This window comes from Peromyscus maniculatus, chromosome 19 (genome assembly GCF_049852395.1).
Source record: "Peromyscus maniculatus bairdii isolate BWxNUB_F1_BW_parent chromosome 19, HU_Pman_BW_mat_3.1, whole genome shotgun sequence".
Classification (NCBI taxonomy): Eukaryota; Metazoa; Chordata; class Mammalia; order Rodentia; family Cricetidae; genus Peromyscus; species Peromyscus maniculatus.
Window position 1 is genome coordinate 66,300,515 of NC_134870.1, and position 72,089 is coordinate 66,372,603.

The 72,089-nt window shown below is 45.9% G+C and overlaps 1 protein-coding gene across 1 annotated transcript; it reads right to left on the reverse strand.

Moving 5' to 3' along the window:
• Positions 1-11,136: 11,136 nt before the first annotated feature.
• Positions 11,137-33,178, reverse strand: Lipg (lipase G, endothelial type). Its single transcript, XM_006973826.4, has 10 exons — positions 32,766-33,178; positions 28,940-29,118; positions 27,155-27,334; positions 25,809-25,920; positions 21,049-21,270; positions 19,780-20,022; positions 19,054-19,174; positions 17,659-17,877; positions 14,912-15,016; positions 11,137-13,115 (listed from the first exon to the last, which is right to left on the reverse strand). Exons 1-10 carry the CDS (start codon positions 32,860-32,862, stop codon positions 13,094-13,096), a joined length of 1,500 nt encoding a protein of 499 aa, XP_006973888.1. The 5' UTR covers positions 32,863-33,178; the 3' UTR covers positions 11,137-13,093.
• Between the last annotated feature and the right edge of the window lie 38,911 nt (positions 33,179-72,089).

Sequence of the window (72,089 nt, forward strand, 5' to 3'; positions counted from 1 at the left end):
AGCATCAACAGATGAATAAACACACTGGATTACTTGGGTAGCTGTTTGGGTCCCATTTGCTCTCCTTTCCAGATTGCATTCCACCACCCTGGACAGGGGTTGAGAGAAGGTAGCTTGCGAGTTCCTCCAGCTCTCACCAGGAGAGGTTCCCCTGCAGCCCAGAACACCGTTTCCAACCACCCTTCCCTTCTCTCCCTACTCTGCCAAGCGCTTCCTGCTCCACCCCAGGTGAGAGTACTTTCAGGATTTCACACGCGCGAGGAAGGAACTCACCTCTATGAAGTCATCTCCTTGACTGTGACTGTGAGCAACAGTCACTTGGCTGCTTTCCGGAGCCTCCTGGGTTGACCTTGCGCTGTTTGCAGGCTGAGTAGGAATCCAGCATCTGTCTCAGGCTTGATTCCAAGCACATGTCCTAGGACTAACTCTCAGAACCACACCTGCAGGAGTGGCCACAGCAGGGACTGGATGGGAGAGGGGTGAGCTATACAACAGAGGCCCTGCTGGTGCCACCAGGGGCTCTGGAAGCCATTTGGTCCTGCAAAGAGCCAGGCCTCACCAACCAGCCTGTACACGTACCTTGCTCCAATGGAGGGGATGTGAGCGTAAGCCGATTTGTAAAACAAGGGCAATCCTTGGCAAGAGACTCAGCAGAGAGCCCTCAGCTGCCAACATCTGGCTCTTCAGACCTGAAGGGGTATCTGACAGTTCCCACTGCATCAGCATACCAGCCAAAGTGCATCTTAACATTCAAGAATGTTCGGTGTTTATTTTTAAAATGACACATTGCAATAAGTAATTGTGTATTTGCTTAAAACTGTTTGTATTAGTCAGTAGCGCTGGCTGCTCTTCCAGAAGATCCAGGTTCAATTCCCAGCACCCCTATGGGAGCTCACAACTGTCTCTAACTCCAGTCCCAGGGGATCTAATGCTCTCTTCTGGCATCCATGGACACTGCATGAATATGGTACACAGACTTACAGGCAAGCAAAACACCCAGATACATAAAATTAAAAAAGAAAGAAACGCCGGGCGGTGGTGGCGCACGCCTTTAATCCCGGCACTCGGGAGGCAGAGCCAGGCGGATCTCTGTGAGTTCGAGGCCAGCCTGGGCTACCAAGTGAGCTCCAGGAAAGGCGCAAAGCTACACAGAGAAACCCTGTCTCGAAAAACCAAAAAAAAAAAAAAAAAAAAAAAAAAGAAAGAAACTTAAATTAGTCTAAAGCCTTAAAAAAAATCTTAAATAAATAAGTATAAATTAAAGTTGGAGGACTACTGATCAATACAAGGTTCCAAATAGTATCATAAATCTATGAAAGTCAAGAGAGTTACCAACATTAAAATAGACACATAAAACAACAAAGCATGGTCCACAGACATAACATATTCAGAAAACTGGATTTCAGGGAAGAGGAGGGGCTGGGGACTGAATCCATGCCCTCACACATCCCACCACTAACACCATTGACCAATTTTGAAATATTACCAAGAAAAGTATGTTGAGTGAAAGAAAGGAGAGAGAGAGACAGAGAGAGAGAGACAGAGAGAGAGAGAGAGAGAGAGAGAGAGAGAGAGAGAGAGAGAGAGAGAGAGAGAGAGAGAGAGATCATTCTGGCAAAATTACAGTTATGAAGTAACAATGAAATATTTTTATGGTTGGGCATCACCACAACATGAGGAACTGCATTAAAGGGTGACAGCATTAGAAAGGTTGAGAACCACTCTACTATATACATATTTCCACTATATAAAACTTCACTGCAGAGTATGGTGACTCACATCTGTAATCTTGGCACTAGACAGGCTGAGGTAGGAGGAGGTTAGAAGCCAATCTGAGCTGCATAGGAAGAAAGAGTCTGTCTCAAAACTACAAAAAAAAAAAAAATTCAGAAAATGTAAATTAATTATAGGGCTAGAAGTAGATTGGGGTTGTCTGGGGAGAAGGCATTAGGAAGACCTTGGGAAGTATACTCCTGGAGGTGTGATGTTCACAGACTTGATGGTTTTGTAGTTTCATGATGATGTCACATACCAAAGTGTCAAACTGTGATTTGCATGTGCATGGTTTATGGTTATGCCAGCATGCCGCAATAAAACTGTTAGGCGAAGGAGCCGGGTGTGGTGGCTCACACCTGTAATCAGCACTCTGGAGCCAGAGGATCACAAACCTGGGGCTAGCCTGGGCTACAGAGCAAGTCCTTACTTCAAGAAAGAAAAAGTAGAGACTAGAGGCAGGCGAGGAGAAGAAAGAGGAGCTGAAGAGGGGGGAAGGATGGAGTTGAGGGCTGCATAGGTAAGAGTGCATGCTCTCACAGTCAGTAGCTGAGGCTAGACTTCAAAGTAGCCCCAGTCAAGTTCTCTTGAGCTAGTCACAGAGCAGAGGAAAACTTTGCTTTGAAAATATTAGGGGGGGCATGGTGCCACACACCTGTAACCGAAGCGCTTGGCTGAACCAGAAAAATGGCCTCAAATCCCGGGCAGTGGTGGCGCATGCCTTTAATCCCGGCACTCGGGAGGCAGAGCCAGGTGGATCTCTGTGAGTTCGAGGCCAGCCTGGTCTACAGAGTGAGTTCCAGGAAAGGTACAAAGCTACACAGAGAAACCCTGTCTTGAAAAAACGAAAAAGGGAAATAAAAAAAATAAAAAATAAATAAATAAATAAAGCCTCAAATATGAGAGCAGCCTGGGCTTCGTGGTCTTTATGAGTATAATGCAGTAAAGTGCAACGCATATAACATAATACATTCTCAGCCTCTCCGTTTTGAGGAGATAGTCCCAGCCTCTGCTTCTGGCCTCAATGTTTCCAAGGTGCACATGTAACTAGCTGTGGCTCTGTCTGTTGCTCTCTGGTCACAGACGATTCTTACGAGTCCAATGTCACTTGTGGGCCTTTGACGTCACTCACTTGCCTTCAGTGAAAGTCCTAACTGAAGCAGAGTAAGATTTTGTTCTGGCTGAATGAATTAGCGCTGATCCAATAATGCCTGTGTTCGCTGCTGCCCCAGACCTGTCCTAACTTCCAGACTCTCCCACCAGCCCTTTTGCGATAAACGCATGTATGCAGGGCTATGGTCTAGGAAAGCCCAGGCTAAACGGTATTGACAATCATAGAGCTTCAGGAAAACGCGCGGCTTGAGCCCTGCTTTGTGATTCTTTCCCTCTTACTCCTTTTGTTTTCTTGTTAAACTGTTTTGAGAAACCATCCGCAATTTAGAGACAACCTCTCCATGGCAACAGTAGCTGCCATGGCGACCACAGGCAAAGAAAAGGAAGAGACAAACAAATACCAACACTTCGTTAAAGGATCTAAAGGATCGCTGGGCTCCAGACTGGAGGAATAAAACCAACTGTGAAAATCAGGAATATTTTAGGGGACTCGGTGGGAGGAAAGAGCCCAGCAGAAGCAGCCCGTGGGGGCCCTGCTCAAGACTTTCCTCCCCTAACAGGAGACTCCATTTAGGTGTTTTCTTTGTTTTTTTTTTTCCTTTTTTTTTTCTGCTGTCTCATTGCAAATCAAAGACTATTTTGGACCACTCCGTGTGCTGTTGGGGGGAGGGGCAGGGGTTGTTGTTGTTTTGGATTTTTGTCATCATGACACAAGCTAGGGTCATCGAGAAAAGGGAACCTCCGTTGAGATAACGCCCCATCGGATTTGCCTGTAGGCAACTCTGTGGAGCGTTTTCTTGACTGATGATGGATGTGGGAGGGCCCTGCCCACTGCTGGCAGCGTCACTCCTGGGCAAGGGGTCCTGAGTGGCCTAATAAAGGTAGCTGAATAAGCCATGAGGAGCAAACCAGCTAGCGATGTTCCTCAAGAGCCCCTGCGTCGGCTCCTGCCTCCAGGTTCCTGCCTCCAGGTCCCTGCCTCCAGGTCCCTGCCCTGACTTCTCTTCGTGATGAACTGTAAGCTGTCCCTGCCCTGACTTCTCTTCGTGATGAACTGTAAGCTGTCCCTGCCCTGACTTCTCTTCGTGATGAACTGTAAGCTGTAAGCCGAAAGAAACCCTTTCTTCCCCAAGTTGCTTTTGGTCGTGCTCTTTATCGCAGCAACAGGAACCTAACTAAAACACTAAACTAAGATGTTTCTTCTTTAAACATGAAAAGCCCTTCTGGGGCTGGTGAAATGGCTCAGTGGGTGAAATGGATTGCAGTGTTAACCTGAGGACCTGAGTTCAAGCCCCAGAACCGATGGAAAGGGGGAAGAAGAGAACAGACTCCGTGAAGTTGTCCTCTTACCTTCACATATGTAGCAGGGCACACACACACACACACACACACACACACACTCACACACACACGCACACGCACACGCACACGCACACGCACACGCGCACGCACGCACGCACTCGCGCTCACACACGTACACGTGTACACACACACACACACACACACACACACACACACACACATCATGCACATACACACAATAATATTCATTAGTTCTGCATCACTTAGGCATATACAAGCCATGGACTCGTGAAAATGACTTAGTTCATTTAAACAACTTCCAAAAAGTTCCTTGTGCAAACCATTCCAGTGAGTAAGAGAGAGCTTGGATTAGCATGTTTGGAAAATGGAGTAACTGAGGATTCTAAGGGAGCATTTCAGGACAAGGACAGAAAAGGAGGCAACAGAGGGGCAGAGTGACCAGAAACAGAATGTTGTCAGCGACAGAGGACCCCTGTGCAAAGGAGGGCTGTCCATCTACTGTAGGACGATTCCGCAGCCACTCAGAACTCTGCGGCAGCCAATACTTACATTCAACAGTTAAATATAGAAATAAGCAAGAGGCATTCAAAAAAAAAATGTCAGCTATTGACCAACATAAGCTTCACCCAAATGAAAAAAAAATCTAAAATTTTCACACTGATGTGTGTGTGTGTGTGTGTGTGTGTGTGTGTGTGTAGCAAGCGTGTGCAAGAAGTCAAGGACAATTTTCAAGAGTCGGCTCTCTCCCACCATGTGAAGTCTGGGGATGGTACCCCAGTTGTCAAGCTTGGCGGTAAGAGCCTGGCCCTGCTCAGCCGTCTCATTCCCCCCCCCCCCATTAGACATTTTACCCGAAACTGCCTTTCTTCCTTCCTTTCTCCTCCTATCTTAGAATCTGATCACACACACACACACACACACACACACACACACACACAGAGCTTAAGTGCGGTCCATCCCTACACTAGCCACCCATTACCCTGTTAAAAAGTGTTTTGTGATCACAAGTCGGGAGGAAGACAGAGTAGGGGTTCTAGTGAGAGCTGTAGAGAGATTATGGGGCGGGGAGGGTTGGGAGTTGATAAAATCAAAACACGTTGTATACACGTATGAAATTTTCAAAGAATAAGTAAAAATATTATTTTTAAATTAATAAGAAAGGAATTTAAAACACCTAAAAATGTTTTGGCAGCCAAGTGAGATGGCACACAACTCTAACCCCAGCACTCAGGAGGCAGAGGCAGATGTATCTCTGTGAGTTTGAGGCCACCCTGGTCTACACAGTGAGTTTCAGACTAGCCAGGGCTATGTAGTGAGAACCTACCTAAAAACTAAGAAATAAAAGGTTCTGTCCTTCTAATCGTATAAAGTAGCATCTTGTTGCTGAAATTTGTATTTATTTGATTTCTCTGAGTTTGTAACTTTTGCATACACCTAGACATTCCCCATATATCCCTTCTCCAGGTACCTGCCTTGAGCTCCCTGCCACCTGTAAGCTGAAATAACCCTCTCCTCCCCTAACCCCGCTTGGTTATGGTATTTACCACAGCAACGGAAAGATTTTAGGACAAGTCCATTTTATTTCTTAAGTTTTCTCTGTAGGTGATTATATGAACTGCAAATACTGTGAGTTCTATTGTTTTCCTTTCAAACCCACCCCCCCCCCTTTTTTTTATTTTGCAACTGTGTGAGTCAGGTTGTCCAGGGTGATGATAAATAGTGTAAATGACATCAAGAGGCCTTGTCCTCTCACCAACTCTAAAAAACCGAAGTTTAGTACAAATCTTTTATAACATTCACAAGTTCTAGAATCGTTGGGAAATATTTTTCCTACATCTAGCAAAATAATTATGTGGTATTTGCATTTTAGTATGCTAATTGAATGATTGATTACAGCGGTAGATTTTCTAAGGATAACTCACTCCTGTATTATTTGGATTAACAAAACCATCATTCCTTGCTTTACAGAACTTACTATAGTACTTACTAGGTTCAGTAGTTGGATAAATTTACTATGCCTGCCATAATAAAATACCACAGATTGGTCAGTTTAAACAACATAAATTTGTTTTCTCCAGTTCTGGGAGGTATAATCCCAAGATCCAAGTGTCTGCAAGATTGATCTGAGGCCTTTGCCCTGGTTTACAGATGGCTGCTGGGTCCTCACATGGCCTTTTCTCTGTGCATACACATTCCCACTACCCTTCGCGTGTATCTAAATTTCCTCTTCTTATAAGGACACCAGTGATATTGGATTAGAACCTACCTACCAAACGGCCTCACTTCACTTCAGTCAGCTCTTTAAAAACCCCATTTCCAAATACAGTCACATTCTGAGATACTGGAACTTAAGGATTCACTACACGGACTTGGAAGGATGCAGTCCAGTCCCTAAGAGGTCAAGATGTTCTAGACTTGCTCACATACATTCACAAGTGAATCTGATCTACAAGTTTCTCTGCAAACAAGTTGAGATTTGAAATGGCTTTTCTGTTATTGGAGCTACCTATGTAGATCAGGGATTATATGGTACTTGTAATTTTGTTTTGTTTTTCGAGACAGGGTTTCTCTGTGTAACAGTCCTGGCTGTCCTGGAACTCGCTTTATAGACCAGACTGGCCTTGAACTCACTGTGATTTGCCTGCCTCTGCTTCCCAAGTGCTGGGATTAAAGGCCTGCGCCACCACCGCCTGGCTCAGGTACTTGTAATTTTGATAGAATTTCCCAGTTAAACTTCCATGACTGAAGTTTTCTTTTTTTCAATGCATGGGACAAAGGAGTTCTTATTTACATTTAGATTTCTTTAGTGTTTGTTTATTTCTTATTTATTTATATATTTATTCTGAATTCTTCAAGACAGGATTTCTCTCTGTGTAGCCATGGGTGTCCTTGAACTTGCTCTGTAAACCAAGCTGGCCTCAAACTCACAGAGATCTGCTTGCCTCTGCCTCCCGAGTGCTGGGATTAAAGGCGTGCGCCGCCGCCGCCTGGCTTCCTTTTTTTTTTTTTTTTTTTTTTTTTATTTTTTGAGACAGGGTTTCTCGGTGTAGCTTTGCGCCTTTCCTGGGACTCACTTGGTAGCCCAGGCTGGCCTCGAACTCACAGAGATCCGCCTGGCTCTGCCTCCCGAGTGCTGGGATTAAGCATTAGAGATTGGACCCAGGGTCTCACATGTTAGGCAAATTCTCTACCATTGAGCTACATCCTCAACCCTCAAATTCTCTGGTTCTTACCATCCTAACCGTGACATTTTATACTTTCTCAGAGTTTATGCAGATTTCAACTGTCTTTACATTTATACTTTGTGTTGATATGGAATTCATCTGTGAATATGGTGTTAAGACTGGGATTTAATTTTATGTCCCCCCCCCCTTAATGAGACCTCTTTCCTACCATTATCTAAGTAACGTCCCATTTCTTTCAGTAATTAATAAAGCTCCTTATATATAAAATTTCTACATAGAAACCAAAAGATGCTTATTTTAATTTTGTCTAAATTTTATTGTCTTTTTCCCAAGTCAAACCTATAAAGTACTAAAAATTAATATTACCATATACATTTGCTATTCACAACATCCCAAATGGTATTCTTCACTTTGGGTTGGTTAGGTTGAGTTGGGTTGGTTAGGTTGAGTTGGGTTGGTTAGGTTAAGTTGGGTTGGTTAGGTTGAGTTGGGTTGGTTAGGTTGAGTTGGGTTGGTTAGGTTGAGTTGGGTTGGTCAAGACAGGGTCTTGCTCTACAGCCCAAGCTGGGCTTTGAACTCATGATCCCACCTCAGCCTTTTGCGCCTGTTTCTGAAGAGAAGAGGCAGAGACTAGAAAAGGTTATTTGTAAACCAACAGTCATACGATTCCGAACAGCACGCTAAGGCTTCTGGCACCATACTCTGTGCTTACACTCGACCCCTCTACTGCCTATGCAGCAAGTATCCTTGTACTTAATTTCATTTCATAGTGTGTGATCATGTAACACCCACTCTGTGCCAGACATTATCATAGGCTCTGTGTTTGGAGAGCCCCTGAGAGGCCCATGAAATTCTCCAAACTCTACTGAGAGTGGATCAAAATGGCCAAGTCAAACAAGAAACCTGGAGTCACTGAGACTGTGCCTCCGCCTTGGAGCGATTCCAACTTTTTCCTCTACTCTGCCAGAAACACTGCGTCTGCCCTCTTCTCTGACATGGGACACCTGTGACTGACATGAGACACCTCTATTGACCTTTGAACTAAGTTAACAACATACCCAATATTGTCTAATCTAAATCCTGGCTGCAATAATAAACCTGGTTCAGGATGTCCTTTGTGAAATGGAAAGCAGGTGTTTCCCATCACTAAAGCACTTTACAGAGAGCCTCGTTCTCATTTTAAATGTTTTAAGGGTTTCTCAGCCCTGTTTCAGGGTACAAACCCTGTGACAAGAGTGTTTCTGACCACCTGAATCACAATGACATTGTCAAATTTCCTAAGGATTAAAAGCACTCAGTTTGATATCCAACTTTTCAATGGTGGTTAAATAAGAAAGGAGGTTTTCTGAAACTGTGCCAACACTGGACTTGACAGGTGGACTGTTATCATGAGCTATCATTGGTAGGTGATTCCTTTCACTGTTGAGACTCAACTGATAGGGAATTGCCTTCTTCTGGGATAAAGTGGGATTGTTTCACTTCTCAAGGACAGGAGAATCTCTCAAAGTGTTGTTGCTCATGTGCCAAGAGGCTCTCATGAAGACCATTTAAAAAACAACGGTCTGTGTCCAAATCAGACACAAACAAGCCCTGACTTCTCCCGCCATCATGGCCATTGGGCAGCAGTTCCCAGCTGACTGCCTTGGTCTTCTGAGCCAGTGGCTGGTGCTGCACCTGGCATGGGACTGGATCCTCCTGAAGCTGCTTCTGAAACTGCTTTGATGTTTCAGATCAAAGGTAGTAAGAAGGTCAGCCTATTCTCTGAACCCGAGATTAGGATAAATATGGCACTGGACCAGATGAACACTCTGTACAAGCAAGAGCGCCAATCTGCAGCATGCACTGTGTACCACAGGCGCTCACGCTATGGGATGATCAGATTTATGACCAAGATGATGCTGATATGGTGGTGGCTAGAGTTTCGGAATTTTGCATTAGTCCTTCGTCTCTTGTGTGATTCTCCAGCCCAGGTACTGAGCATACTCAGATCATAATTGACTTGTCCATTTCCTCCAAAGATGGCTTTGTAACGAGATAACATGCCACTGCACTATTGCTGGAAGAACATGAATGTACCGTTCAAGGAAAGGCCTGGATCAATGGAAGTTTGGGGCTATGGACTTTCAGTTGATGCTGGTCACGTAACTGCCCCTGATCCTGAAGGGCAAGGTACCTTGACATGCCACCGTGCTACTGTGGAAGATAGTGTAGTACAATGTGAAGAGCTGTCCTAAACCACCATACACACTACGTCCATGCCCCTGGGAGCTGTTGCAGCAAGTAAGTCATCAAGCATCTCTTTGGGGACCACTCATACATACCCTGCCTTTCCTTCAAGGCATTGGCCCGCAGCTTATAGGGGTGTTCATGGCTGCTTTTAGTGCACAAGCATGTTTTTGAAAACTACTGCCAACTTTAAACCTGGATTGAACAGACTCAGGATTTGATATCAATTATGTTGCACTTTTAAGTATAAAGATATGTGCCTGTAATTGTAGCACTTGGAGGCTGGGGAAGAGGATCTCTTGTTCGAAGGCAACCTGTGTCACAGAATGAGTTCTGGGTCAGCCTAGGCTATACAGGGAGACAAACAACAAAAATCAATTATAGACACAGAAGTGTAAACTGAGGAACAATCTATTGGGCTCACCAATCACCTTGGTTTTTGGCGGTATTAATGTAACACTATATTGCTGGGATGTAAAGTAATTCAATTGTAACTATCTTGTTAATGTTTTTAAAAATGTTTTAAAAGTGTTTTAACATTTAAGACTAGAGATAAAGTCAAATTTATATAATCTACCTAAACTTAAAGTCCTGGGATACATACTGAGCAGTGAGTTCAAGACCCTATCTTTAACTTAAAAAAAAAAATGAATAAACAATTTGTATACTAAAATTTGACTACAAGACTGAATAATTTAAATGGCACCTTGGTTTATCCCCTGCCTCCGGGGAGAACAATTAATTTCTGGTAAACAGATGGCAATATCCAATTTCCTTTTCCTATCCAGCCACTGGGCTTTCCGTTGGGCCCGAGGGAATCCTGAACAGAAGCAGAATCCCCAGCCTCCCCTGTTGCTGTGTGACTCAGACAGCTGTCACTCAGCCCCAGAGAAGGGCTCCTCCTTCTCTCACCTTCCCATCGCTGGAAGGGGACCTGGAGGGAGACACCGTGGGCTGTGGGGATGAACAGATCACACTCTGGGTAGCTCAGTGAAAAACTATGGGCCTGATCCTCTCTTGTCCCAGCAGGGATTCCAGTGCCATAGAGAAATCAGCTCCGCCCAGTTTATGACACTGTCATCTGAGCCAATACAACCAAATTTATGTGCTCACAACTGTCCTCTGATGTCCCACCACCTCCCTGTTCTTAAAACTGTCCACCTTCAGCCGGGCGATGGTGGCACTTGCCTTTAATCCCAGCACTCGGGAGGCAGAGCCAAGTGGATCTCTGTGAGTTCGAGGCCAGCCTGGTTTACAGAGTGAGTTCCAAGATAGCCAAGGCTGTTCTACAAAGAAACCCTGTTTCGAAAAGGAAAAAAAAAAAGAGTCCACCCAGGTCTTCTTGCTGCAATTCAGATAACATTTCTTCCCACCCATGACTGAAAGAAGTTGTCCACTTCCTGCTAACAATGACTATCAAATAGAGACTATATCTTATACTAAAGTAATTATGTATCAAGTCTAAGATCTGGGCAGCCATATTGTTTCCAATTTTAAGAAATGAGTTACCAGACAATTAAGAGTTGTATAGTTTTTATTATTTTACTATTAAACTTTTTTTTAATCTTGAAATGGGTTAATCTTAAAGTAAAAACTAGTCATATATTTGTCTTTATACATTATATACACTTCAGAAATAAATAGTGGTCTAGGCATTTTAAAAAAGCATCGGATATACAAACAAGACTTCAAGTCAAACAGATAAACACACAACTCCCAGAGGCCTCAGTTCTCCATACTTCCATCACTAAACACAGGAGCTGGAAGCCACCAGGATCCTTGGCCAATAACAAGCTCCACTTTGGCAAGAAAGCAATTGTAGTAGCAAATAGGGCTGGAGAGAGCACCCCGAGTTAAGGTTCGACTGTTACTGTTACGTCTTCGGGAGTTTGGCATTAAGCAGCGATACAAATTTGGTGGAGTACAGATACAAAGAATGTGAATTAAAAACCGAAATACAGAGTGAGTGACTGCTCTCTCACCCCAGCTGACAGCTCACCCATAAAAACTCAACCCCTTCCTCAGGTGTTCTGGTTGTTTATCAATAAAAGGGCTTGGATTTTATGGATAGCTATGAAAAATAATTCACTGCTTATCACATCAGGAACAGACAGATGGGAAATAGTTGCAGACATCTTCACAGAGTTACAGAAAGGCTTTCCTGAACTTTGCCTTCAGGAAACCTCACTGGGTCCTCAGCATGGCCCCCTCACCACCTTGATATATCTATGTCTAAGCAGGTGGCTGAATTTCCCTAAGCCTTGATTTCAGAAGACAAGAATAATAACAGCTGCCCTGCTCCTTGCACTCTGATTAGGTGACGCATGGGCAAGCTGTCTAGAGACTGCAGGAGGGTGTCTCGAGTGTCACATTTATTGGTTCACATTAAGATCTAGAACAGAAGGCTTCTTTCCAGGAGCTTAACGCAGAGACGGCACTGATATAAAAAGCAAGCTATTTCATAGAAGACACATCAAACCTTAACGCCAGCTCTGCCGGTGGCGGCTGGTTTCTGCACAGCAGGTAAGTGGAACACACACACTACTGTCAAGCTCCCTAAACGGCAGAAACTCTGCTCCACCCCTGGGGCCACCATGCATGATTTTCTGCATTGCTGCTCTAATAGTGATCGAGCACGGCCCTTAGAGAAAATGACACATGAAAACCTCAGAGCCCCAGCCAGCTCTTCCAGCCTGTAGCTCTCCCCTCAGCTCTGTCTGCTTTTAAGCACACACATACTCATGAGCCAGGGAACCGGAGGGAGAGATCCTGATCCCATTGGCTCCAAATGCAAAGGTTGAGTCGTGCGTCTATTTCCCTGTGCTAAATAGTTGAAGTGCCCAATGAACGTTTGCTTTTAATCAAAGGTATGAACGATGCAAAAAAGAGAAATGCCAACAGTGTGGGCTTCAGAAGATGAGCTAGGAAGCATGATGGGATACCCGAGATAGAGCCAGGATCCATCAGTCTGGCATGGGAGAACAGTAGGACATTAGCATCAGCCTGATCTATTGTCCCTTCTCTGGGTAACAGGTCTGTCACTGTGGTATATGAGTCAGGTCTTGAGGGAAAGACTTGTCACTAAGGTTCAGTGAGGCCAAGCATCTGCCAACCCTCCACACAGAGCCACTTCAACCCTGCGGTTGGTCAGAGCCAGGGCTCACCTAGCAACAGCAAGAGTGGCCCAGCGTGCACCAGGGCTCCGGACATTCCAGTGCTCACACAGCTTCCTGAGGGGTCAAGAGAAGTCTGGAGTTAGAATCATCAGGCTGGAACTTCGGCAGGGGACAGACCTGTCTGGGAGAAGTCACAGCTGGCAGTGGAAACAAGGTGAAGCCCAGCGAGTGAATCCTCCCGGGGCTCCAGCGTCAAGGCTGAGGTCTTCCATCGAGTGAGTCTTCAGCGGTAACTTTCCTCCATGTGCGTGGACAGTGGGGTGTGGGTGGATTCGGGCTTCAGGACTTCCTGGGCCCTCAGGCCAGCTCCACAAAAGGACTGGAAGGAACCACGTGAATATGGCGTTAGCTCACTCATCAGCAAATGGACAAAGCTGTACCAAGGTATATCTATCGAGACGTGAACTAGGACTGAGTGTTCTGCACGTGGACCAGCCATTTGACTCTAAGAACAATGGAAAAGTCCCCTGTGAGAAGCACCCGTGGGAGCCTGTCTGGACTGGAAGGTACACTTGTCACACTCAATGCATCCATGTGCTTTGCCCGACACAAACACACAAGTGTGAGGAGGACTATCAGACTTCTTTGCCTTTATCTAGAAGTACACAAGATTCTCCTCTGGCAGGAAGGGAACAATTGAGTCAGGAGACCTGAATCCTGTTCTCAACTACAGGAGCTCTCTGAACTTCAGTCTCCTTATTGGTGAACAGGTTCATACCAGAAGAGAGAAGCCTGATGGCACTGCATGGCGCTAAGATTGCCATGACTTCCTCGTGTCCCTTTATTACTTGGATTCCTATTGTTTTCTGTGCCTTAGAGGGGAAATAAATGGTTGACTTGTGTCCCCCCCCCAAAAAAAAAAGTATGAGCCAAGTTAATTAAATTAGAGCATTCTAGAAGAGAAAAAGAAGCGCCTCATCCCTTACGTAATTCCTTCCAGGGTATGCAATCTATCAATGAAATTAATGTATACAGGAGCACTTTGAAAAAGGTAAATTTAAATACAAACAAAAAGAATTAAGATAATGATAGAGGAAGATCAAATGAGCCTGCACTTAATGGGGGGGGGGCAGTCTTCAGACCTCACAAGTCTGTGATTACTAAGCTTGGGGTGTGCTGATGTTCCTTAACAGAAGCCAGGTCAGCTGGGGGTGCAGTCAGGCCCACTGGGTGGGCATACGGTTAATCACAGGGGATCCCTGCAAACAGCTTGCTCAATAATTAGTACCTAAACAGAGGCGGGGTGCTTCATCTGAGCAGGTGCAACGTCTCTACTGCAATGAGCAGGCTTTAATGCAAAACGACCCATCGCCCATCACCCACTAGGGAATCCTGGGAGAGAGACTTCACTGTCCCACGCCTCAGTTTTCTCGGTGTCCACAGGGACAGTAACGCCTGCCTCCTGAGATTGTCGATAAAGTTAAATGACTCTGTAAGCACTGGGTGCAGGTGGGTGCATGCTGCACACCCAGCATTCCCCAGCAGGACTATCAGCCAGTCCTCTGCTGAAGACAAGGCGCAGGAGGGGAGAGCAGCTAAAGAGACAGCCACCCTCATCCTTAGAAGGTATTTTGGCTTAGATGGCATAAGACGGGCTCCACCGAGGATCCCATTGTCATACACCATGACCTGGGCCTTCCTCCACCTGAAACCATGTAGTTCCACACCTAGCCATGTGATACCACACAAGACAGCCAGCCTCGACGTCATCTCACTCGGCTCTACACACAAGCCATCCTGTACCTCACAGTGGGGACCGTTAGGGGCACTAATCTTTGCTCATACCAACCTGGTTTCCAGGAAATCTAATAAAATCTAACCATCTTGCCTCCCACCATACTGCCTACTGCAGCCCGATGGCAGAAGGAAGATGGGAAACGAGACTTCACCCCAGCCCTGCTCACTACGGAGGAGGCACCAACCTAAGATGAGGGGAAACGGACAGCGATGCTGGGGGCTATGAACACGCACAGTGAGCACCTCTAGGTGAGACAGAGCACGGGACAGAGCGACATGCACGTCCCCTAATATTTTCATGTAGGTGCTTGTCTCCCACCCTCCACCAGGTGGGTTTTGTTAATGAGGGACGTCTGTCAGTAGCCATTTGCGAGTTACCTGGTTTCATTTTTCATTCTCCAGCCATCCCGACACTTGTGAAACCACAGCTCTTGGCCAGGAGAGATGCCAGTCTTCTTAGGGTCTTGGGCACAAAACGTCATTCTAAGAGAAAAAGAAACCACTGTTGTATCCAAAACTCTAGACAGTGCTTTCTGGATTCAACATAAATGGGAAAGGGAAAGAGAAACTTTCAGCATGTTATATCCACTCCAGAGCCTTCAGGACTGCCCATCCCCGATGCAGGACTGCCCATCCCTGATGCAGGACTGCCCATCCCCGATGCAGGACTGCCCATCCCTGATGCAGGACTGCCCATCCCTGATGCAGGACGGCAGCATGTATCTTGCTTTATGATGCAATCTTATGCAGCCTCCATCACACATTTCCTGCTTTTCTTCTCTATCTTCCCAAAAGGCTGCCTGCCATTTGGGGCCATGACCTCTTGGAAGCTCCCATCCCTGCCAAAGCCCCCATGAACCTGACTACCCTGGACCTTAGGACAAAGGCGTATCTTTACGTGAATGTTGCTTCGGTAATTGTCGTTGCTTAAAACATGGACTTTAAAATGAAGGTTTTGTTCTACTTTACAAAAGGCTATGCTACTGGAAACTGGTTTGGGGGTTTTGAGATCAAGGGTCAGCCTCACCACCATGCTCAAGGTCCCCATAAGACACTGCTGTGAACTCTCCATTGACAAGAGTTCTCGGAACTCAGCTGCATGTCAAAATCAAAGGTTTGGGCTGGAGATACAATTCCCCAGTTAACAGTACAAACCGAGCATGCAGAGGCCCAGAACTCTGTTCTCAGCACCCAGGTCAAGTGGCTCACCACCACCTCTAAGTCCAGCTCCAGAGGACCAGATATTCTCTTCTGTGGGTACCTGCACTCAGGTATACCTACCTACCTACACACACACACACACACACACACACACACACACTTTAAATCTTAAAAAAAAAAAAAAAAAAGTTCAGTTCATGGACAACCAAAAGCATAGGAAGAATCAAAGGCCTGCTAATCGCCATTTCACAACAGTTTGTGGGAAGCAAAAGCTTGTGGTTGTACCACACAGCCTTGATGACAGGATTGCCACACGGATGACCAACACTGTGGAGGACACCTCACCCCAATGCCGAGGCAGGGAAAAAAAGTCATATTCTAGACCTTTCCTGGGGAGTTTAAGCGCCTTCGGACCTACATGTTTATAGACCTGCAGAAAGAGAGCTTACCTCACTCACAGTCAGAAAACACAAATTCACACAATGCCAGGTGGCCTGCCGCCACCTGAATGGCAGCAGTGTCCCACTGTGGGACAGGAAGCAAATGAGGGAGAGCATGGTGCTAGAGAAGGAAAACTAGTCCAACCACTCCGGAGAGTTAACCATCAACAGACCACAGCTGAAGTTAGCGGGTACATTTCACAGGCATCTGGAAATGTGCCTCATAAACTCATAAAGCAGTATGCCCAGTCATGGGAAATCTAGACGCATCTAAAACAATCCTGCATACTGCTAATGGGTATAAACAAAGGTGCTAATGGGCATAGAAACATAAAGGAAGGAAGCACATTCCCATTAGTTAATTAATGCAAAGTTTTCGTTCTGTCTGGTTTGGAAGAGGGGAAGTTGTGGGCAGAGGAAGGACACAGAGATGACTGCAAATACTTCTGTGATCCTTGGCTTTTGGAACCTTCTATCAGAACACAACTTGGGAAACGGCTTATAGTTGTTAAGTCTCGATGGTGAACACTTTCACGAGCGTTCACTACATCTGAAATATTTTATAATGAGGATTGTGTGTCTGCTGTCACACCTCTCGGCTCAGGCTGCAGTTAGGAGAGCAGGGGAGTTAACACAGGTACAATTACGGAGATCACAGGCTAGGTTCTAACAGCTCCTCGATTAAGAAAAAAAAAAAAAGTCCCCAAGTCACAGGTTCCTAGACTAGATAACTCTAGGGAAGCCTCCAAAGTGCCAGTTCACTCCCGCCGCTGCCAGCCTGGCCAAGGGCAGTAGACACAAACAAGCCACAGGAAGAATAATCATGGGGACAAAGGTCAGAGGGAAAGACAAAAAGGTTGCGGGCTGCTTCCTCCCGCTGATGGTGGTCACTGCAGAGGTCCGGGAAGAAAACACTCCGCTCACGAGGAAGGCCTCCAGAGCCTCACTGGCTTGGAGCCCTCCTTGGCAGAGTTAGGGCACAGTAACAAGAGTTGATCTATAAAGGTCTGGATCTCCTAGTTTGGGGTTCAAAGAAACGAAAGGCTGCCAGCTGGCACAGCATGGGGAGCTCTTGGCTGGTGGAAGCCACAACCCCAACTCAGCAGCATGATTCAGAACCGCTGGAGGAGACAGTGCTCTGAGAAGTGGGCTTTGGAAGGGTAGTCTCGTGGAAGGCTTCACCTGTGCGTCCAGATGCTCCAATCTTCCCCCACACAGCACGCGCAGAGAGCCCCGTCCAGGGGAAGACCTCTTCCTCTGGGCCGGCACAAGACTTGGCAAACAGAGCAAGCACTGAACTCCAGACGGTCCCTTCCCACCCCTCCCCTGAGGGCTGTGGTCAGGACGTAAGATGGACATACCACAGTTCCCAGAAGCCCGTGTCTGCAAGTATCAGTCCTTGCAAAAAATAGTTGAAGTTTAGCTGGTGGCAGAGGACTCCGGATGTTACTCTTACAAAGGAAGAAATGCAAAAGGACCTTGTGCCCGCCTCTCACAAAGACCAGGAAGGAAAGGAACACTTACTTTCTCTGCGTTTCCCCAGACTTGACACGAATTCTTCGGACGTGCAGCTCCCTCGAGGGGTTGCTGGGTTGAGACAGGTAGCTGCGAAACTCATTCCACAGGTTGTACCAGGAATGAGATATCCTCTCCCAGGCAAGTCTGATCTTCAAGAGATCACCCAAGTCCTCCTCAGTGTAGACCAGGAAGGTGTTGGTGGCATTCAGCTTGATCTTCTCCACTCTGCAAGGTGAGGGAGAAGCTCGTCTCACTCCCCTCCCACCTCGGGAAACTGGCACAATTGGCCCACCTCCTGACCTCCATGTCCCCACTTCAAAGGCCCACCCAGGAAGCTGAGTTGTGCTCTACGCTGACAGATAATTTTGCCCAAAGCGCCTAACTTCTTATCAAAACCATTCCTGAGCAGCTATCCCTTTGTGCCACTAATTCCTAAGACACAGTGCCAAGGAAGAGCCGAAAAGAGAAAACACAGATTCACCCTCCTGACACAAGCATGCTTGCCGATCCTCAGCCCGGAGGTGGCAGTCTCCTTTCCTTCCTCCCTTCTTCCTTCCCCTCTTCCTGCCTCTCCCATCCCTGCCTGGCCCATCATGCTAGCAATTGCGGATGTTCAATCCTCGTCTCCTAGCAAGACCTTGAGCCCAGACAAATGTGACTCCAGTGGCCTTCTTCTTCTTCTTCTTCTTCTTCTTCTTCTTCTTCTTCTTCTTCTTCTTCTTCTTCTTCTTCCTCCTCCTCCTCCTCCTCCTCCTCCTCCTCCTCCTCCTCCTCCTCCTCTTCTTCTTCTTCTTCTTCTTCTCCTTCTTCTTCTTTCTCTTCCCTTTTTTATCCTTTATCATCTGTTTGTTGACAGGATCTCACTGCATTTCTCAGGCTGTCCCAGAACTCACAATTCTCCTGCCATAGCCTCCCCAAGTGCTGGGATCCAGGCTGCACCGCCCACACCTGACTCTGATGACAGCATCAATTGGCAGGATGCTTTGTGCCTGGTGGGAACTCAACAGATCTCTCCAGACCTCCATGCACCCCTCCCACAGATGATCACTACAGAAGTTCCAGGGATGACGTTCATCGAGTTCCCGAGTCCCTGAAGCCTCGGGTGTCAGGGTGTTGCCTGAGATGAAACAGCGGTTTCTGCGCGGCTGATCCAGCAGTTTCGCACGCAGCTGATTCATCTTGGGAGCCTCCCTCCCTGAAGCCCTCTGAGTCAAGGACTTGAAGGAGAACACACAGCAGAAGAGAGGAAAGAGGAGATATAGATGCCAGCTAGAACCACCCAGCTCCTCCCCTGGGCAAGCCGATCTGACTCTCCCATACTTCTTCCTCTCTCTCTCTCTCATTCTCAGACTAACTAGTTCTCCATCCTGAACCAGAGTTGCAAAGAATGTTCACACTTACACTTCCAAAGGCAGATCCGGGGAGTCTGCGTTACTGCCGTACAGGGTAATGTAGAAGGTGGGCTGGATGTCTCCACTGTTCTTGTAACTGAAGATGTGGATTTTCATCTGATAATGGTAAACTGTATGGACAACAGAACAAAGACCTTGGTGAGCCTTGCTTGGCATCTCAAAAGTCACATAGCATACTGGATTTTAGAAACAAATACCTTGTTGGTCCCATCTAACCTTAGCTGGGCTCTAGTCTTTCTCTACCTGATAGCACAGGAAATCAATGAAGAAGTGCCCTGAACTTGAAGGGGTCAAATGTTTGGGGACTTAGGACTATTTATTTTCTACTGTGTGACACTAAATTAAGGTAATGACCTCTCTGGGTCTCAAGGTCTTTGTACATAAAATACTGTCTCACAAAATATCATAAACAGGTTATAGAAGTAAAAACGACTGCTTCCGTCTTCTGTGAACTTTGCTTCCCCTCTGTTGAACATGAACAGAGTACGTTGAGATATTGATCCTGATAATTATGGGGTAGTATTTGCATCACAAAAGGGGTCCTTACCCTGGATTTCTGAAGGAACCACTTTACTAGGGCATGCATAATGTGATCTGATTTTTAATAACTTGCTACATAGACCACAGCTCCTGGGCTGCTACATGGCCTGTTCTGCAAGAAAGTATAAAGGAAGAAGAAGACCAAGGGGCACCCGGGAGCCTGAAGGTCAGTTACCTCTGAAAGGCATGCCAGCCCGGGTCTTCAAGTACATTTTGCTGTTCCTCTTCTTCCTCATCTTCTTAGCGTTGTAGCCAATGTTATTGCAACGGTTCTTGCGGCAGCTCAGACAGATCCCCTTTTTGAAGCGGTTAGGGTCTGTGCACTGGAAAGCAAAGCTCGGCTTGTCCTGATTCACCAGAGAATCAACAAAGAGGTGTACGGCTCGCTCATGCTCACATTTCGCCGCCTCTGTGATTGCTGGGGAAACAGGAAGACAGAGAACACACGGGGATGAACCGCTTCTGGATGATCCCACCACTCAGTCAGTAGTCGCTGTATACCTACCTCACCCGGGATAGGTTTATTGAGGCTGATGGTGTGTGATTATTAACATAGGCTCAGTGGCATTCCAAGCTCTTATTAACATACAGAGGAATTTAAGACCATTCCAGCCATCTGTCTACTCTGTAAGGGAAGGCAATGCTAATATACTCAGAGAAATGGAGAGAGGAGAGTTCATACACTAAGAGTAAAATAGATGGCCAGGAGTGGTGGCACACACCTTAATTGCCAGAAGAGAGAGAAGGACCTCTGTGAGTTCGAGGCCAGCCTATTCTACATAGCAAACTCCAGTAGAGCAGAGACTATAGAGAGAGACCCTACCTCAAAAAAAAAAATGAAAAAAGAAAAGAGTAAAATAGAGTGTGAAAGGCCAGCTGTGTGATAGAGTCACTAAGTCCTAACATTTATCCGGGTAGAAACACCAGAAATGAAAGCTGGGCGTGATGGCACATGTCTTTAATCCCAGCACTCAGGAGGCAGTGGGAGGCAGAGCTCTGTAAGTTCAAGTCCAGCCTGGTTTACATATCAAGTTCCAGGCCAGCTGGAACCACATAGTGAGATCCTGTCTCAAGAAAAAAAAAAAAAAAATTTGGGCCGGTGGCAGTGGCGCACCCCTTTAATCCCAGCACTTAGGAGGTAGAACCAGGCGGATCTCTGTGAGTTCGAGGCCAGCCTGGTCTACAGAGAGATCCAGGACAGGCACCAAAAACTACACAGGGAAACCTTGTCTCTGGAAAAAAAAATTAATCAGTAACAATTGTGACTTGAAAGCATGAGCAAGCAGGTGAATGTTAAGAGGCAAGTTGTATGACTCAGCATACAACTTCTGTGGAAAGAGATGTGAATGATGAGTTGAACTGTGTCGGCTGTACTCACAGCCCTGGCTGACTGAGACGATGGATAGAGTGAGTGAGACACAAGGCAGATCAAGTACACACTCACTTCCATATGCAATAGATCCCAAGACATCATTGAATCCACAGCCCGGCTGGAAGTCACCACCGTTGGGATAGATGTCAATGTGACCCACAGGCATCCGAATTCCAATGCTCAAGCCGAAGGAGGGAGTGTAGGTGTGCAGGACATCCACGAAGTCTGCGTCATCAGGAGACAGCCTCTTGTGTAAATCCGCCCCTTCAAACATGGGTCCTGCAGGATCCAGACCTGCAGCGAAGAAAGGCAAGGTAGATTTAGTCAGAAGCATCAAGGCATTGAGTCTTGACTTAGAGTCCAAGTATGGAGTATGCGGAATGAAGATGCTCTCTGAGCCCAGCAGCCAAATCCAGATACTGGGAAATAAAAAATAAGGAATCCCTATGTGGTTGACCCAAGATGTCATCACTGAAATTAAGTCCTATAATCACAGAACCAGCATTTTTTTTTTTTCTAAAGCCCCTGTGCCTCAGCCAGCTCAGTATACTGACCACAAGATTTACCCTGCTGTCAGCCCTGGGGAACCACAGGAGTGAGAACTAAAGCAGTTCTAGAATAAACTGGGCTCCTGACCTAAGCCATGCATCCCAGTCATTGCCCCTAGGCACCTTCCACAGCAGAACTCTATCTGCCCCAAACCGGATGGTTTGTATTTGGACTCACTCTTCCCCTGCCTTTAGTTATGAGTCAGGCCTGGGCCCCAGCCCAGGTACAGAGGAGAAAGGCATCTCCAATCTCAACATGGTGTGAACCCACACACCAGACTTCACCATGCCTTCTGTTTTGCAGCCACAGTGAGGAAGACTTTCTGCCTCCCCACCTTCCATGTGGAACCTGAAAGCTACTCTACACGGGCCACTGGTTGTCCCACTCTGGACTGCTCAGATCATATGATGGAGCGTGTTATAAACTTGGATTCGACCATGTAGCTCTAAAACACACTGAAAGGACCCCCAAGACACTAGTCATCTTCATGCAGATGCATCAGACGAGCAGGTGGGGAGGGAACTGGTCAAGTGTACATAGCTGTGTGAGACTTAACACTGTCTTTTCACTCTGGACTATACAAATATGAAAACACTGTTTTAAAGAAAGAAAGAAAGAACAGACCCTCAAAGCGTAAGTATAGATTTCTGAGTCCCTGGCCCCCGGGGCTGGCACACACACAGAAATGTAGATTGGTTCCCCCAAGTGATGTTTGTGGACCAGACATTGACATTTTTTTCCTATTCTTCAGGATCATATATGAAGTGTAAACTCAGGCCTCAATTCATTTGTGTGAAAAATTAAGAGATTAAGAGTTTGTCTATGTTTGTTATCAAGCTATAATTATACGAACAGGATTTATCCCAACCAGTAAGGCTCTTTGCTCTACCGACACACAAAAAGGATGTGGAAAGAGTTAAGAAATAAGATGTAGGGGCTGCAGAGGTGGCTCAGAGGTTAAGAGCACTGGCTGCTCTCCCAGAGGACCTGGGTTCAATTCCCAGCACCCACATGGCAGCTCACAACTGCCTGCAACTCCAGTTCCAGGGGATCCAACACCCTCACACAGACATACATGCAGTCAAAACACCAATGCCCAAAAAAATAAAAATAGATAAATTATTTTTAAAAAAAAGAAAAGAAATAAGATGTACACAGGATGGCCCTGTTTTGTCTAAGACAAATGTTGGGCACTGAGAGTGTTTAGGTCCTCAAGACACATTTGGTGATTTGGGGAGAAATTTTTGTTTATGGCACTTGTGAGTAAGAGAACTAACAACATCTACTGAGGACAGGCCAGAGATACAGCTAAACATCCTAAAATGTGCCACATGGCCCTGACACACATACACATACACACCTCAAATCCCCACGGACCCACATAACGTCACTTCCCAGATGGAAAGACCCCAGTCTAGAGACGCCAAGGCCTGGAGGCAATATGGGCAAGAACTATGTCATTTTTGTTGTGTTTTGTTTATTTTGTTTTGAATTGTTGAGACAAGGGCCTGGGGAGCTGGCAGAAGCTAATCAGTGCCACATGCCCTCATGTCTCAAAAGTAGGCCCTTCCCTCCAACCTCTCTGTGGAGCAGGGGCCTGGCCTCTGTCCAGTTGCATGTCCCACACTGTTCTAGAACTCACAATTGTGGTGGTAATCTAATTGTATTGAAATATTATTTTGATTTGTACTGAAATATTAATTTGATTGTATGTTAATAAATAAAGTTGTCTGGGGGTCAGAGCTATTAGAGCCATAGCAAGAGTGTGGCGGTGGTGGCACACGCCTTTAATCCCATAGATATCTGTGTGTTCAGGGTCAGAGCTATTAGAGCCATAGCAAGAGTGTGGCGGTGGTGGCACACGCCTTTAATCCCATAAGATCTCTGTGTGTTCAGGGATACAGCCAGCATTGGAGACATATGCCTTTAAGACCTAGGGGGCTGTACATTCAGACAGTGACGAGGCAGTCATGTGTTTGGGTTTACAACCAATGAGAAGGCAGAACAACATACTTTAAAAATACGAACGGACAGGAAGTAGGTCTCTTTTCGCGAAGCTGGGACAGCAGGAGGAAGGGTGAGATTTTAGCTCTGAGCTCTGACTTCTCGGCTTTCTCTTTTACATTGTTTCTGTGTTTCTTATTTAATAAGACGGTTGGTTACATCTACACACAATGTAAACCACACTGGTCTTGAACTCTTAGAGATCTGCCTGTTTCTGCTGGGATTAAAGCAGACGTCACACTACCCAGCAAGTCTGTGTCTTAGAAGGAGGCAATGGGTAATAGAACCATGTTCCCCAGATGCAGCACCAAGAAACAGTGAGTTCGCAGGGATGCACGTGAGAAGGTAACTTCAGGACAAAGGCAGCTGCTTTATGTGTGGAGTGAATAAACCTGGGCTTATTACTCCTGGAAACGGGTAGAGGCTAAAACCAGAAAGTGACAGAAGTTTGAATGATTTTATGGGTGACCATGGCAGAAAGGGATCCCAGGCTACTTAGGGCTCAACCCTAACCAGGACTAAAAGAAAGATGGTACCATAGTGTGCCCTTCCAGAATAGCCCACAGTGGCCTACTGGAGAGACTGCAAGAGCGAGCCATAGTAGGACATAGAGGCGTCCCCCTGCCTCTCACCATGTGCACCGAAGAGGAAAAGAGAGAAGAAGAAGAAGGGAACGCTATGCTTTGCACCCAATACAAGAGAGGGGCTCTTTGCTGGGTACAAACAAAGGTCCCCACCAGACAGGCAGCTCCATGGAAACAGAGCTGTTCTGGAGGAATGCCGACAGCTGAGGAGGCCTCACAGGCCAGTGTGGGGCCTTCACCTACCCAGCTCCCTGCTCGGACTGTGTGACACACATCCCCGGCCCACAAGCTCAGGAGAAAAGTGGCATGATCGACTTTTTATTATATAGTTTATCTGTACTGCTAGATAGTAGCTAAGGGCAGGCCCTGCAACCTAGTAACCTGGACTGAATCCCAGACCTGCTACTTAAGAGTGTGCAAGATATTTGGTTCGTTGTTTAATCATCCGGGCCTCCTTCCCCCAACTGTGAAAGCTGCAAGGTTACTGTGTGGCTTAGAGATAGCACGGAGGAAGCACCATGCGCCTGAGGGTTGAATTAAATGGCATCTATCCTATAGCCTGCACAGAATGTAACTCACTCATACTTCTTAAAGGGATCCACCCACTTGCTCATTGCTCATAACTATAGGATTGGACATTAAATAGTACCTATCCTATAGCCTGCACAGAATGTAACTCACTCATATTTCTTAAAGGAATCCACCCGCTTGCTTATTGCTCATAACTATCTAGACACAAGTTCAGTAAGGAATGCATGACCTCTTCCCCACTGCACCACAGATTACCTTCCGAAGCTATCTGTGGCAAGTAAACCCCACACCCTCCAGCCAAGCAAGACTGGGACTCAGATCTCTAATAGACCCCAAGCTAAGGACCCCTGTGGCCTCTGCACCATGGCATCACTCCCTGAGGACCACACCCAAGCTGTGGTCTCCAACCTCTTATCACTCAGGTTCTCATGAGAAGCCTCCCCACATAAAGAAGATTAGAGACAGCCTACCTCCCTCCATCAGACACCTACAACAGCGCGGGGTAAGCAACTGGCCAGACCTCTGCTCCACAGAGAGCTGGGAGGGAAGGACCGGCTGTCAGGACATGAGGGCTACTGCATGTGACATTGATTAGCATTCTCCCAGCTCCTCAGCTGGCCACAGACAAGAGGCCCTCTCCTCAGCAGCTACCACCTAAACAAGCAAAAAGAACTGGAAAGCTCTCTAGCCAGCCCTATCTCACTTCAGACTGGAAACAAGGAAAAGCAAAAATCTTTGGTTTGTCCTTGTTACCAGGGACATATTGGACCTTGACCCTGGTAGAGACCACATGAGTGCTGCAATCTGCACCCAGCTGTCCCGGCTCTGGAACACTAGAGAATGGCCACACAATCACCGCCTCCTTTGGACAATTCAAGGCCCAGCACACTACAGTTCAGGAAGAAGGGCTCTCAAGCTATGCTGGATGGAATCATTGGCTCTAAAAGAGTTGGAATGCATATGTCTGTGTGTGTGTGTACCTATTAGACTCTGTGTGTATACCTATTAATCTCTGTGTGTGTACACCTATTAGACTCTGTGTGTATACCTATTAATCTCTGTGTATTTACCTATTAACTCTGTGTGTGCACACCTATTAGACTCCTTTCCACCTGAGTCCTATGTACATGCCTCATATGTACACGCGGTGGAAGCAGACCTTACCGGTTATTCTGCCCACCGTCCCTTTCACAAAGTTGCCAGCGTATCCAGCCACGTGTGCTCCAAGGCTGTAGCCAATCAAGTGAACGTTCCCAAGAGAAAACTCTTCCTTCTCCTGCAACAAGTCATCAAAGAGCGTGAGTCGGAGAGTGCAGTGCTGAGGCCCCAGGGCCACCAACAATTCAACTTGTCCATCATAAGAGAAGAAGGGCCACAGGGGTCACAGACATAGACTCCTTGTGGCACCCCCAGTGTTAATGACATGCAACATGGATGGTCCACCAGGGAGGGCGTTCTCAAGGACTTGGTGGCACTTGAATGCCACGAGGGTTAGGAGGAAGACAGGACTGCAATAGGTATGCCTAAGCTTTCCTCTGCAAGCTCTCCTACAAGGTTTCCTTTCTTTGGGGCAGTATTCGGAGGACACAGATGAATCAATGTAGAGGTCAAAAGACACCATACCCTCAGCAAACCAAAGTGCCAGCCGTGACCCCAGTGACCGGCTCCCTGCCGGTCTTTGACCTCTACTGTACCCCCAGAAGCTTCTGACTCCTCCCCTTAAGCTACCTGTGCTCCCATAGTTGGAACAGTGTCCCTTTCCAGAGTACTCAGCTGGGGTGCGGTGGGGTGCTGAGGTGGGGCTTTGACCCTTAGCTCAGTAAACACAGTTTACAGCACCCCAGAGCAAAGACGTACTGCTGGAAAATCTTGCCCAGGATTCTGCCAGGAGTCAGAAGATTCCCCATTGAAAGGAAAGTCAGGCTGGAAATGCTCAACATCTAGGGTCCCTTTGCCAGGAGACCCCTTGTCCTTCCTGCCTGTTAAGTCTACTCGGCTCGGGAAAATGGTTAACTTATAAAAAGTCTATCAAGACCTCAAGATCTGTCTTACACACACTGTTTTAAACAACGCAGTGGATGGTCTGTGTGAAGCAGCCTCCTTGCACGCCTTCCCACAGCCACCCTCCAAAGGCAAGAGCAGCGGTCTGTGGCTCCTTCAGATGGAAAACCGGCCCTGGCTCCTGGCCATTCTCAACTACCCCTAAGGGCATCCGCTTCTAAGGTCGGGAACTAATCTCCCACAAGACAAATTTTTCTTTTTATAGCAAATAAAGTAACAGAAAAATCCAGAGATCTATCAATCATTAAAAGGCTCTGGAACAGGCTTTGAAGTAGTTCATGCACTGCTTAAATTTAGCAGAAATTGTAATGCTAGAGATTTTGATCATCCCCGAAGTTCCCAGTAACAACATGTGCTCTGCATTTCCTAAGAAAATGCAAGCTTACCTCCAGAAATGAAATGGGGAAAGGAAGCCTACTGAAAGATGGCTCCCTCTCGTCTCTGCTTACCTGCAACCAGTCAAGCATCCCAGCCACTCTTTGTCCCACCATCCTGATGTTATTGACTGCATCTATGTACAGCTGGTGAGCCAGGGGCAGCCAGTCAACCACCACCACATTGGCATCTCTCTCTCTCGTCTGCAGGGCTGACACAAGATTATGCAGCCATTTTTCCAACATACCACTCATCTGCGAAGAAAACAGGAAGGTTATTTTTCTTTGAATGCTCCTTCTGGACTTCCGAAATCCCATGACCCTCTCCTCATCTGACCAGTCCCTCACAGTGGCTGCTGAGGAAATGTAGACTCTCCTGTGTGCGAGTCAGCCAAAGGCAGAAAGGCTTGATGCTTTCTTTCCCTGTGGCTCTTCACGTCTCCAGTGTCCCATCAAATTTTTCACAGCTCGTGTGCTATGCTACATTACCCTACTGTCTATTACATGGGTATTGGTGGCGATAATGGCGTGAAGTTAGTCTGAATCCCTGTCACAGTCAGGCAAGTGGCCTGGTCCATCCTTCAAGGAGTTAGAGAAGGTTGCCTTGGAGAATTAGCTCCTCCCTTAGAAACACACTGTCACTTAGGCAGACACCCAGTTAACAAATGACCCCTTCTCACAACCCATCCCTGCCATCCTCTTGACCCCAGCGTAAGAAAAATCCACCCCTGGAATCCCAAATTAGAACTCAGAACACATTTTCCCACAGAAACAACATTATACATGGTGACTAGAAGCGGTTGTAAACCTATCCACACGTACATTATCAAATAAATAGATTTCTGTGCTTAGCCTGGGAACCCAAACACTATTTACAACTTGCTTCTATGGGAAACCACCATTCCAAGTTCCAAACACATTACAAAAGAACTTTCTGGAATGCTCCCCATTTGTAAGCTTGCAAGCAGTTAGTATTTGCATTTTGACAGGAGGACCCTGGAGAAATTCAAATGTGCAATTCCGCTTGTGTCCTGGGGGATGAAGACAGACAGACAGGCCCTCAGTCATCCCTTCATTCACAATAGGAAGGTAGACTCCTACCTTCCCAACTCCCAAGCCCGACCCCAGCTGTTGACGGTAGATCTAAAGACGCAGCAAGAATGTAACGGATATGAATTTCTCATCATTAAGAGGAAGAACGTCCCCTCCCAATTAGTCAGGCAGAAACCTGCTCGCTTAATAGTGCCATTTTCCGACAGACTGTCGTTCTGTGAATGAACAAATCCCTTGCTGGCCAAGAGTTTCTGAAGCTGAGTGTTAAAGCCCTTTTTTGTTGAAGTTTGTCATGGGCCTTTCAATGGAAATTGCTCAGCTAGGGCACATAAAGAGCCCCAGTGCCTTTAAACGGGGCCATCTCTATGCAAACAGGAGGGCAGCATGCCAATAGAGCCCAGCCAGCCGGGCCAGCTGGCCCCTCCGATTCTCCCAGCCTGTTAGGTTGCTTCGGCTCAGCTCTGCTCTTCGAGCAGGATGGGCCCCCTCCAGGCAGTGGTTGGCCAATGTAATTAAGTATAATTAGAGCTCCTTCAGAGCTAAGGGAGTTGGGCTGCCGGCCTCAGGAGAACCACTTTCTGAAAGCCCACTGCGCGCCAGCACTAAATGCCACCCTGCTGAGTCGGGATTGCCCCCTCTGAGAAGCGCCCATTACATTCTTCACAGCTGTCTGAAATACAAGCAGCCCACAAGGAAAGGGGGGAGAGAGAGGGTTTGGAATCTGGAAGCACCACTATCCTTTTTAATTGACCAAAACAAAAGGAATCAAATCTTATAAAAAGCTGCAGGGCCCCCTCCTGGGCTCACCGTCCATCCATGAATGACGAAAAAGGTTTTGGCTGTCATGTTGAAGCCACAGTCTTCCAAGAGCTGGTTGTCACCGAGGGAGAGATGGCACCCTTCATGTTCTGGGTCCTTAGAAGTGCGGAGGTTAAAAGCCACAGGGGGTTTGGCCGTAGCTGGTACGCCAGTGGGTGTTTGTTCATCTGGGGAGGAAAAACAGCATAAATACTCCTGGTGGCTGGGGAAGTGACTTCTAGTTCAATCTTGAGCAAATTCCTTGTCATTTGGGTTTTCGTTTTTACAACTACTGAGTGTTTCCTCTTTGCCTTCTTGGGCAGCAGTTCTCAACCTGCGGGTCAGATATCTACATTACGATTCATAACAGTAGCAAAATTACAGTATGAAGTAGCAGTGAAAAGAATTGAAGCTACTGTGAATCCAATATCTCAACTATCCTCAGTGAGTATTAGTCATTTGAACTAAATTCTGTTGCTCAGAAATAAGTAGCTATCTTTCTTACTTTATTTTTCCCTGCCAAACTGATTTTCCCTTTCTTTCTTCCCTCCCTCAAATCCCTACCTTTGGAGTGTGGGTTCTCTTTTCCTGGAACACTTAAGACTAGTTAAGCCAAGAATTTAGAAATTTTCATGTTTAAAAAAAATCTTTATGGCCAGGCTCAATAGTGTATGCCTGTAATACCAGCACTCTTGAGGGAGAGCTAGATAGAGGAAAGATGATGTAAATTCTAGGCTAGCATGGGCTAGAGAGAGAGTTCCAGGTAAGTCTGAGTTCATTCTCTCTCTCTCTCTCTCTCTCTCTCTCTCTCTCTCTCTCTCTCTCTCTCTCTCTCTCTCCTAGGCGTGGTGGCTCACACCTATACCCTATAATCCCAGCACTTGAGAGGCTGAAACAAGAGAGCAACTACCGAGTTGGAGACCAGCATGGGTGATGTAGTGAATTCCAGGCCAACCTGGGCTTTATAGCAAGGCTGGGGGATGGGCGGGCGGTGACAGAGAGTGACCATGACATCAGAGGGAAAGGGCAAGCATTGTGGAACATACCACATATTACATGACAGCCCCAGAAGAGTCTGGGGTACCCCCACCCCCGGGTCAAAGGCACTAAATATCTCTACAGAGAAACATAGGGCATCTCACGTTCTACAGAAAAAAAAAAAAAATGCAGAGATTACAAATAGCTTTCTACCAGGGTTTGCCGCCAGAGGAGTTGAGAGCATGTAAGGTCAGGGTCCTCCCATACAGCCTCCCAGCAAACTTGGAAGTTTTGAGAGGTTTGGGATTTTGCAATTGGAGGTAAAAGGGTATTGACCCACTGTACAAGCCGCTTTCCCTGGCATTCCCATTTTGATCCAACGGTTACTTCAAAGACCTTAGACAGTCCCAGGGCTCTTTGCAACAGGCACCAGTTTGTTATTCGAATAGCTGAAATCATGGGAAAATTCCTCACAACAGCAAAGCTGCCCCTTCCAACTCCCTGTTGCACACAGTGCGACCTTTTCTTGCTCCTGGGACACAGCACTAACGGCACTAACGGCACTAACGGCCACGTGACCCCAGGTAGGCCCTGTCATTTAAGATAATCTCCACCTGATCCCCACTGTCTCTCCATCGATCATCCTAGTAAGCCTCTCTTGATAAGGGATTAGGGGGAAAGAGTGTACTCTCCTGTTACCCAGAAGTCACAGGGAGATACCCAATGAGCATCCGGGAGCTTTATTTACCCAAGAGTTTAGAACAGAAGGAAAAGCCAGTCTGGTGGCACAAGGCTGTAATCCCAGCTACCGTGAAGACTGAGGACAGGAAGACTGAAGATGAGTGCTGTGTCTGCCTGAGCTACAGAATGAACTGAAGGCAAATCTGAGTAACTTAGCTAGTCCTGGTTTCAAAGTTTCAAATACTAGTAAGTAATAATAGTTGTGAAGGGCTAGGGACGTCCCTCTATAGTAGAGTGCTTTGAGTACACACTTAAGGCCACAGATTTAATCTCCAGTTTTGAAAAGACACACGAGGAAGCTGGGAAGTAGCTCCGTCAGCTGAGTGCCTGCCTAGCATGCACACAACACGGAGTTTGATCCCCAGCACCCCGTAAACCAGCTGTGGTGGCCCATGCTTATTCAAAGTCAGCCTCAGCTACAGAGTGAGTTTGAACCCAGTCAGGGCTACGTGAGACACTACCCCGCCCCCCCAAAAAAAAGGTGGAAAAGGGAGAATTGGACAGAGAAACCACAGCTATGGAGAGGGTGGTGATGAGATGGGACAAGCAGATACAGGGGGCTGGGGACATATGCCAGATGTAAGAGGATAAAATCCAGAAAAAGGCCCCAGAAGACACATGTGATCAGAACACCGATTAGCTGTCATGAAATCAAATCCCCAACTGGCAGAAATTTGAGGTACAGACGTTACCAGTTCAGTTCTCCAACCTGGACAGCCGTTCTCACGGAGAGCAGATGGGGTTAGGAGAAAAGGCAGCTCTTAGCCTCCTAAGAGGGAGCCGAGGCTAAATTCACACATAGACAAGGAGGGCCACCCTGGCATCTGGCTTGCTCTGATCCCACGGCTTAGTTCCTACTGTTTCAGGACAGGGTCACTTTGGCTTCTGGTCCTTTGTGATTGTTTTTCGCCCAGATGTCTTTGTGGTTCATTGTCTCAGCTCCTTGCTGAGGGGTCAAGTTCTAGAATAAGGTTCTCCCAGACCACAAATTAAAAGGTACCACCCTCAGCAGCGCTTCAAGACTCCCTCCTCAGCTTCACTTTCCTGCTTCATTCTGAGTACCATTTACATACTTTTATTAGTTCCCACTGCTAAGATTGGGTCCTGCAAGGTTAAGGATTGCAATCTAGTCTGTTCTTCGCTGTCTTTCCCCACTATCAAGAGTCCCTGGTACTAGAATGCAGCAATGCTTTTCAAATGAATGGCACCACCGCCTAAATAACCAGAACCACAGAAACTTTAGCATTCTTCAGGAAAAGAACTAGAGATGCCACATACCCCAAGTCACACTTCTAGCTAACACTCAAATTGGAAACAAACTAGGAGAAGGTGGGTTTTTTCCGTTCCTTCCCACTTAAGCTCCCACGTGCCCATAAACTAACATGAACTCGTAGCTTCTGGAGCGCTATTCTGCAGACTAAATGAAATGATAGTGCTCTGGGGCCCTCCACTGCTTAACCAGCCCATGCTGGCTCTGGATGACCTCACCCCCACTCCACCAGGGCAGATTGCCTCCAGTGAAAGTGTCAGAACCAAAGAAGAGGAAAAAGGATGCTACAAGGAAGGGGAAGAATGGAGGAATGGGCAGAGGAGGGAAGATTATTTGGGGAGAAAGTTACAAGCCAGATGTCCCCTACAAGCGCTTATCAATCTGAAGCCCGCCACGCTGCCGCCACCTTAACTTCCAAAACACCTAAGCGTTAATGAAGCGGGTGGAGGGGAAGGCACCGGAAGTTAGAGCTCTAAGAATTTTCTGTCCTCTCCAGCCTCCAAAGATAAGACAAGGTTTAAAACGTGGTATAATTTAAGCGAGGCTGGAAAGCAGCTAGCTCGGCTAGCCGGACAGCGCTGATTAATGGAAGTGGGAGGAAGCAAGAGAAAGGATTCTAGCCCACGCACCCTCCCTGCTGGCAGGCGGCCTCCAGGATGGCTTGCTAGCGGGTGCTCTCATCCGAAGCGCCCAGACAAGTGGCTTCCGACACCGAGGAGAACACAGCGCCGTGGGAAAGGATTTCGTTGAGACATGGAAGCACTGAAGAAGGGTCCGTAGGACTTGTGAGGGCGCAGCGCAGCAAAGAAGTGGGGAGAAGAGTAATAAAAAATAAATGCACATTACCTTGCAGCGACCCCTGGGGACGTAAGTTTTCGAGACTTCCCGCCGCGAAGCAACAATAGACGCTCCAGAAGGAGAGCAGGAGAGCCGGGTTTCGCATCCTTCCCTGCCACGCCCCCTCCTCTCAAACAGGTTTTTTTGTTTTGTTTTGTTTTTCTTTTTAAGCCACTAAAACCTCCCGAGCCTGGAAGTGGGCAGCCTGGTCTCGGCTAGAAAGTGATGGGCTGGACAGCTGGAGGAGAACCTGGTAGGTTGGTAGCGCGGCGCGCGGCGAGGGGGAAAAGAAGCCGGTGGAAGGACACGCTGCCCAGCCCGACCGGTCCTCTCCCGGAGCCTCGGTGAAGCCGGGGCTCGCCGCTGTCACACCGCGAGCTCCAGGAGAGGTACTTTTTTAAAGTATTCGAGTCATCTGACCCATCGCCAGATGGTTATTTGCATAATTTATTCCCGTCTCGGAATGCTGATTGGTTATACCTCTGACGCCAAACCGAGAACTCCCCAAAGTTTGAATGAAAGTGCCACACACCCACCACGTGGACGCCCGCAGGGATGGACTAGTACACCGCTGGCCAGGTCCACCGGCTGCTGCTACTCTAGCCGCCCCTGCTTCCTCCCCTATTCCTGGACCCCCCAGATCCTCCGCTCCGCCCCCCCCCAGTATCCCACAAAGGAACATTTCCCCCCCCAAAACGATGCTTCCCCTGGAGAAGAGATCTCTGGAGACAGAAGGTCAATCCTCTTCAAGGTGGGAAGCCAGCCAGCGCTGGGATGGTCTCTCCGCACCCGGGGCCGAGGGTCGGGATGGGGAAAAGCCACATGGTCGTTTGGTCCATCTTTCTGTCTCCTGCAGCTTTGCCCCAGGTGCCAAGCAGCGTGATGGACAAAAGTTGTTCAGATCCAGGAGCTGGACCCTGGGGCCTGCTCTTTAGGATTACACAAACCCCACTTCAAAGACCTCATTTCATTATTAGCTGCGACACTCCAGACAAGTCGCCCAACTTCTCCAAGGCCGTTTCCTCGCCCGAAAGTAAGGGGATAGCAGTTCCTGGGGCTTGGGGATCGTGGAGAAATTAACTCGCTCGCCGAGGAAAGCGCTCAGTTCGGGTAGGCGCTCTCCTGTCACTGGAGAGTAGCGATGGAGCGCTACCAGCCACCCTTCCCGAAGGGAAAGTGAGCCCAGGGGAGATCTAAGACACGTGGCCCATCCTCTTCCATGCGCCCAATTTCCCAGTGAGTGGAATTAAACACCCCCTCCCTTTTCTCCATCCTTTTCTCCCTCTTTAATCTGGATCTCCTGGCTGTGAGCTGCACGCAGATGAAACTGTGGTCGGGAGTCCGCAGTTCCAGAGGACGCGAGTTCCTGAGTTCCGGGAGGTGGCAGAGCCGCTGCACCTCCCAGCCAGTGGAGACCCTGAGCGCAGAGCCGACTGGAACCCGCCGACTCAGGGCTGAGCGTCACCATCCAGCCTCCTTCAGCTAGGGAAAACGGCTCGGCTGGCCGCACCTGGAACCCCAGCAGCAGCCCCCCGCCCCTTCTCCCCTAGATAAGCGCTCCAGCTGCAGGGGCCGGTGTGAGGAAATCGAGCCCTAGCGAGTAGGTCCTGTTCTGTGACTCTGGCTGCCAGACGAGCACACTTTCTCGCTCATGTGTGCTGTCACCAATGAACAAGAGGTAGACTGGCTTTATCTTTTGAGTATAAAACTCGGTGCAACCTAAGGGATGGTTAATGTCACCCTCCTGGCCCCTCCCACTGGCCCTTTTCCTTGGCAAACTGCGAAGGCATGCCAGGTACCACCTGCACTTAACAGGCGGAAACAGGCACCGGACTGGCTGAGTCTGTGAAGGACGCCTCAGTCTCTCTCTACTGCCCTGGGTTGGCCTTGGCATATTGTCCTCTAGATATGAGTCTTGGCAAGCTCTACTAGCTGATTTTTTTTTAATGGCTAAAATCAGGGGCTAGCCTATGATAAGTAAATACTTAAAAAAAAAAAAAAAAAAAAAAAAAAAAAAAAAAAAAGGTCTCCCCTAGCTGAGGACAATCAAGCTAAGAGTGCATAAGTGCTGGGGTTCCCGAAGCCTTCTCCCAAGGCTCCGGTCCTCTTCCTTTTTTTTTTTTTTTTTAATTGCCCTTGTCCCAATAACATTAACTGAACAATATGCAAGGTGTGTCTTGGGGACCTTTGTCACAAGTGAGACAACCTAGGATAAGTAAGTATTCCTGCTTATCCTGCCTGGTGAAACAAATAAACAAACAAACAAAAAGGCTCAACAAAATCAACATCGGTTTTTTAACGGACGAGGAATTCAGGTTTCCTTGCTAGTTGGTTAGAGCGCCCTCCTGTGTCTGCATATTAAAACACAACGTGAGAAGTTTCAATGCACCTTAAAAGGTTACGATCTTAGCATTACAATGCAGAGTATCAGTTGCCGTTCTTCGTACATTCCGGGGGGGGGGGGGGGGCGGTTCAGCTGAAAGATTTTCACTAGAAACTTCTGTTGGGCTGCAGCCAAGACTGCAAGGGCTACCAGGGTAAAGGACTCTACCCATTCACTAGGGGCAGCCAGCATCTGTGTTAGCAGAGGTAGATCCCCTCATCCTAAGAGCCCAGTCTCCAAAGCAAGCATTTAACCCCAAAGCATTTAACCTCGCTTGCATGGGTCCACAATTCAACATCAATATAGCCTAACTGGAAGCTAATGAGCCTCATATCACTCCACCGAGCCAGAAAGGGGCAGCTCTACTTATCTGGTGCCCCTTTGGAGTGTCCGCTAGTGTACGCAGCGGCTTGGATGTGCCACCTTCTCGAGTCCTTCTACTTGGGTGGATCTGCTCAGCAGATTCCAGCTGCTACTCGATGCCCCAGTAATGAGTTCTTTCACATAAATTATCCAGAGCTGTTTATATTACTCACAACTAAGAAAATGACTTACTCATCTGGTGTTTATGGAGCAGCTACTAAAAGAAAACACAGGACTGAGGGACTCAGAATGTTCCAGAGGCCATCCTTGCCTCCCAGAGCCACAGTGCAGATATGTAGGTATTCCCAGAAACCTAGATTACAGCTGTATCAGTGAGCTCAGGCACAGACACAGTGCTTTTAAACAGCTGTTTATGTTTGCAGTTCTGGAAACTACAAGTCCGGGATCAGTGTAGAAGCACTGTCCAGTTCTAGTGAAAGTCCTTTAGAGCTTCTAGGTGACTGCCCTCACTGTGGTCTCACATGGCATAGAGAGAGCGTTAGTGTCACGTCTGACAACAGCCCCCAGTCCCATGGTGGGTCCTACCCTCAAGACGTCACCAAAACATAAGGACCTCCCAAAGGTCCCATCCCCTAAAGCCATCACACTGGAGCTTCAACCCATGAATTTGGAGGGTACATGATTTAGTCCAAAGTATCGTGTATATAATCTTACATTTGCTTTCTAGCAGCCATACTCTAAAGGTAAAAAAGAAACACATGACATTCATTTCAGCCATGTATTTTATGCCAATATGCTCAAGATACTATTTCAAAATTGTTTCAAGGGCTGGAGAGATAGCTCAGTCAGCAAATGCCTGCCAAGCCAGTATGAGAACACAAGTTCAATCCCCAGCAACTACTTAAAAGTTAGATCCTGCAGTGAACCATGTGATCCCAGTACTGGGGAGGCAGAGACAGGAGACTGTCTGGGACTCGCTATCCAGTCAAATCAGCAAGCTCTAAGTTCAGTGAGAAACTCTTGTCTCACAATATAAAGTGGAGAACAACAGAGAAATAAACCAGATGTTGGCTTCTGATCACACACATACACACACACACACACACACACACACACACACACACACACACACACACATGAGCGCTCGCGCACACACACAAATTATTTCAACATGGCGCCGATATAAAAATCATTAATGGAACATTTAAAACTCTTATTTCGAGATCCAGACTAGCCACACTTCAAGTGTTCGATAATTAATGGCTACCACATTAGACAACATAGCCCTATGGTATCAAAACTCAATCCGATCTGAGAGACTTGCCATTTCCCTTTACAGATGATGAAATGGAGGCCCAGCCAGATTAACTGGTTGAAAAGGCAGAGAGGGATCTAAGCTTGGGAATCCCTGTACTTGGAAAGCTGAGGCAGGAGCAGCCTTGGCTCGGGCCAGCCTGGAATACACAGTGAATTTCAAAGCAGCCTGCACTCCATGGGGCGACACCGTCTTGCAGAAGAGAAAAGGAAAAGAAAGAAAGGGTGATAGTGGGCCAGGACAACCAGACTTTGTAGAAAACCCAGAATAAAGCTGCACCGTTGGCTCATAAAACAAAGAAAACTCACAAACATGACTCCATCTAATATTCAACACTTGGCGTTGTGCTAGATGCCACAGGAAACTCAAAAGAGGTGAAAATATACTCCACGGCTTCGAAGTTCAGAGAAGAGAAAAAAACACATGGAAATGGGGCTGGTAGGAAAGCCTACAGATAAAGCTAAGACTCAGAGAGACCTTGATAGATGGGCTGTGTGCCCCAACCCCGGGCTCTGAGATCTCCCTGCATTATTTATTGCCTGCAGAATTAGGAATGCCAGTGCCAGAGCTAGGTCAAGAGAGTGGCATCTGAGTAATAAACAGCTTGACACTCCCTTCCACAAGGGAAAAGGCGAGAAGCTTCCAACTCCTGAAGTTTCCATTAGCAACAACACCTTGTATAAGCGGGGTGAACTGGTTTGAGGTGGTCCAGTGCGTGGCCCCAGGTGTTTACATGGAATAAATGTGGAAAAACTGAGTCAGGCAAGCTGACTCTGGCTTTTTTTTTTTACTTCAGTATTCCTCAGGGGGGCGTTAATACTCTTGTAGTCATCCTACGATTTTAGCTTTGAGATCAGGATTCTTAGTGTGGCCCACAATGCAGTGGCCCACAACCCCTGTATGAAAGGTCTCGGGGGTGGCATCATCTCATCTCGTATCACACCCCTCTTTTCTCTGCTCCTTGCCACTTGGCCTTCCCAGTTCCTCTGGGTCTATCCAAGTCAGGACTAGCACTCTGGTCCATGGAACTTACAAACTCAGTTTGTAACTATGCATCATTTGTTTGGCTCTTCGAGGGATGTCCGTCCCCCTCCTAGGAGAAGTTCCATGAAAGCAGCAGTGGCGTTTGGTTCTGCTGATTATCTCCATGGACCCCAACACAAAGCCTGACACACAAAAAGAGCTCATTTAATATGCGTTGGATGACTCTGCAAATGCAATATATTGTGAGTCTCTGAGACTGGGAGAGATCATTCGGCCCTTGCTAAAGTGTTCTGAGCGTTCGCCCCATGAAGGGTTTACGGAGAGCCTGGAGTTGTCCAGGAACACAGTTTGGAAAGCACGGAGTTAGGAGCTGATGGGGAATGAACCTAAATCCCAATCCTAGTCACTGTCTGGTCCCAGAGGGCTATGCTGAGGCAGCTTTGGTAGGTAGGTCTGCTGTGATTTCTTTTTTGTCTGTGTCCCCTCTTTTACACATAATGACCTGAATTCTCTTAGTCAGGAGACATGGAAACCCTTGCGTGGTGCTTGTAATCCCAGTGTTTAGGGGGCTGGGGCAGCAGGATCAAGACTTCAGGCCTGCCGGGCTACCTAGAGACTTCAAGGCTAGCCTGAACTATATAAGGAGACCCTATTTCTAACAAATCGAAACAAGCTGGGCGGTGGTGGCGCACCCCTTTAATCCCAGCACTCGGGAGGCAGAGGCAGGTGGATCTCTGTGAGTTCGAGGCCAGCCTGGGCTACAGAGTGAGATCCAGGACAGGCACCAAAACTACACAGAGAAACCCCATCTTGGAAAAAAAAAATCAAAACAAGACATCAAAAGCAACAAGTAATTCTCCTTGTAAAGATAATTTAGGGCTGGAGAGATGGCTCAGCCGTTAAAGGCTAGGCTCACAACCAAAAATATAAGATAATTTAACGAGACTTGGTTTTTGTTTTCCTTTGTTTTTTCCAAAAAGCACATAGACTCATTTCTAACTAGGGTTTGAGTAATTCAAAGGAATTGTTTTCTAGAAACCAATTCATGCTATCACATTTCTCTGAGGAGAAGACATGTACCATGGTCCTGTTACAGATCAACTCTGAGGACGACATGAGAAACAGGTTAAAAGCTCTACACACATTTAACCTCCCAAAAAACACAACCAGAGTAGTTTCTTGGTTTGGTTTGGTTTGGTTTGGTTTGGTTTGGTTTGGTTTTGGTTTTGATTTTGTTTTTTCAAGACAGGATTTCTCTGTATAGCCTTAGCTGTTCTTGGCTGTCCTGGAACTTGCTCTGTAAGCCAGGCTGGCCTCTAACTCACAGAGATCTGCCTGCCTCTGCCTCCTGAGTGCTGGGATTAAAGGTGGTGCATCACCCCCACCCAGTCAGAGTGGTTATTTTAATCTAGAGAAGATTGACAGTCTTCTTTAAATAACCCTTACATAAATGTTAAATGAGCCCTGATGAGATCATCAGAGACCTTCAGGATCCCGAAGAACTTGCCATCGCCAAGGCAAAGACTGTTGCCAGAGCTGTTCCTGTTGGAGGAAGTCCAGCTGAGTGAGGATACCATGCTAGACTGCCTGCCCACACTCTCCCTCCGCACTCTGCTTCCCAGGGAGTGGAGACGGGCAAAAGATGGGTAATGCACAGGGGATGGAGGCCAGAGGACAAGTGGGAGGACCACACAACCAAGCTAAGTTCATCGTTACAGGGCACAGGTACTTCCGAAACTGTAGGGGAAAAATAACTCAGTTTGGACCGAAATGCTCCATTTTCTCACAATAACTGGCCCCAGCAAGTTCAGAAGAGCTAAATGAATAAACCCTGTCTTAGTTAGGGTGACTACTGCTGGGATGAAACGCCATGACCAAAGCAACTTGGGGAGGAAAGGGTTTGTTAGGCTTACACTTCCACATCACTGTTCATCATTGAAGGAAGTCAGGACAGGAACTCAAACAGCAGGAACCTGGAGGCAGGAGCTGATGCAGAGGCCACGGAGGGGTGCCGCTTACTGGCTTGCTTCCATGGCTTGCTCAGCCTGCTTTCTTATAGAACCCAGACCACCAGCCCAGGGACAACACCATCCACAATGGGCTGGGGCTCAACCCTCCCCCATCAATCGCTACTTAAAAAGATGCCCTACAGTCAGATCTTAGTGGAGGATCTCAGTTGAGGTTCCCTCCTCTCAGATGACCACAGGTTGTGTCAAACTGACATAAAACCAACCAGCACTGGCCAGGCGGTGGTGGCGCACGCCTTTAATCCCAGCACTCGGGAGGCAGAGGCAGGCGGATCTCTGTGAGTTCGAGGCCAGCCTGGTCTACAGAGCGAGATCCAGGACAGGCACCAAAACTACACAGAGAAACCCTGTCTTGAAAAACCAAAAAAAAAAAAAAAAAAAAAAAAAAATTAAAAAAATAAAAAAAGTCTATCCAGCACTGACCCATAACCACAAGAAAAGATGAAAAAGTAGCCAATTATCTACCCACCCACTAACCAATTAGCACCAAATACATATGGCTCCTTGGATAAATTTATTTACTTATTTTACATCCCAACTAATAAACTTCTTTATACTACCAAGCTCTTGGCTAATTTCAGTCTTTCACCCCCTCTGGTACTCCCCCTGACACAGCAGACCACAGCTGAGAAGAGCACCAGAGTCTCCCACTAAATTACACCCATGCCCACTGACGTCAACTGACTTTTCAGTCCTGCCTAGTGATGAAACAGTATTTCCCTAGACCGTTCACCCCCCTTCTCCTTCTCCTAGGCCACTCTCAATTGCCTCTGCTCAAACTTCCACCACCTTGCCATCCCATTCTCAGCTGATAGACAGCCTCACATTCATTTGATTGAGAAAATAAAAGGCAGATCCACAGTTTACATTCCAGAGCTGTTCCTACGTCTTCGGCCTGCTTTCTTGTTCCTGAGGAAGAGCTGTCTGTACGTCTATCTAGGCAACACACACACACACACACACACACACACACACACACACACCACAGATTCCATTTCTTCTCACTATACAAGGACATGACTGCAACTGGTTTCCCCTCCCTGTTGGATCATTTCTGTCAACATACAAATCATAATCTCTCTGTTACAGATAATAAAAAATACTACAGGTTAGTGGAGAGGAGGCCGAGACGAGTTACACTTCAGAAGACTACCGAGTTGCGCCCGTGGTCCAGGCTGAGAACGGAGAAAGCAAGATGCAAAAAGAGCGTCAGTAGGGATCCTGGAGAGATGGCTCAGCAATTAAGAACACTGGTTGTTCTTCCTTAGAGGTTCTGAGTTCCATTCCCAGCAACCACATGGTGGCTCACAACCATCTGTAATGAGATCTGGCTCCCTCTTCTGACCTGGAGGCAGACATGCAATCAGAACGCTATATACATAATAAAATAAATCTTTAAAAAATAAAAGAGCCTCAGTAGGAGAGACAGAGGTCGAGGACAGAACAACAGCCCTTGTGAAAGGAAAGAGCTCCACCCTTCAGCTCCAAAGAACAAAGGGAATTTCTCACCCTTACAAGTTCTTTTTATTTGGGGCGGGGGGGGGGGGGGGGGCCGGGGGTGTCTCCACATCATGTGACTTAAGGCAGGACTCAAGGCAGGAAAGCACTAGGTGAGAGTAGAGTAATAATTCAGGGTTGTCTTGGGCCCGGGGATCAGAGCTGTGTGGCTTGCTCACAGCTGCAAAGGGGAGGGAGACCGCAAGGCCAGCAGGCTTGGCTTATCAGCTCTGTCTGGGGAGAGACTGTTCTGAGTGGCCTGGCTTCTGGGAGAAGGGGTGGGAGACTGTGGTCTAACACTCCCCATTTCAAGAAAAAGGATGCTTACTGACTCCACTTCCCATGCTAGACTCGCTCACTCTATTTCTCGGCTGCCCTTTATAGATCTACCTAGGACTCTGGGTGTGGTGGCACACGCCTGTCGTCTAGAGGCTGAGACGGGAAGATTGTGAATTCCAAGCCGGCCTGTGCTATGTATTGAAATCCTGACCAAAAAAAAAAAAAAAAAGAGCAAGAGTTACATATGTTACACATGCTCCCTCCATTCCAGCTCTCCTTCCCATCACCCCCCCCCCCCCCCCCCCCCCGAGCTCCAGCCTGGCTTGCCTCCCACCGCCTCAACACAACTGCTATCATCAGGTCACCAGGTCACCAACAGCCACCAGCAAGCAGCTCCACTCAGCACCAACCAACCACTCCCCTCTCCAGTACCTCTAAGTTCCCTCCCCCACCCTGGTGCTCTCGGCTCCCACGCTCCCTGACTCCCCATTGGTGGGGTGCCCCAGAGACCAATCCTCCCAACTTCTTTTATGTTTACCTGAAATCACACCACTGATGATCTGTCTGCTCCCACAGACATCTGGGAAGCTGTTGATCATGTCCTTCCCAGAGCACAGCTCCAGCCTGAACTCCCTCCCTGGACTCTGTATTATTTGTAGCTATTTCCTTGTAAGTGAAACATTTCCTCACAGAGGGAGGCGGAAGACTCAGGAAGTTCATGAAACTTAAGAGGGTTCAGAAAGTTACAGGATTCATAAGGTGCCTCCCAAGGTTGTAAAATCGGCCCACAGTCGCAGGGGAGAGGAGGCTCTCCCACGCAGCCTTACCAGCTTAGTTACCCAAAAGACATCTGAAACACACTATGACCTAAAACTGAAACTCTGATTGTCTCCCCAAATCCACTCCTGCCTCAGTCTCCTCAAACTTAGTAAGTGGCAAACTAGTCTTTCCAATTGTTCTGACCAACAATTAGAATCGGTTTTTGACTGTTTTTCTTATCCCACACCTAATAAATCCCAGAAGCTCTATGTGATGGCTACTGTTAATTGTCCACTTAACCAAACCTGGAATCAGCTGGGAGGAGAGTCTCAAGGAGGGATTGTCTAAAGATGAAGTTGGCCCGTAAGCATGTCTAGGAAGATTGTCTTGATCATGATAATTGATATGGTGAGACTCGGCCCACTATGGGTGACACCATCCCCTTGGGTTTGGGTCCTGGAATGTATGAATGGAGAGATGAGATGAGCATTAAGCATGCATGCATTTATCCTCTCTCTGATCTTGACTGTGGGTGTGATTAGCTGCCTCGATTTCACCACGGTGATGGACAATGACATGGAACCGTGGGCTAAAATAAATCTTTTGTCACCTCAGTTCTTTACGTCAGGGTGCTCCATCATAGCAGCAGAAAAAAACTAGGACACTTCACCTCCAAGATTTGTCTAGAATCTTACCTCCTCTGAACAACTCTGCTGTCCCCACCGTGGTCCAATCACTAGCACCTTTCACCTGGAATAAACCAGTCTCCAGTGAGTCCCTAACCCATTCAGGGTGAAGGTGGTCTCTGGCTCCGCAAGGCCTCCCTTACCTCTCGGACATGAGTTCTTACTGCCCTCCCTTCTTCATGGTGGCCTTCATATCCTGGGCATGTTCCCACCCTGGACCTCAGATCTCTGAGATGATACTAACGGGGCTCACTCTCTCATGTCTGTGCTTGGATGTCTGTCTTTCTGTGACTTCCTGGCCACCAGATTTCAAGATGAAACCTCCTGCCTTGCAATAACCTTGTTTTCCTCTCTTGCATTGTACTCCTAACGCCTGCCACCCTCTGACGTGTCCTGCATCTTGACTAGGTGTTTGTTCGCAATCTGCTCCCCCCGCTAAGATGAAGAGGGTTTGTGTTTATTTTGATCATTGCTATATTCCTAACGCCAAGGCTTACTTATTAAATGAACACGCCATTCCTGAAGTCTCTAAATTTTTTGAAAGCCAGGCAGAAGTAAAATCACCAAAATTCTTCTTACCAAGCCAGAATAACATGGATATCAAATCTGACAAAGAGTGAAAATCGAAAGAGAATAAGAAGAAAACTATAAACCAGTTTCCTTTTAAATAAGTTACATAAAAACATTAGCAAATAAAGCTGAATAACATGTGAAAGGGGAAAAGGTCATGATCAAATGACTCCTAGATTCAGTCTAGAAAGGGAAGCAAGCCTAAATCAATACAAGGAAATCTATGAATGTGATTCATCACATTTATACATCAAAGGAAGACAAAAAAAATTGCAGTAAGTCAATGAAAAGAATCAGAAATAAGATAATTCAGTGGGGATCTAACTCAGGAGCACAGCACTTGCCTCACGTGTTTAACGGCCTGCTTTGAATTCTAGTGCCCACCCCCCTCCAAAATCAACAGGGTTGCACATGGTGATGCATGCCTATAATCTTATATAAACTGAGGCAAAGGGATGGCAAGTTCAAAGCCAATATGGAACTGGAGAGGCAGCTCAGTGGTTAAGAACCTAGCCAGTATTCCAGAGGACAAAGGCTTCAGTACCCAGCACCTATAGGGCAGCTCACCACCACCCATTAACCACAGTTCCAGGGGGAATCTGTTGCCCTCTACTGGCCTCCACAGGCACTGCATGCATGTGGTTCATGGCTATACATACAGGCAAAACAGACATGCATATAAAATAAAAGCTTTTCTTTTTTTATTTACTAGTAAGAATGATTGCTAATCTCTGCAGTTGGGAGGCATAGAGGCAGACAGAGCTCTGTGAGATCGAGAGCAGCTTGATCTACACGGTGAGTTCCAGGACAGCCAGGGCTACATGCAGAGACCTATTCTGAAAACAAAAAAACAACAAATGATTGTGCACTTAATATACAAAAGTCTACCACAGTCTCGCTAGCAACTCATTGGGAAAGACTGGACTAGAAATCCCAGCACTGGCCGCTCGGTGGTGGCGCACACCTTTAATGCCCAACACTCGGGAGGCAGAGGCAGGCGGATCTGAGTCTGGTCAACAGCTAGGCCTGTCTAGAGAAAACTGTTTCTAGAAAAACCCTGTCTTTAAAGAGAAAGAGAGGAGGGAGGGAGGGAGGGAGGGAGGCAGAGAAAGGAAGAAAGAAAAGAAAAGAAGGAAGGAGAAGGAAATCTCAGTGTTGGCTTCTTGGGGGGTTCCATCTCTACAAAGCTGATGTCTTGGATGGGAGAGCTCCTGAAGGCCATGGCACTTTTTGCTGAAGGGCACTCACTGTTCCAATATTTCATTGTGTCTTATAAACTATGCTCTCACACAAAAGCACTTGTTTAGATAAAGAGTCACTTTAACTAAATTTGCACACTATAAAACACAAAGTAAAAAAAGATGACTACAAACGCTGAGGGTAAGCCAGTTGTCCAGGCGTGGCTGGCTGGGTTTCAAAGTTTCCATTACTGCTTCTTTATTATTTGTTTATGTGTCTTTTTTTATCTCGAGAGCCGGCAAATGGTAGAAAGCTCAAAAGCTTCAAGAAAAATAAAGGCTTTTCAATGAGCCCAAATTCAGTTCAAATAAGTTTTTTAAAGTGATTAAAAAAAAGAAAAGAAATTCCGGTCCGTGGTTCAGGGCATAGCCGTGCGGCAGTGTTGAGCCTCTGGTTCTGAGCACTCACTGAACTGTTCGATCGGCTTTCCACCATCGGAGGGGCTGCTGAGGGATATACAGAGCTCACTGCATAAACAGAGAAGAGAAACAGTTTTTGCAACTTTGCTGTAAGGCAAAAATGAGGAGCCTGCATGGTGGAGCACACTAATCTTGTCTCTCTGGAGGCAGAAACCAGAGGACTGAAGTTCAAAGTCAGCTTTTCGCACAGACATCCTCTTAAAAACTAGAAATATGCAGAGGACTGGGCGTGTACCTTGGTCGGTAGAACACTTGCCTAGAAAGTGCGAAGCCTGGGTTCAGTCCCAGGCACCACTACCAAAAGAAGAGAGGTTTCAATCAGGCTTGAAGCTCACCAAAAGCGACAGTGTGAAGTTGGCAGCGACCTGAGATGAGCATAAGACCTGAGTATGAGACCCTAAGACCAAGTGAGGTTTTTCCTCGGGAACCTGGCTTGTGTGTGCTATGAAAGCACCTGAGAGGTTTTAGTCCATCTCTTGGGAAGAAACTCCGTGGAAGGTGCTTTCCTGTCTTGGCTGTGTAGGGAAAACCCTATTCATCTAAGTCCTGTTACCTCCTCCTTGAAGAGAGATCAACCAGAATTCTGTGAATCCATTATGAAGCAGGACAGAAGGACAAGGGAGGCTAACGGGGCACAAAAAGAGAAAAAGCACCCCCCACCCTCGGATCTAATTTGTGTGTGTGGCTGATTCAAAGTCAAAAAACTTTAGCGCAATTGATAAAGCCGTAACTGCCCACAGAGATAACGCTTGCTCCAAAAGAAATGAGGGCCGGGCATGATGGTGCATGTCTTTGATCTAGTGCAGAGACAGGAGGAGCTCTGTGGTCTGTGGTTTACACAGCGAGTCCCAGGCCAGCCGTGGCTGCATAGTGAGGCTCTGACTTATCAGAAAAAAAAGAAAAGAAATGAAAACAAAAAAATAACAAACTACTTACTTAGTCCTAAGAATGTTGGTGGCCTGGAGTTTTGCTGAGTTAGCACACTCCTCTCTCACCCCTAAATCTAAACAATGCACCTCATGAAATCATCTCACAGGGCTGGAGAGATAGCCTAGTGGTTAAACGCACCGGCTGCTCTTCCAGAAGGCCCGAGTTTGATTTCCAGCAGCCACGTGGTACTCACAAACATCTGTAACTCCAGATCCAGGGTAAGTGATACCCTCTTCTGGCTTCCCTAGGCACCAGGCAAGTGATGTATGGACATGCATGCACGCAAAACACTCATACACATAGAATTTTAAAAATTTAAAAATCCTTTTAATTAAAAAAAAAAACCTTTTAATTTCATTTACAAAATGAAATTCTTTAGGATCAGAGAAGTAAGTAAAGCAGTTCATGTGCTCCTTTTACTCTTTTTATTTATTTATTTGTTTGTTTGTTTGTTTGTTTGTTTGTTTGTTTATTTATTTATTTACTGTTGGAGACAGCCTCTCTAAGTAATCCTGGCTGGCCCAGAACTCTCGATATAGACCAGGCTAGCATAGACTCCCCAGAGGTCTTATTGTGTCTGCCTCCTGAGTGCTGAGATTAAAGGTGTGCAACCCCACACTTGGCTTTTCACTCAATTTTTAACCCTTACTTAATTTTTTTTTAATTTACCTAATCTTTAAACCTTGGTATAAAAGTACATACAAATGTAACTTAGACAAAAACAATCATTATAATCATTATAAAGACATCTGAGGGGACTGGAGAGATGGTTCAGTGGTTAAGAACACTGGTTGTTCTTCCAGAGAACCCAGGTTCGATTCTCAGCACCCACATGGCAGCTCGCACCTGTCTGTAACACCACCAATTCCAGAGCTTCTGACACCCTCACACAGACATGCAGGCAGGCAAAACACCAATGAACATAAAATAAAAAATAAATTATATTTTAAAAAGACATCTAAGTACAATGGCCCCTCCCCTTGAGATCCCTGCACCCATATCTTCAAAGTGCATGGTGAAGGTGGAGGAGGCAGAGGAGGTGGAGATGGTGGTGGAGGTGGAGGTGGTGTCGGTGGAGGTAGAGATGGTGGAGGTGGTCGTGGAGATGGTGGAGGTGGTGTTGGTGGAGGTAGAGATGGGGGAGGTGGAGGTGAATGGAGGTGGTGGTGTCGGTGGAGGTGGAAGAGATGGTAGTGGAGGTGGAGGTAGAGATGGGGAGGTAAAGACTGACGGAAATAGTGGTGGAGGTGATGTTGGTGATGCTGGTGGTTGTTGTCATCTTCTGCTGCTGCTGCTAATTCTCTCCGTCCTCCCTTCCTCTTTAGAATGGGGTTTCATATAGCCTGTGTTAGTGTAGAACTCACTGTGTAAATGAAGCTGGATTCCATCTTGAACTTCTTTTCATCTTCTTGTCTCTACTTCCCAAGTGCTGGGATCCCAGGTTTGCACCACGTCTGGCTGGCACTGTTCTTTTTCAGAGCATGTCGCTTTCTCTCCCAACGTCCATACTTAAAACCTACAGAATATCTGCGCCTTTATCTGTATCCAATAGGCTTGCTGATCTGGCTTCTCTGACACATTCAAAGATCTGCTTCACCAGAGTGGAGGTCCCTAACTTGAGAGAATCTCCAAGTGACAGTGCTACTCTGGTCTTCCTGCGCCACTGATAATCCTACATAGAGTGAAGTTATATGATAAATCAAGTCAGCCTTCTGACTCAGAGGTGGACTGTGAGTATCAGGGAGCATGACCTAAAGGCTCCCTGCAAGGCCGATGTGCTAACTTTTCCAGCTGAAGAAAGCATTACTCCCAAAGGCTCAGAGCCAAGGCCGGGACTGGAGTTACTCTTGGCTTAGAAGGATAAAAACACTCACCTACACATATGTACATGCATATGCTTATGAACGGGATCTACCACAGGATTTCTGTAACAGCAAATATAAATCACCCAGCAGCTGGCAGCTGGAAATCACAGCATTCCAGACATAAAAAGGGATGTACTGAATAATGTAAGGGGATACTAAGGAGCAGCTTCCAGACTGAGGAGGTGAGCCATGGAGGTGAGCCATGGAGGTAAACTCCTGTAATTGTCCCTGCATTTGAGCTGCAGAGGTTGGAAGACCATAGCATCTTGAAGGCCCTCCTGGTTTACATAGTGTGTCCCAGGATGGCCAGCATTCATAACGCAGATCTTATCTCTAAATACAAATAAATAAAGAAGATACATCTTCAATATGCAAATTTAGGTGAAAAAGCAAGCTACAAAGGAGTGTATATAAAGTATACATTTTTGTCCAGATAACAAAGAGGGGAGCTGGAGAGATGGATCAGAAGTTAGGAGCACCAATTGCTCTTCCACAGGACCCCCAGTTTGGCTCCCAGCACCCACATGGCTGCTAACAACCTCTGTAACTTCAACTTCCGGGCCTCTGTGGGCATTGCATACATGTACAGACAGACAGTTAGGCAAATCACCCTATACATAAAATAAAAAAGTAAGTAATCTTAAAGAAAAAAGAGAATACATGTATTACAAATTTATGGGATATTTTTCACAGACTTAGAGGGGACTACAAACAAGGGCTACTTCTAAGGAAAGGCATTTGGGTGACTAGGGAAAGAACGGAAAGATTTTTTTTTTATTTTAATGATTCTTATTTCCATGTGAATCGGTGTGCCTGCATGTATGTCTATGTGAAGAACCCCTGGAACTGGAGTTACAGATGGTTGTGAGCTGGGAACTGGACTTGGGTCCTCTGGAAGAACAACTGTGCTCCCAACCTCTGAGCCATCTCTCCAACCCCCAATATTTATTATTATTATTATTATTATTACTATTATTATTATTATTTTATAGGTTTTGGAAAGCTTTTGACTTTCAAACGATGAGAGTGTGTTCTCATTCAAAACTAGATGAAAGAAAAGTACAATCTAATAAATGTTGAGAGAGCTTTGGATTTGGAGACCAGTGGTGGATGGTTCTCACAGCAACACTTTGCACAGTGATAACGAGAGAATGTTCTAGGTGGGACTGAAGTCGGAGAACAGGAGGAGAGGAAGAATGAGGGTCAGCTTAGTAAAGAAGGCGTCACTGTCCTGACCTGGACCTCCCAGGCAGATGTCTCATCCAAGCCCAGTGCTGACAGATGCCTGTGGGAAGCCTAGAACTCCCAGCTCTGCCCTTGGGAATGAACCTGGCTGATCAGATTACTCAGCCTTTGACCTGATGAAGGGACCTTGTAATCAGCAATGAGATGCGAGGGAGAAGGTATCAGGCAAAGGGATTTAGACCATGAGTCAAAACCACCAGTGAGTCAAAGCAAGCTGTGTGGCTAAAAAGAAAAGAAAGAAGAGGGCTGGGCATGCGGGGCACTTGTAGCCAAGCAGGAGGCAAGGTACACCTGTTGGAGAATCAGATCATCAGAGAAAGCAGTGGTCACGTTATTCAAGGTGATGGCCAAGATCCAGGACTTCTCTTGCTGAAGTTCCCATGCCTGACTTAAACCCAGGCCCTGTGAGGCCCGGCTTAGCAGAATTTCTCATGTGGTCCCTGGCTGTGTCTCTAAAACAACCCTGTCCCTTTAGCATGGCATTCAGCAAGTCAGCCTTCTTGGGGATTACTTCCTTTAGCCAAGTGATTGATCCACCCAACTGGATGAAGTCATTCAAGACAGAGTTGTTTGAGATGGGGTCTCACTATGTAGCCTTGCCTGTCCTGGAATGTAAACCAGCTGGACAGGAATTCACAGAGATTACCTCTGCCTCTACCTCTGCCTCTGCCGGAATCGAATGTGTGTGCCACCATGCCTTGTTCAACTGGATTAACTCTTAATGGAGGAGACAATGGTGTCCACCCAGAGGTGAACTCCATTCTTTTGACCTGAGGAAATAGTTCTCCCTTAACGGGCCTCCAATGCAACTGTAACACTAATATCAATCAGACTGATCTCTCTAGCATGAGTCCCAGTTCCCTGCTGATGAACCCAACAGCCTCCCTCCACTGGTCCAGGTACCTCGCCCTCATTTCGACCCTCCCCTCAAGAGCTGCCTCTTCCATGAAGCCCTCACTGCAGATTACTTCCAATTTGAGATAGCACTCCTCTGTGTTCCTGCAGTCACCCTTCTTACCTCTGACACAACACTTATCATCCAGTCCTGCTATCAGCATCCATCAGTCCACCTCCCACGAGTAGGAGGTTGACTTATCTGTATCATCCCTGCTACCCATTTAATATCACCCACTGAAGCTGCTTTGGTAGGCATTGCATTTAGAGGGAGAGGAAGTGATTGCTTATTCTTTTACATGAATCATGGCAACTTCATTAAACAACATCTACCTCCTCCTTGTGGCATTCCCAGCAAGGTCAGCCTGCTGAGTCAAGTGTGACTCGTAATCAGTGAGCACTCCTGAGTTAAAGTGAGCCTTTGTTTCTGTGACCAGCAGTTGTTCCTTGGTAAACAGATAATGGTCAGGGAAGGCCGGGCTTGGTGCTACATACCTGTAATTGCAGCGCTTGGGAAGTTGAGGCAGGAGGCTCCTAAGTTCCAGACCAGCCTAAGCTACGTAGACCCTTTCTACAGAAGCAATCGAAAGGAGGGCCCTGGCAAGATAGTTCAGCGGATAAAGGTACTCGCTGCCAAGGCTGATGAGCTGCGTTCAAACCCCAGGACCCACACTGTAGAGAGGATAAACCTCAGTAAGTTATCCTTTGATGTCTACAGGTGTGCTGTGACATGCACCCCCACAGTAAATAAATGTAGTGAATTCAAATAAATTTTTAAAAAGAAAAAATACAAAGAAGGAAGAAGAGCAGAAAAGGAAGAGTGAGAAAGAGAATGACTAGACTCCAAACACAGCCTTCCTTGTCCACATCATTTGGCAGCAACCAGCTTTCTCTCTGTGGCTGAGCCAACCATGCCAGCCACAGTTTGTAGCCAAATGGTAGGCTCATCCTCCGATCCAACGGAAACTTTATGGTGCCTCCCATAGAATTCCTTTCTTGGAAACCAAGACTTCCAAGCCAACAGAACCCAGAGTTGCAAGAATGGCCAAAATTCCGTGAACGACTTAAGTGTAGTAATTCATAGAGCCTCTTCTACATCCACCCCTTGATTCTGAGATGTGTGTTCTGTCTTGGGAAGAACAGCATCATACTTTGATCACCGACGCAAAGCGCACACCACATCCTGTAAACCGAAACCTTGGCATTTCAGGATGCTGTTCTCAGTTGGCACCACAGCTGAGTCTTTATTTCCACCCACCAAGCCCAATGGGGCTCATGATAGGGACAGTGAGTGATGTGGATTTGTCCCTGTTGTCACTTTTTCCCACTGTGAGATGATTCCTCGGGCAGCAGCGATGTTATGCAGAGATGTTATGCAGATTACGTTACAGGGCAGAAGGCATTCCCTGAGTCCTTGGGTGGTGGCGGCACTGTGTGTCCACATGGAAAAGGAAAACTCCACATTCGTGGTGGTACACACCTGTGATCCCAGCACTCAAGAAGCTGAGACAGTCAATCACAAGGTCATCCTTGGCTATATAGTGAGACCCTGCCCCCCCACCAAAAATAAAGAAAGGGAAAGGGAAAGATGGAGGAAAGGAGGAAGGAAGGAAGAAGGGAGGGAGGAAGGAAGGAAGGAAAAGAGGAAGGAAGGTCACATTAAGAATAGGAAGTCAGCCCACATTCAGAATACTATCTATTACTATGGAAACAAATGTGCTCCCTTCATAACGAAGGCATCCAATGTAATCAACCTCCACTGATAGTTTATCCCCTACTCCACACTAGAACTACTAAGAGGAACTCTGCACTAGTCTCTGCGATTGCCATGTTAGGTTCTCAATAAAGCAATGCCTACACTCATGTTGGTGAACAAAAGACTTCAGCAATGGTTTGAAAGAAAATGGCCCCCAAAGGGAATGGCACCATTAGGAGGTGTGGCCTTGATGAACTAGGTGTGGTCTTATTGAAGGAAGTGTGTCACTTTGGAGGTGGGCTTTGAGGTGTCCTATGCTCAAGATACCACCTAGTGTCTCAGACCACTTCCTGTTGCCTGCAGATGTGGAACTCTCAGCTACCTCTCCATGTCTGCCTGCATGCTGCCATATCCCTCCATGATGATAATGGACTAAACCTCTGAACTGTAGGCCAGCTCCCATTAGATGGTTTCCTTCATAAGAGTTGTCATGGTCATGGTGTCTCTTCACAGCAATAGAAACCATAACTAAGACAACTTCCTAAACCCTCACGGAAGCCTGAGCACCCACTTGGAAGGGCTGGACCTCCCACTGTGAGGTCTGAGGAGCAGGAAATCCCTCCTTCTCATTCTGAGCTCCAGGTAGCCCCTCTGTGGACACCCCACAGTGATGCCCCCCAACGTCTTCTTGTCCCTCTGCTCCCAGCCGGAAACCACCCACTGTGGTTAGCATCTCCATTACTTCAATGGTCTGCTGCTTTGGTTCTTTTGGCCGATTGGAATCGAGAAGTGGCAGGAAGAAGGAGACCACCTGTGAGATGCCTTCATTTCTCTTTCAGGCAGTTTCATGGCTCCACCAAAGGATCATCTGCTATTATCTTCTCTCACTTACTTCTGACCTAAGAATGTTTGGGGCTCCCTTCAGTTGCTGGTTCCTAGGTTATAGATAGCATCAGCTCCTGCATCCACTGCTGGGCACCTTGGCTCCTCCGTCGCCTGGTTAGCCAACTCCTCTCATTAAATTATCTCTACCTCTCACACATAAGCCTGGTTCATCCTGGACTGTTATACATACATTTGTTGATGTTTGGTTTTTGAAGACATTTCTGCCAAATCTGCATCCCTCTCCTACGGTGACCTGGAAAAAAAATCCTATTTCATACTACTTGTACTTCAAGTTTCTGCTGAAAATCATTTCCTTTCTGAGAGCTGGGGATGGATGTAGCTTAGCATTTGCCTGGTATGACAAGGCACTGGGTTCAGTCTCCAGCAATGGAAAATAATCTCTTCCTTTTGATGACTCACTGAAATAAGAGGTAGCTCCCATTGGGTAGTTAAGGGCTGGGCACATAGGCACACAGAAGCTATGCATATACTAAGTATGACTCCTCCCCAAAATGTGTCAATAACTCTCCTAATGCATGCTGAGGGAGCATACATAAAGACAATGTACTTTTTACCGGCTCCACCCACGGCGCACTCAAAAACAACCAATCCCAATAAAGACCACCTCAGTCTCCATTCAGTCCCCACCCTTAGATCCATAAAAATGTACAGGACAAAGCTGTAGTGACCTTCCCTAGAGCCCTCCCACTCTCCAGAGTTTCTTCCTTATCAAATCTACATTCACTCTGCTCACTTTCTGTCCTCATTTCCTTCTGGGGGTGAGAGAAGGAATACAGAGGCCAGTGGCTGATGATGGCTTTAATGGCCACTGGTTGTCTCGTACCCTAGCACCCCCAATTAAGCTCAGCAAGAGCCAAGGAAGGCCCTGCTGCTCGCAGAGAACCTATGCCATTATCTCCCGCCTAGCTCGTCTCACCTCCTCCCTTCAGTCCACAGCACTGGTGGCCCCTGAGCCTCCCTAACCTTTCAATCTGTCATCTGTTCGTCATACTTTTTCCTGTGCCTTTCTCTGGTCGGAGTTTGTGGATAGCAAGAGCTAAATTTGGAGGCAGAGGAAATGACTCATCAAGCAAAGCCTCTTGTCACACAAGCCTGATGACCTGAGGTCAACCCTAAAACTCATGTTCACACCTGAAACAATGGCCTGTAACCCCAGCACTCCTGTGGAGAGAGAGATGGAAGGCAGAGCAGGAGAATCGGTGGAAAGCTGGGGCCAGCTATCCTGGAGTATGCAGTGGAGAGAGAGAGAGACCCTGCTTCAGAAACAAGGTAGAAGGAGAGAACCAAGTTGCCCTCTGACCTTCACACTCACATACACTGTGGCACAAGTGCCAGGGGACACATACACACACAACTAATTTTGTTTAAAGAACTAAACTGCTCGCTGTGCCAGTGCACATCTTTAATCCCAGCACTCAGGAGGCAGAAACAGCTGGATCTCTGTGAGTTCGAGGCCAGCCAGAGCTACATAGTGATACCCTCTCCCAAAATTAATTAAGTGAATAAAAGAACTACACTTTATGCGTGCATTTATGTGTGCATTTTCTTATACATTTGACACATGATAGATAATGAATGTTTGTAGAATGAATTGCATAATACTGATCTTCTCTACTTAAAATAAAAACAAGGGAGATTTAAGTGGAGCCTTGCGGTTTAATGGATAGAGTTTCACTTGGGGAAGATGGAAGTTCTGGGTATGGATGGTGGTGAGGGTCACACAATAATACAAGTCTATATAGTAGCACTGAATTGAACTCTTTTTTTTTTTGTTTTGTTTTGTTTTGTTTTGTTTTTTTCGAGACAGGGTTTCTCTGTGTAGCTTTGCACCTTTCCTGGAACTCACTTGGTAGCCCAGGCTGGCCTCGAATTCACAGAGATCCACCTGGCTCTGCCTCCCGAGTGCTGGGATTAAAGGCGTGCGCCACCACCGCCCGGTTGAACTGAACTCTTAACAGTGTGGAGGCCAAACATAACAGCTCACGACTGTAATCTCAACACTAAAGAGACTGAAGATCACCGGGAGCTGGAGACTAGCCTGGACTACATGATGAGCTCCAGGCTATTCTGGGCTACAGAGTGAGATCCTGTCTTAAAGATGGCTCACAGACAGGCAAAAGTGCCCACTGCTCAAGACTGAAGTCCTGAGTTCAAACCTAGAATGCCCCCAGTGGAGAGAACCAACTCCCAAAAGTTGTTCCCTATGTAGCCAAGGTTGACCTTGAACTTCTGATCCTCCTGCCTCTACTGCTCAAGTGTTGAGGTTATGGGTGTGTTCCCTCATACCCAGTTTAGGTGTTGCTGGAGATCGAAGCCAAGATCTTATGCATACTAAGCAAGCAGTCTACTAACTGAGCTACATCCCAGACACATTTTTCTCTCTTCTTGAGATACTTCATACTGTAAAACCTAAGAACTGTATTAATGAAATAAGCATGCATACTGTGATAAACCATAGTCTCTCTGCCTCACCATCTACAGACCCATGTCCATTTCCTAAAGCATCAGACAGTAAGGGAAGTTGGTTGTTTTTTTTTTTTTTTTTCTGGAGCTGAGGACCGAACCCAGGGCCTTGCACTTGCTAGGCAAGTGCTCTACCACTGAGCTAAATCCCCAACCCCAGGAAGATTTTAATAAAGAAATTATTCTAACAGAATGATTTGGGCTGATACCACACACACATGGACACACACACCGCAACCAAACAGCTAGCTATAGAATGATAAATTTGAAAATACAAAGTGACTATAGGAAGAATGCCTTATAGAAATACTATATATATATATATATATATATATATATATATATATATATATATATACACATACATATTCATACATATATGTGTGTGTGTGTATATATATACACAAAAAAAAAACAAGTAGGTCATTACTCAAAAGTAAAATGGCGCTGGGCAGTGGTGGCACACACCTTTAATCCCAGCACTTGGGAGGCAGAGCCAGGTGGATCTCTGTGAGTTCGAGGCCAGCCTGGTCTACAGAGTGAGTTCCAGGAAAGGCACAAAGCTACACAGAGAAAACATGTCTTGAAAAATCAAAAAAAAAACCCACCAGAGTGGCGGGGGTGGGGTGGGGGAGTGGACACTGAATGCTGATTTCTCTTAGAGGCGAAGGCGCCCTGCTGTTGAGAGGCCAGGAGGAAACAAAAGAAGAGAGGGAGGAGGCACCTGCCCAAAAGTGTCTGCAACACAGTCTTGAAACTCAGCCATGGCCTCCAGTGTGTGGAATTCTCAACAGCTAGAGCCTCACAACTTCTTCCCTGCAGAATTCTTCCACAGCCACCCCACCCTCACTCCATCAAGCCTCACTCAAAAGCTTGCAGAGCAGGAACCCCTCATTGTCTTTGTGGCAGCCAGTTGTATTACAGGACCACTGTAGTTAAGAGAAGATCATGGTCTTGTAAGAGAAGTTATCAGATGTAAAGCTTGAAGAATAATAAACAATCGTGTAAAAAGTGAGCTCTGTATGTGTGTGTGATGTATGATGTGTGTGTGTGTGTGTGTGTGTGTGTGTGTGTGTTGGGAGTCATATGCCAAAATATTAACATTCTGAAGGTTTGAATTCTTTGTATTTTATTTGTTTTTACTTATTTATGTTTGTTTATTTGTTTATTTATTGGTAGTCTTGAGGTCTCACCATGTAACTCAGACCTGAAACTTGCTGGGTGGACCAGGCTGGCCTCAACCTTGCTTCAACCCTCTGCCCTCTGCCTCTTCAGACGCTAAGATAACAGATGCTGGCCACCAGGTCAGACTTACTTTCCTCTTTTGTCTCTGTATTTTCTAAACTGAAGAGGCTTTGTTGTGGCAAATAGGGAGAAGATAGAATTACATGCTGCTGGAACAGCGGGGAGGGAGGGGCTTAGACAGCGGGGAGGGAGGGGCTTAGACGGCGGGGAGGGAGGGGCTTAGACGGCGGGGAGGGAGGGGCTGAGGGTGTAGCTCAGTGGCAGGGCATGTCTGCAGTACTGCAGAGCCCTGAGCTCAACTCCAGAAACGAGTAGAAAGATAGTTCTTTGTTGTAGTGGTTAAATAGTCCCTTTCATAACTTTTTGGGTTTTGTTGTTGTTGTTTATTTTGTTTTTTGGTTTTGTTTGTTTGTTTGTTTTGTATCAGGGTTTCTCTCTCCAGGCTTGCCTAGCCTGGAACACACTACATAGACCAGGCTAACCTGGAGCTCACAGACATCTGCCTGCTTTGGCCTCTCCAATGCTGGCATTAAAGGTGTGCACCAGCATGTCCAGCCCTCTTTCAGGATATCCTGTACGCCCTGGTCCTGGTCCTGGTCCTGTTGGATCTAGCTTCAAGAGAGAAGTGAGATCAGAAGACGCAGGACAGGAGATCCAGGACAAAGCACTCCTGCTTTTCCTGTGCTCAGCACTATGCCAGCTGTAACAAGGTGAAGCCTGTCCTCAGCCTTGATCAATGAGCAAAGAGATGAGTTTCTTCTTAGTAAAGGGGGCAGTTGGCTGTCACATTGTAACCAATGCTAACAGAGATACAGTGAGTTCAGCCAACCCAGTTCAGCCAAAGACAGTGAGTAGAGCAATGTTCTAAGCTGAGCAACAGCAGGAAAGAAAAACAACTGTAGCATCTGATATTTATGAGGCTCTTTTGAGGAAACCCTTCCCTGGGGACTAGAAATGTGCTATGGAGCCAGGCAGTGGTGGTGCATGCCTTTAATCCTAGCACTCGGGAGGCAGAGCCAGGCAGATCTCTGTGAGTTCGAGACTAGCCTGGTCTACAGAACAAGACCCAAGACAGGCACTAAAAACTACACAGAGAAACCCTAGCTCAAAAAAAAGGGGGGGGGGCTGTGGAACAATCCTTCTGTACACTGTGTGAATATATGTTGCTATGATTGGTTTAATAAGCAAGCTGACTGGCCAATAGTTGAACAGGATAAAATTAGATGGAAAAGCCAAACTGAGGAAAGGGGAAGTCAGGGGAGTTGGCAGCTGTGGGAGCCCGTTCTGGGGTTCCTCGTGGCTTTACCCAGCAGGTCCGAATAGAGGATGATCAGGACCACGGGCCTGAGTGCAGGTGTCTGAGATGGCCTGCACTTGGCTGTGCTGGGGGAGGAGGTCTTTTGCTCCACCCCTTGGCGTCTCTATAAAAACCCTGGGCCAGAGACAGTCGGGGCCCGTTGGAATAGGTTCCAGGCCCTCTCGAGGCTATCCTTTATTTTCTATCTGTTTATCTCCACAAGATTCTCCGCTATAAATCCTTCTATCTAATATTTCCTGCTGCTCGCACTCAAGAAAACTCTGGGAAGCTGTGGGGGTGGTGGGTAAACGCCCCACAGAATGGCGCCATGAACAGGGACTAAAAAGGGACTAAAAAAAAGGGACTAAAGAAAAAAAAAAGGGACGGAAAAAAAAGGGACAAAAAAAGGGGGGACTAAAGACAAATGAACAGGGACTTAAGACAAAGTAATAGGGACTAAAGATAAAGGAAAATAATAGTTTTATTACAGAGTTTTTGGTGAAAGTGCTGAGTTAGCCCTGCCAGTGGAAAGGCATGCCGGTGTTATGGAATATATATATATTTATATATATATTTTTTGGGAAGGCAGGCGTTTTATCCTCGAGAGAAAAGGAAAGCGGACTGGAAGGATGTCCGATGCTGCAGCGAAATTCTCTTCTGTCAAAATTTTCTATCTTCTATCCCTTTCTCAATTTCTATCTGTGATAAGTATAAGATATAGGGTAGTAATATAGTTTAGGAAAAACTTAGAAGTGTAAGATTGTGTAGGAAAAAATAAGTAAGGCAACTAGACAGAAAAACTCTTCAATTTTCTAACTTTGGGGGCTTTGAAAGCAAACTGGGGAAAAAAATCTTTCTTTGGGCTTTTCGGGTAGTAAAAAAGCTCTTCTTTGATCTTATGGGGAAGAAAAAGTTTCCTATGGAAGCATTTGACCTGGGGACAGCTGAAATGCCAAATCCAAGCGGCAGGAGAAAGTAATTTCTCCCTGAGGCAAAAATGGGGGTGTAAAAAGTCAAAGTTTAAAGTTGGAAAGTTTGGGAAAAGTTGTTCTTTCTCCTGGGGGAAAAAAAAATCTTTCTCTTAAACTCTAAAGCTTTCCTTGGAAAATTTGGGGGGAAAATCTCGCTAAAAAGCCTTAATCTATCTCTCTTAAGAAACTTAGAAACTAAAGCCTTTAATTTTCTCAGAAGGACAAAAATTAGAATCACCTGAAGATATTAGTATGGGGACCACCTGTGATTAGCTCTAAGGGAAAACAACAAACGTAAGACAGCAAAACCTAAGTTCTTTCAATCTTTAAAAATCATCCCTGCAATGCAGGAGGCAAGGACAAGTTTCTAAAAACCCCTTCTAAGCTCTGTCTCTTCAAGCTAGTAAAAGACAGTGGGTCAGAGGACCCTGAGGGAAACGCTCGGGGAGAGAATGTGGGTGAAGAGCTACAGAGAGCCCAAAAAGGGCCGGAAACTTTACCTGAGAAAAGCAAAAACGCCAAGCTTTTCAGTTACAGCCGACTGAGGCAGCAAAGGTTCTGAGTGAGCGTTTCAGAATGAAAAGGTGCTCCTCATCATCCTATGCAAAGATTCCCTGAAACTGTTAGCATTGTATCCTCGCTTCTGAGCAAAAACCCAGAGGCGACTGGCCAGCGTCTCTGAGTTGGAGTGCATTTCGGGGATACTAGGGTTCCTGCGTTGTAAACTTCCTGGAGCCACAGAGCTGAGGCAGGAAGGTGCAGGACCCAGGGGAAGATTGCTAATGAACAAAGCTAAAGCCGACGGAATGGCACAGTTATCCACTTTTCTACAAGTCCCAGGTTTATAGGTCCACAACTGCAAAAAGAAATCTGAGAAAAGCTTTCCTATCAGAGAAAGGACCTTTCTGGGAAAACAGTGAAGCTGAACTATGTCTGAGGCAGTCCTGCTGCCGAGTCAGAACGCTGTCTGGGGAAAGAGCCCAGCCAGGGCAAAACAGAACTGTCCAGGAGTAAAGCTTTCTTTTCTGTCAGAGAAAGCATCTCTTTGAGAAAAGCTTTGTTTCAACTGACTCCCTGAGATGAGGGAGTGTAGCCCTGAGGGGTGACTGCCTCTGGCATAAGCTCTGTCCTGAGCACCCAGACAAGCAAACACAACCCACTGGGGGACTGGGCCAGGTGAAGGCCTGAAGAGGCAAAACACCTGTCCTAATGGGAGTTTAGAAATGGCAAAAACCTCCCTTGTTAAATTTTTTAGTCTGTACGCAAACCACACAGACCCCGAAAACAGAAACGGACAAAAAGCCCCTACCTTCAGTAGCAGGGAAAACCGCCACTCTAGTGTCGAAAACTGTTTCTGGGGTAGAGGGGATAAATTGAGACCAAACTGGGAACTGTCTGGGAGAAAGACTCTGAAGAAACAGAGAAGGGACAAAATCCTCCCCAGAAAATATGACCTGAAAAAGCTGCTAGAATTTGAGGCAGATTCAGGGGGAGAAAGAAAGCCCCTACCTCCAAAGGCAGCTAGCAGAGGTACAGAGCCGCAGACAGATAGCTGAAGCTCTGTATCTGGGGAAGGAAGGAGGAAGCAAAATGAGATAAATCAATGGGAGAAAATCTCTCTGAAGGAGCCATGGAAAAGCTGTTGTAAATGATCTTGTTTTTCACTGACTGGCTAAAACAAACACAAGCCCTGAGGAAAGTTGCTATCAGAAATGCCAGCCTCAATGCCGGCTAACGAGGCAGGTGCGGTTCTGATTCGGGGGCCAGTGTCTGATGAAGTTGAAACACCTGTTAAAGCCAGCTGAGGAGAGAATAGGAATCTCCCAATGTGCCATAGCTGAAAATGTAAAATGCTTGTTCAAATCTCCCGTTGCAAAGGCAAGAGACTTTGTTCAAACCTCCCGGGCAAGTCTAGTAAAAGAGAACCAGTTGACTCTCAGACCCAAAAAGAACTATGGGAAATGAATGATATAAGGGAAATGATATAAAGGACTGATATAAGGGACTGATATTATTATGGACTGATATAAGGGAAATGCATTCTGGGAAAGGTAGTTTTTCTGCTAAAGATGGCGACATTGCCCTGAAACACTTTTGTCAGCTCTAAAATTAAAATACAGCTTTTAAAAGAAAAAGTGGAAAAGTCGTCTAAGGGTTTAAGTGTCAGTTCCAATGAAAGATTGAAAGGATATGGAACTATGTGCTTCGTGGTTTGGGGCTCCGTTGGTAAAATGCCTTATTTACCCTAATAGCTGTGCAAAGTTTTTACGGCAGTTGGATGACAAAAAGCTACCTATAAGAACAAACAAGTCACTTTAAAATCCTTAAAATACCACCTAATAGCTGTGCAGTTTTTGGCGAAGAGCTTTACAGCAGCTAAATATGATAATTTCACCCTCAGCGTAAAGTTTTTCAGTAGAACAAACCAAAAGTACTGCTGTGATAGAAACGTTTGTATGAAATGAAACATTTAGGGGAGCTATTATGAATTTGGGTGAAGGGACAGTCTCTAGTTAAAAACCGTTTACCGCTGACAGTGCATCTCTGCCGGTCCGGAACGGCTGAGAGAACTGGCAACTTTGGAGTGTGGCTTCATCCCGAGAAGGTTACAAACCCCTAGCAACAAGTATCACAACTCTATAATGACAACACTCACTAAATCCCAGTGCTTTATAACAAAACTGACTATAAACTCTAAACTTTAGAAATGATGTACGTACTTCCTGTCTAGTTAAGAGAATCTTTCTAATAGAGATAGTGATAATAATTAAGAGTAAGAAATAGAAAGATGAAAATAAGATAAGTTAGTTTGTAGAAATTCTGTCTTGTTAGATATCTGTTAAGAAATCTTTAGGTGTTTGCTAAGTTAGATATATGCTAATGGTAGCCTATATAAGTTCGTAAAATAGATCTGTAGAGTTCCTTTAAGAAGATAAGCTTGTAAGAAGTATCTAAGGTAGTCTTAAGACATGTAGTAATAAGCTTGTAAGATGCTAGTTGTAAATGTAAGTTTAAATAAGAAATAAGATGGAATGAATATAAGTATATAAGAATTAATAGGAAATATATTTGCTAAAGTAGTTCTATAGTTTCCTTAAGGAGTATAAATAAGTAGATGTTAATACATTATATGTGAGTTTGAAAAAAAGTAAATGTTGAATATGAGTCTAAATGCTTTGCAAGGCAAAAAATGTTACATGTGAGTTTGTGAAAAAGTGTAAATGTTAAGTGTGAGTCTTAATGTATATGGTGAAAACACCTGAGACACAGGAGATAGTGTCCTAGTAGACTGCAAAGTAGGCAGTCTGAATGGTTTCAAAAGCTCCAGAAGCCGCTAAGAAGCTAAGAATGGCGGATGCCAGAACCAGCACAAGGCATCCGCAGCTGAGATCTGTGGAATATCAATGCAGCACAGAAAAACTTGAGCTAACAGCAAAAACGGTGCAGTTTAAAATATTACTAGACTAAAAAGGCCTGTCTGTGAGAACAAAAGTTGCAGAGACACTTGTTTGAACAAAAATTGTTAACTGCAAAAAGTTTTGGTTGAAAAACGTCTCTTCATATTTGGAAGTGAAAGCCTGATACCAGAATTTATTTCTTGTTTGAACTTTTTGAACTTAAAATGAGATAAAATTACAAAAAGATTTTGGTTATGGATTTCTTCAAATTTGGAAGGCTAGTACCAGAATTTATCATTTGAATTTTGGTACTTAAATGAAACAAACCATAGAGATTTCATTGCAATGGGACAATTTTGAGCTTACTTTTAGTAATGACCTAGGAACAGTTTTCTGGAATTGGGTTAAAAATGGAACTGTTTAAATGAAGAAATGTATTTCTACTTAGAAACAAGATGCAATTTTGTGTATGGATATATGCTTTATTAATTGGAGATTTATGAATTGTTTTGTGGAACTGTTTATGTAAAAATGGAATTATGGAACTGGTTTTGTGTTACAAATGGAACTGTTTAAACAGAAAAGTTTGGGTTTTCTAACTAGGCTTGAGATTTTGCTTAAAATTATAAAGAAAAGGGAGAGTTAATATTCCTTAGTCTATTTAATTTAAATTGTTGTTTGAGTGGATTAATGTCATGTTTTGTTAGTAAGAAATGCAAATGGGGTATACTAAGAGACTACTTTTAAAGTGTATAAAGAGTTTTATTAAGAAACTGCTTTTGGATGTTTTGCTAAGTTTTCAAAGTATTAATGGTTAGATCGAAAATATTGCTTTTCAATATGGGTTTGTAGGAATTGTATAAGTTTGAGTTCCTCTAACTAGGTTTGAGTTTTTGTTTAAAAATTATAAAGAAAAGGAGGAGCTGAGATTGAATTATGTTCGAAGAAAACTATTGATATTAATACACCCTGGTTTTGTGGAGTTAAGGAAATATTTAAGTTTGATGTGAATACATCGAAGTTTTTCCTATGTTCTGTTAACAAGAAAATTCAAATGATTGAGTTAAAGTTGTAAGACGGAGAAAATTGTTAACTATATATAGCACCATATATGCTAATTCAAATGGTTCTGTTAAGAGTTTGCTTTGAGTTGTAAGATTGAGAGAATTGTGACTATGTATAGCAATATTTATGTTAACCTGTTAATGGTAATGATGAAGCTAAGGGATTCTTGAAGTTTGTAGTTGCCTTAAGAGTTTTGGTTTAGAAAGGGCTTGAGGCAGCTAAGACTGCTGTGGTCACCTTGGACCTAATTCAAAAGAGAAATGCCATTTATATCATCCTCTACTCCCATACTGGGAGGTGTAACAGCTATGGAGATTGCTGTAAGCCATTAATAGTTTTTTTTTATATATTAAGAAGGGGGGACCTGTGGGAGCCCGTTCTGGGGTTCCTCGTGGCTTTACCCAGCAGGTCCGAATAGAGGATGATCAGGACCACGGGCCTGAGTGCAGGTGTCTGAGATGGCCTGCACTTGGCTGTGCTGGGGGAGGAGGTCTTTTGCTCCACCCCTTGGCGTCTCTATAAAAACCCTGGGCCAGAGACAGTCGGGGCCTGTTGGAATAGGTTCCAGGCCCTCTCGAGGCTATCCTTTATTTTCTATCTGTTTATCTCCACAAGATTCTCCGCTATAAATCCTTCTATCTAATATTTCCTGCTGCTCGCACTCAAGAAAACTCTGGGAAGCTGTGGGGGTGGTGGGTAAACGCCCCACAGGCAGCAGATGCAGAGGGAGCAGGAGATGAATGTGCTATGCTAATAAAGGTACCACCATGTGGCAGAGCATAAATAAGGAATATGGGTTAACTATTACTAGTTAGTAATAAGCCTGAGCTATTGGCCGAGCATAAATAAGGAATATGGGTTAACTATTACTAGTTAGTAATAAGCCTGAGCTATTGGCCGAGCATTTATAATTCATATAAACCTCTGTGTTTTATTTGGGATTGGGTGGTTGGGACAGGAAACATCCATTTACAGAAATGTTGTTTTATTAATAGACTGCAAGGGCTCCTGGGTTTGTTCCTCAATATTCCCCATACCCAAAAAAACCCTCCCCAAGCACCATCTGACTTAACTCTGCAGTCCTACACTCGCCCCAACTAAGCACACAGCGCATCTGAAACATTGCACCAGACAGACTCTCAAGGGAGGAAGTCAAGAACACCAGGAGCAAAGGCAGATGCACTCTGCCCCTGCTCATTTTCAGTGAGCAGACTCCAAGGCCTCATCGGTGCAAAGCAGGGTTGGGCTGCTTACTGAATCCCTGTAGCCTCTTCAAGTCCTGTTACCCTGCCCTTTGTCACGGTGTCCAGGCACTTGGACACCGGAGCTTATTATTTCCAGGGCCTGTAGGTGGCCCCACCTTCACTACTTATCACAACCTCCCACAGGACCTGCCATGGAGCAATGAGGATGTCTGTTTGCAGGCGGACAGGATTTGTAGCCAACAAAACCCTCTGCTGGGCAAGAGGATTGTGAGGCCCTTCCGCCTGCAATTTATTCTCCATGGTCACTTTAACGGCAGCCAAGTGGCAGGAGATATTTGAATCTGAATGCTGCAGCCTCTGAAGTCCCATTAAGAAAGTAGTTGGGCCCTCTTCGACAAAGAGCCAGCCTCCCTGGATCTGAACAGCCACGTTTGGGGCGGAATAAAGACACCCAGGCAGACACTGGCCAATTCATTGGAGCCTCAGGAAAGCAGAGGGAGATTAACTTCTTACTGGGGGATTAAGGATGCAGGAGAGGCAGACAGTGCCCCACAGAGGGGTCAAATGAGAGCAGGAGTGACTGGGAAGGGTAGGGAGGCAGCAGGTAAGACAGGAGAGAGTTCATCTCGGGATGCATTTGTGAGCTGAGTGTAAGCAATAAAAGGCTATTTCAGTGACATGTTTCGGGTTTTTTGTTTTGCTTTATTTTGTTTGAAACAGGATCTCACTGTGTAACTCTGGCTGGCCTGGAATTCCCTATATAGATCAGGCTGGCCTCAAATTCACAGAGATCCACCTGTTTCTGCCTCCCAAGTTGTGGTAGTTTAAATGTAATTGGCCCCCATAATACCATAGGGAGTGGCACTATTAGGAGGCGTGGCTTTGTTGGAATGGTTATGGCCTTGTTGGAGGAAGTGTGTCACTGTGGGGTCGGGCTTTGAAGTTTCCTGTGCTCAGGATATCCCTCAGTGTCTCAGTCGGCTTACTGTTGCCTGCAAGATGTAGGACTCTCAGCCACTACTCCAGCACCACATCTGCCTGCACGCGGCCCTGCTCCCCATCACGATGATAATGGACTGAATCTCTAAAACTCTAAGCGAGCCACCCCCAGTTAAATGTTTCCATTTATAAAAATTGCTGTGGTCATGCTGTCTCTTCACAGCAATAGAAACCCCAAGACAGAAGGACTGGAGTTAAAGGTGTGTGCCACCACGCCCAGCTCAGCGACAAACACATAAGCACACTTGTCAAAGCAAGGTTTGCAATCGCATCGTATTGGCACTAACTTCCAGCTGCCGCACTGGCGGGCAACCCCCACACCTACATACCAACCACAGGGCTCCTGAAAAGAACCTAGTAGGTCTATATGGGCTGAGAGGAAAATCCAAAGTTTCTTGTTAAGTAAAGATGATGGAAAGCTGGGCAGTAGTGGCTAGCCTGGTCTACAGAGTAAGTTTCAGGACAGCTAGGGCTACACAGAGAAACCCTGTCTCGAAAAAAGCTGAAAATAAGTAAAAAAACAAAACAAAACAAAACAAAACAAAACAAAACAAAACAAACATATGGGGTGGGTGGAGAGAGAGAGATGCTCAGTGATGAGAAGACCCAGGTTTGGTTCCCAGGATCCACATGGTAGCTTACAATGACCTATAACTCCAATTCCCAGGGATATACTACCCTCTTCTGATAAATAGTTTATATCCACCAGAGAGGGGGGGGGGGAGAGAGGGAGAGAGAGAGAGAGAGAGAGAGAGAGAGAGAGAGAGAGAGAGAGAGAGAGAGATGATATACAGAGAGAATATATATTATATAATGTATATGTGAATATATTCCCTATTTATGTATATAAAATACATGTTGTATAATATACACGCCATTCACACACATATTCTGTTAGCCCTGTTTCTCCGGAGAACCCTGTGGAATATTCGAGGGCTTGAAGATATTTCTGATCTAAGACTCGGACAAAAGAAGGAAGAAGGAGGCTTTTGCTCCCCCCTTCTGGGAGGCATGTGGGTCCTGAGAGCCGCTGACCTCAACACCAAAAGCTCTCTCCGGGGACTGAGCCGGAAAGAAAGTGGGTCGGAGCTCAGCACGTGGTGAGAGCCCACCCCTCATTTTCCTGTGCACGCTTGAAAACTGCCTGACAGTTATCTGGCAGGTGCATTCTCCTGTCACCCACCCCGCTGCCCTGGCCCTTTCTTGTGGGCTTCCTTTTCTCTTCCCTCTCCTGTTACTCAAATCCCTGCTCTTCCATGTCTTCCTTGCTGTGGATATCACTCTATATAAATAAAACACTGATGGCCAGTGACCAGGCAGGAAGTATAGGCGGGACAAGGAGAGAGGAGAACTGGGGAAACAGGAAGAAGGAGGGAGAGACACTGCAGCCACCGCCATGACCAGCAGCATGTAAAGACTCTGGTAAGCCACCAGCCACGTGGCAAGGTATAGATTTATAGAAATGGGTTAATTTAAGATAAAAGAACAGTTAGCAAGAAGCCTGCCATGGCCATACAGTTTATAAGTGATATAAGCGTCTGAGTGATTATTTTATAAGTGGATTGTGGGACTGCGGGGCTTGGGGAACCTGGAGAGAAGCCCTCCAGCAACACTTCCTTGTGAACAAAGAAACACTAAAAATTAAGTTGTGTGGACAGTACTCTCCTCACTGGGTGGGATCCTACTTATCTAGACCCCCAATTACTGTTAGCATCCAGGCCAGCCTTGCACTGAGCTAAAAACAGAGAGCGAGTTACTTTGTTTCAAAGACCCAAACAAAAGTCCCGCCATTTTCCTGGCTTTCACTGTGAACCCCAGGTGGTTCAGCCGGACATGGTGGCACACACCTGATAAAAAACACTTTCTATGTGGAGGGATGTGTTGCCTACATGTGTGTACTGCATGGTGCCCAGGGAGGCCAGAAGAGAAATCAGTTCCCTGGGACATGGAGTTACAAACATCTGTGAGCTGCCATGCCAGTGCAGGAAACTCTGGAAGAGCAGCCAGTGCTCTTCCGAACCAGCCAGCCATCTCTCCAGCCCTAATAAATAATATTTAAAAAAATAAATAAAGTAAAACAAGTCTCCTTTCATGAATCCCAGCTGCAATGAAGTGGCCATTCCATAAAGATAAACTGACCCCAGTTATGATTAAGATATTGCACCACTTACTGGAAGGACTCAGGAGAGAGGAAAGAAGCAAGGATAAGAAAAATGGATCAAACAGAGCACACAAAGAGCACACAGAAGAGCACACAGCACGTACTTCCAGGAGGGGAGGCTAAAATCTTTTTAGACTACAGAAAAATGCCTGCCGTAAATCAAACAGTGAAGGGGAAGATGAATAGGAATCTCACTTACACAACTTAAATAAAACATAGCTCTCTGAACAGATGAAGATAGGTTTCTTCTGTATCCCAGAATCTAATCAATATTTATACACATAATTCAGCTATCATTTGACTTAAAAGGGCTTATTGGGAAATGTTATCATATTTACTATTTTCTTTTTTTTTTTTGGTTTTTCGAGACAGGGTTTCTCTGTGCAGTTTTGCGCCTTTCCTGGAACTCACTTGGTAGACCAGGCTGGCCTCGAACTCACAGAGATCCGCCTGCCTCTGCCTCCCGAGTGCTGGGACTAAAGGCGTGCGCCACCACCGCCCGGCTATATTTACTATTTTCTACAGAGAAAATATTTCCAGTTTCAAATAACCCTGGACTTTTGAATTATAACCTGTTTTTATGTTCAAGTTATCTGTGTGTTATTTCTCCTGCAGTTGTACATAAAATGTTTTTACATTTTAAAAAATGACAAATAGTATAGAATTGTATTACATGAAATATATAGAATATACAAGTTCATAGAAACAGAAAGTTTAGCTGTTATCTCAAGATGGAGAAGAAAGGAATATAGAGCAATGATTTCCTAAGTACAGAATCTCTGTTTTGTGTGATGGAAAAGCCCAACAAATGGGCAGCAGAACCAGGACATAATATCATGAATGTAACAAATCAATACAATTAATGTAATTTTTTTAAAAAAAAAAAAAAAGAGCACACAGCACACACAATAGGCTAGAGAAGGGATGCTGGACAAGAGCGGTTGCCGGGCTCTGGCATAGCTTAGTCCAGGCTGTGGCCTGGACTAGGGTGATAGGTAGGTGCTGACAAGGGTTTCTGCTTTAAATGCTGTTGTGTCATGGAATCCCAGAGGTTCAGTTTGTGTCGACTGAAGAAGAGATGTTACTCAGCATGCCAGTGCCAGAACTGTGGGACAGAGAACCCTCTTCATCGTCTGAGCGACACAGAGAAGACTTTGTAGCAAAAAGGCTCAGAGACATAGGGAACACAACAGGCTGACTGAAACAAAGAAAATCCATGAGAGCAGGAGCCCCGCTCCTCTTTCCCCTGAGATGAACACTCTTCTTTTCTTCACATCCCAGCTCCAGGAAAGGACTATAACCACACAAAGAATGAACCTATAACCACACAAAGAATGAACCTATAACCACACAAAGAATGAACCAAGCATGCTGAACCAGGATTCAAAGGGTCAGCTTTGACTTTTAGGCTCCTGGCCTCTGCCAGAACTCAACTCCAAGTGCAATCAGCAGAATGGACACGTTTCTGCCTCCTGTCTGACTTCATCTCAAACACTTAAAATTGAAGTGATGCTGGAGAGCCAAATAAATAAATTGAGCCTTTGTCTTGTAAACAAAGTTATATCTGTTGCCCCAGAAATTGATTTGACACAATTTCAGCAACAGATAAAAGAATTACCAGCGAGACAAGGAGTTTGTTCTGAGGCAATAACAGTGGGGTGAGGCGTCCACTTCGCTCATTGGTCTAAAGCTTCCAGATGAATGCAACTCAATTATCAGGTGAGCAGCTGGACACATTGTAAGCGAAAGGGTCACCCGCCCAGCAGAAGAGAGCAGAAGGAAAAGGACTGTGACCTGCCAAAAGATACCACATGGTGGCCTCTGCTTTCTCTGCCTGATAAAATCATGTGCCTTGAGAGGGCATGATAAGATAAAAAGGTAGATTATTGAATCTACTTTTAAAAAGCAACTATAAGTTTTAAATATTTTACATTGGGTTGGATTTTTGTATATTGTATAAAAATGTTGTATATTGATATGAATTTGAGATTGACTTTGTTAGAAAATGCTGTACATATATTTCTAATCTTGTTCAAGGTATTGAACCTATACAGTTCATTTAACAATGTAATGCAATTTGCTAGTCCTTGAAGGTTGTTATTACCAACTATTTAGGATAATAAAGAAGTGCAGGCTAGTAGTTAGTCATTACAATCGAACTTATAGTCATACTAGATATGTTTTCCAGGTCAAGCAAAGATATATTTTAGATAGACAGGTCATCTTCAAACACTTCAGAGATCTACAGAATATGGCATTTAAGATGTTTTTATAACATAGATTTTTTTTTTTTTTAGCAGACATGTCTGCTCCTGGCAGCACCAATCTACTTCAAAGAAGATGATGGACATTGCAGAAACTCCTTATGGAGTTTACTTTCACTGTGGCAAAAGTTAGCCACTGGGCAAGAAAATGCCCTTGCCTCAGCTGCTGACAGTCTGCTGTCCAAATGGACAAGCAGGACACAAAAGAAAGGACTGCCGATCCTTGCCAAGACAAGAGAGGAAAGCTCTTTAGAAAATCCTGCTTCACAGATGAGTCTGTCAGATATGCTAAGCCTATAGGCCAAAGATGGATGCCCCAACATTGCAGAGAAACCTCGGGTGACTGTCCAGGCACCCGGCTGTTTCTGTCATTCCTCACATTTTTTGGAAATCACTTGTTTGCACTTCCTGTTTTACTAGGTAATATTATTTTCTTCTAGGGTCTCTGAGGGAGTTGAAGATTATATAGTTATAGTTTTCCTTGTTAACAGTTTCAGAAAAGAGACTCACTAAAGAGGTGTAAAGTGTGTTAAGTTTGAAAGACATCAAAAGATAGCTTTGGGTTGATAATGCAAAATTAGATAGAAGGTGAATTAAACACAATCCTTTGGATTCACAAAAATAGGATGGATAATGGAATATTTTCTCTGAATTTGTTAAATGCAATGGGCTAGACATTGTTGATGTATCTATTGCCTATATATTGTATATAGTTATTATACTTATTGTACAGTTTTTCTCATATTAATTATAACTTTTTATTTTTAGGCAAAAAGGGGGAAATGTGGTGATATTTTATTTGTGCACCCCAACAAAGCTTATCTGGAAATCAGACAACAGAGCCAGCCACTATATTAAACATAGAGGTTAGGCAGTGGTAGCACACTAGCATTCAGGAGGCAGAGATCCATCCAGATCTCTGTGAATTTAAGTCCACACTGGAAACAAAGCCAGGCATAGTGGCATGTGCCTTTAATCCCAGCACTAACCATAGAGGTCTGGAGGTCTGTACAGACAGACAGGAAGTGATAGAGCTGGGCAAAAAAGGGAAATAAGATAGCAGAACACAGAAAGGTTTATAGGCATGAGTATACAGGAAGTAGCTCTCTCTTGGCTGAGGATTTCCTAGCAGTAAGAACAAGGCTGGCTTCTTCCTGCTTCTCTGATCTCTCAGTTTCCACCCCAATATCTGGCTCTGGGTTTTTTTTTTTATTAATTAGACCGTTTAGCAATTACAAGGGCACTTGCACGTGGGACCAACTGCTGCTGTCATGGAGATCTTTACCCCCAGTAGATGCTCAGTGGAGGAGGGACAACTCTGTGGGGCTTCTCTGGGGAGGCTATGGACCTTGAGAGAGTCTGTATTGGTTATTTGTCTTAACGGTGGCAATGCATCATGGAGACATTGGGACAGGAACTAGAGGCAGTTCCTCACTTTGCAGCCCCAGTCTGGAACAGAGAGTCATGAATGCCGCTCTGGGAACCCAGTCCATGAAATGGTGCTACCCACATTTAGGATGAGTCTTCCTAACACAATTAAACTAATCTAGAAAATCATTCCCAGGCATGTCCAGAGGTTTTTTGCCATGTCCCATCAAGTTGACACAATCGGCCGGGCGTTGGTGGCGCACGCCTTTAATCCCAGCACTTGGGAGGCAGAGCCAGGCAGATCTCTGTGAGTTCGAGGCCAGCCTGGGCTACCAAGTGAGCTCCAGGAAAGGCGCAAAGCTACACAGAGAAACCCTGTCTCGAAAAACCAAAAAACAAAAAACAAAAAAAAAAAGTTGACACAATCAAAATCAACCATCACACAGGGTGAAGTCCAAGCCCAAATTCACCTCAGTGGAACAAGACAGAGTGCCTGATGGGCCTTATTCAAATCCCTTCTGTGTGCTCGATTGATGTGCCTTTGGGGAGAGCCTTTGGGGTGGCCTTCATTTTCTCACTTGTGCAGAGGTGCTGTGGCTGACCGACTTGGATGCCCCCTGGTACACACTGACTGGTCGTACATGTTCTCTCATATGCTCTCCCCTTGTTGAGTACTGGGCATCTGAAGAGGAGAACATCAGAACGTTCCTCTCCCTCTTCCCAGACACCACTCCTTACTCGCTTCTGAAACCAGATGTTTGAAGGGCCTGTCCGTGCACCAAGTAGTTCTCCAGCACATACCAATGGAGTGTCCTGTAAGCCCGTTCTAATCGCGCTAACCTGGGCTAGACTCTAAGCCCTACTTCCAGGTCTTTGCCC

Excerpts from the sequence above, each read along its gene's own strand:
- Lipg (XM_006973826.4), bottom strand. The coding sequence starts at position 32,862 with ATGCGAAACCCGGCTCTCCTGCTCTCCTTCTGGAGCGTCTATTGTTGC. Across the intron at positions 17,878-19,053 it reads CCGGATCTGCCTTTGGAAGT|AGTGGAGAAGATCAAGCTGA; the intron begins GTAAGTGTGAAC and ends CTCACCTTGCAG. Across the intron at positions 13,116-14,911 it reads AGAATGAAAAATGAAACCAG|TCCTTTTGTGGAGCTGGCCT; the intron begins GTAACTCGCAAA and ends GGTTCCTTCCAG.